Below are 72,089 nucleotides of genomic sequence, written 5' to 3' on the forward strand. Positions count from 1 at the left end.
CGAACCATCTCAGGGACATCCAGATGTATTGAAAAGATATATACTACTCAAACCCTTTGCCAATCCATGTGTTTTTATTTGTATGTATACCCATGTATATGCTCACAACCCAACTAAAACTTAAAACCACTTAACCATGTTGTTAGTGATATCATGTTCGTGTGAGTACAGTGTATCTGTCTATAAACACTACCTACCATATACCCTTTGCTTGTATGCGATAGTATATTTACATACATGTAAGTATAGCGCATGTATAAATACTGTTACTCTAGGTGCTGGATATTATAATAAAATTGTGCGTTAGATAGTATATCAAAATTTTATGTAAAGGAATATGTGTTGGATAGCGATCGAACAGTAGGTGATTGGACAGTTATCAAAACATTTTATCATTACATTTTCAGTAGTCACCTTTATATTTTTAATGCTGAAACGGCCTCTAAAAATCCACAATTTGACAATTTAACATAACATGTCCCCAGTGGGGGCTTCTGCATTTAATAACTATGGACATTTTAGTATAGCATTCTTTGCAAAGCCCTATTAATTGTTCAACATGGAAACGACCTATAGCATATTCTCCAAATTACGTTTCATTTTCCATCGCGGCCAATATTGGCTACTGCAAGTTAAACAAATGGACATTTTAAAAGTATGGTTTCACTCACAGCTCTACAATGCCACCCAACGTTAAACCAATAGATACTTTTTGAGCCCTATAGTGGCGCCATCTCTAAACCTAACGAGTAATGTTAACGACTTGTAGAGCCCGATAGTGGCTCATTTGATTACGTATGTGTTCGTTGCTATTCTGCAGCAGCTATGGGATTCGTGCAATTTGCGAAAATATTCGTAAATGTGGCCAGTCTATATCGCGTCATGTGTCAATATGCAGTTGCAGGCTATCTGATCTTAAAAACACTATTGATATACCCTTATTTACCTAACACCTCGTTTTCTTCCTCAATTTGAGGTTTTTAAATATTGCATTTGGGAAATTCTTCATCTCGTTGTTGTTTTAATAATAAAAATAATTCCAAGAGTATACATTTATAATTAAAGAAATATGTTTCCATCTCTTTTACTATCTATACAGCGGATATAATAACAGTATTTGACAAATGCATCATTAGCAAAGAAATGTACAATCTCAATTTTAGAAGGGAAAAAATGAAAAAGTTTTTCTGGACTTGCATTATGCCGCCATATTCTTCGTGCTGATTGATTATCTTTCATTTCATCTATTTTTAAGCTGTTTATTTATCTTTTAAAATAATGTAATTGTCCCAAAAAGATGCATTTATAATTATTTGCAATCAGTCACTGTCTGTGGCTTTGCATCATTTCAACGAAGCTTGATAAATTCATTGTCAATCTGAAAAAGGAAAAACAATAAGAGGAAGCGCACTGTTTCATTCCCGTTATTTTCACAAACAAAGTTCTTCATCTGTCAAACTGGACTCTGCTCAGAATAATGGCTTGTATTCTTCATGACGAGTCTGCTTTGTTTAACGTTTGACTTGATATATAGGAAACTTGGGTAATACTTATATCCATGTCTAATGCTCATTCAACTGCAAACATGACTTCCAGGACATGTCGTGAAACAACGAGCTGATAGGTCAGGATCTACGCTGATCGTTTGAAATCGTTGTTTTAAAGAATATTATGGAGCCTGATCTACCGATACATTATGCGACGGCATATTTTGATCAACGCTATTTGCTGTTGTAAGCATGATATATATAGGCAGTACATATGTGCATGTATTTATTTGTATTCTCAATGCACATATTTATTGGTTATTTAGTGGTATGACCTGTTATTGGAGGCCACCTGTCTTGAGAGACCATACTTATTGGCAGAAGGGGTTGTCTTTCAAGAGACGTTCTTCTGTGTTTAAATCCCAAGTTTACTATCGAGGTTGGGTCACGCTTCCTTTTTCAATTACAAATATAGGTGGAAGTCAGGTGGTGGGAATGGGTTATTGTCTACGCAGAGTTGCCAAAATGTGCACGATATATATTTGCTATAGTTATTTATTAGTTTGTCTCTAATAACAGATTAGCAATAGCGACTAATTTGTTGATGGAATACACCTTATAATTAATCCATTTTCACCTCAGCAACTATTGCCATTAAAATGTATATATTTTAGTCCCACCCACCCACACCCTTTCCCTCACTTTTGTAGGTATCAAATTAATGTTCTTTTCAAGACCAAAATATTGTAAGGGTATTTTCGAATTTCGATTATGTATGTAGTTTCTGTGCAGTGGCTTGCGTTCGGATTTTTTTTAATAAATACTGTCCTATAAGTCTATCTTGTGTTCAATAAATTGTGTGTAGTTTTGTTTTTTCCCATATAAACTGTGGCTGTCATATGATCAACGTATGTTAAGGTCGATGATTTGAACTAAGCGAAATGTTATACATTCTGAACAGTAAAGCTAAACTTTAGTAAATGGTATTTTCATATGCAGAGCTTCGGGCATAAATAAAAAAAAGGTCAGTGTCGATGCAAGTCCGCAAAAACCACGAGATTCACACACTTTGCAAAATATTAGCAAATTTGGTCGGTCTGCAGTGCATCACGTGTCAAGACCTTGCCTCTGGTGATCGATGATTCTATAAAACCGTATTGACGTGGCCCTTGTTTCCTGAAACCTCTCAAGTACATCGTCAAATTAAAACTTCGCGAATACGAAATTTAGGAATTAAAAGTGTATACATTTACAACTAAATAATTATTTACCGTCTCGTCTGTTATTTTTACAGCTGACTAAAAAAACAACGTTGTCAAATGCATCATGGGTAAGGTAATGTAAAATTTTAATTCTTAGGAGGACAGCAATTGAAAATTGAAATGATTGATCATGTTTCACTAGATTTCTTACAAGACTGCAAAGTTATCTTTCAAATAAAAATGTGTCTGTCATAAATGTGGTAACATGTACATGAAATTGATGACAAGGAAAGAAGTTGGAAATGAATACATAACTACTTGAAATAATCACTATCCGTGGTTGGGGATGGAGTTGAGATTCGATTTTGAGATATTCGTGCTCAATCTGTAAACGACAAACGTTTTAAAGAGGGAGCTCGATCATTCAGTCCCATTATTTACAAAGCATAGGTTTAAATCCTACCATCTCACCCCGTGTGTGGTGGTTTGCGTCCATGTTGCCAAAAATACTGACATAGCCGTTATTCATTTGTCCGATAAATCTTTGACTGGTAAAATCACACGCTACATTTGCAGTGACTGCCATCATATGGTCAGTTCATATTATAGAAACATTTTGATAATGTGAAATTGTAAATTGGTATTAGGTGATGTCGGGCACGAATGAATGTTCCTAATCAATTAAGTAAAGTGAAATTCATTGACTACCGACCATGCTATACGGTGGTAAAGCAGGCTACAAACAGGACTTTACACGGGGCTTTATACATGCCATATCATGGTGAAGCAGGCTATAACCATGGCTTCATAAGGGGCTTTATAATGCCATATCATGGTGAAGCAGGCTATAAACAGGACTTTACACGGAGCTGTATACATGCCATATCATGGTGAAGCAGGCTATAACCATGACTTCATAAGGGGCTTTATAATGCCATATCATGGTGAAGCAGGCTATAAACAGGACTTTGCACGGGGCTTTACACATGCCATATCGTGGTGATGCAGGCTATAAACAGGACTTTACATGGGGCTTTATACATGCTATATTATGGTGAAGCAGGCTGTAAACAGGACTTTATACGGGACTTTATACAAGCCATATAATAGTGAAGCAGACTATAAAGAGGACTTTATACAGAGCATTTTACATGCCGTATTATGGCAAAGCAGGCTTTTAGATAGGGACATGTACGGGGCTTTATACATGCCATATCAAATTAAAACAGGCCATAAATAGGGCTTTCTACAGGCCATGTCAAGTTAAAACAGGCTATAAATAGGGCTTTATACAGGGCTTTATACATGCAATATTGAGGTGAAGCAGACTCTTAAACAGGACCTTACATGGGGCTTTATACCTGCCATATGATGGTAAAGCAGAATCTAAACAGGACTTTATAATGTGTTTTGTACGTGCCATACCTGAGTTAATTAGGCTTTAAACATTGATTTATACGATGCTTTATACATGTCATATTATAGTAATAACAGGACTGTAAACCGGACCTTATACATGCCACATCTTGGCAAAAAAAGGCTTTACAAAGGAAATTATAGGGGCTTTCATCTTCGTTAGATTCTGATATGTTAAGCTATCTACACCTTGACTGATCGATCCGATGTTCCACTACTTTATAGTATGTACATCGCATTGTACATCGGTCGAAATGGTGGAGGCAATATATTTCAAAAGGATACTTTGTAAGTCAGTCTGATTACGTACCAGAGAGAAGCTATTACAGGTGCATTTGAAGAAAAAGATGCAACGAAAACAACAATCTTTGAAAAATTAACAAATAATTTATTTCTATGGAAAAACACTATAAAAATGACAAAAAAATAAGAACTTACGGTTTTAAGAATCAAATCCAAAACTACTCCAGGACTTTATACGGAGTTTTATTCGTGCCATATAATGGCAAAGCAGGTTCTTAAACACGACTTTATACCGGGTTATATACATACAATACTGAGGTGAATCATACTCTTAAACAGGACCTTACATGGGGCTTATACATGCCATATGATGGTAAAGCAGACTCTAAACAGGAGTTTATGCCATATCCACGAATTAAATTTTAGAAATACTAATAATGAAATGTTCTAACTAATTAAAGTTCGAGTCCCGACAAAAAAAAATCCAAAATGGAAGGCGATGACTATACTGTAAGTAGTATTGGGGGCGCTCACCAGGTATTATGTACTTTTGAGAGAGTGACGTATGTAAGGTGAAGTTGTTTGCATTTAAAACATGCACAGTGGAGAGAATGTTGGCATACCCCTATGCTACTTTAATGTAATGTGGCTGACATTTCTTTGGATATTGTACTTTTGGAAACTGTACATGATCTAAGCACATTGTCAGCTAAAATGACTGCTCCCTTGTGCTAAACATATCAGCCTAAATTAGTCTAAAGTACACTATCCGCAGCAGCTATTAAAATAGGGAAAACGAATTTTGCCAGACTAAAAAATTGTCTCTTCTGAAAGTACAATGAATGAATTACCAAATATATAAAATGTAAAAAATGTTATCGATTCTTTTTTATACAATTTACCTCTGAAGTTCAGTAAGTAAAAATGACCAAGTGGAGCTATCACTTTTTTGAAAGGTGCATATCTGGAGTAAGGCCAAGCTGTATACTCCATAACCCATATTACACCCATCAATCATACACCAAAATAAAGGGAATTCAGCTATACGTAAGATATGTAAGGTCTTTTTAAATAGCCAGTATAACCAGTGAGGAAAGCCGGGGAAATTCTTTTTCCTTAAAATCCTATGCAAAATACGAAACTGTAGTGCGCCACCATTATGCTGTTATGTCTACAGTTTTTTGCTGATGCACAAACAATATTTCAGTGTTTGAATTTCCGAATAATATTTAAATAAATGTCTTTCTTAAGGAATTCTGTATGCCACTAAAATATTTCCAGGAAAATTAATTAATCTTTTAGAATCCAAAAAATTTGAATAAAAATTAAAATGTAACTCCAAACTGGTCACAAACAAACACGTTCCAGTGTAAAATCCCAACCGCCTAATTTCTCTATAAACAAAGGTTATACAGTAACTTGAGACGCAAAAGAAACAAATTCAGGATGAGGGTCACGTGATCACATTCTAGACTAGTTTAGAAGGTATCTACAAGTCTCATGGCACGTAGTCCAGTATAGCCTCGATTTCACTATTATCATTCACACATTAAAAATGAATTAAAAAAGTTGTTTCCTTGGTTCTCAATCAAGTCCAGGAACTAGGTCAACATAAGTTACAAAGTTCGGTGTTTCAACTAACAATCAGGTCAAACTATGTTTCTGGAAAATATCAAATTCCTAGTAAACAAAATTGCATTACTTTGACATATAATAAAATTAAAACAAAATGATTTTAAAACTTACAAACAATTAAATTAAATCAAATTTAAATCAAATCATACATACGTAACAGTACAAACACGAACCGGCGGTGGAAACTTGCTTATTTACGAGATCCATTCCAGCTGCGTGCTCCCTTGTTTTGATCGAGTAAGAACAGTGCTGAAATCTGAACAACTTGATTTTGATTGGATGCAGTTAACATATTTGAAGCACTGAAATATCGTATCTATCCGATAACATTTTAGATCAGTTAATATATCTGAACCTTAGCTAGCGAAGATGAGCTACATACAGGATCTTTCGGATAGTAGATATATACACACTATACTACTGCGGTATGGACTCTTTATAAGGCCCCGTCTAAAGTCTACCGTGCCAAGCGTGGATTTGTGGGGGGTTTTTTTAACAATTAATTCCACAAGTTCTTCAGTACATGAATATTTTCTTTATTTAGAAAAGAATTTAGGCTTTGAAAGACTGCACCAAACTAAGAAAATAAATTATATTAAACGGATTTATTTCTTTTCAATGTATCGTGGCTACTTCCGTTTCTCGGGTTAGTGTTAGAATCGTTCAAAAAACAGGTGTAACAAAGCATACCTATATTTTTACCTACAGGCATTCTTAAGTAACACATTTACTGCGTACAACAAATATTTTTTTTCTAATTTATTCGTATGTGTCCCTTTACGAAAACTAAAATTTTACGAATCTAGTAAAAAGATAACAATAGATTCTTTCATATAAGCACCCCGTAAAGACAGACAGGACAACAACAACAAAATATTTAAAAAATGGAAAAATGACGCTAGTAGCATATCGGGACCATATAATAATATCGCGAATATAAAGATGCAGAACGAAAAGAAAACCTTAATCTTATCGTCATTTATACTTCCCTCAGTATAGGATTATGTGATATAATAATTTAAGTATAATGACTACAGCTTTGCAATCAGAAAATTGTCATAATCATCATCTAGATTTCCATCCATAGAGGATTATCTGATGTAATGATTTAAATATAATGACTAACTTGGTTACAGTCAGAAAATTAAGGTTTTTTCTTAAAGCACGAAAAGAAATACTATTAACTAAAATGTAGGCACAATATAGGACAGAAAGATATAAAGAGTGTACACGAATATCTTCTTACCAAACTCTGGCAACGTTTACATATACATATATAGATAGATGATAGATAATGTGTCTTACATCGAGGGTGCAATAAGTAATTACACACACACACACACACACACACAGAGTATTATTGAAGGTAAAATATAAAAAGTGTTGTTGGCATGGTTATTTCAAGAGCCATATGCAAGTTCCGTTATTTTACACCAGCGCCATCAATTTTCATATTAATGTAAATAGATAAACAATTTGGACAAACAATTAAAAATATATATATAAAAACAAAAACAAAACTGTAAAATATTATTTGTTCTTCACTCTTGATTACTTTAATTGCTTTAACATTACTGTATTTTCATATCCGTTTCTTTACTTAGGGAGACCAGTCATTTACAGTTACCTGCTCCTGACTACTCATCAAAACCGTGTAATGGAAGCGATTTTTCATGAAAAAGTATAAACATAGCTTCTTAATACTAATGAAGTCGTTTTGAAAAGCTTCATAAACTTACTCTATATGTCCAAATTTGTATGAAGCGTTAGTTGTATGCATTTGTTTAGGACATAGGTTAATCATAGTCTTAAAAAGAGATGAAGGGTTGGTGTACGTTTGGGATGTCCCTAGTCCTACAATGTAAGACGTTTCAAACGTTATTTATGTTTTAGTGCTCGACGCCCAAAACGTAAGTATCAAGGACGAGGGCTTAAATTGTAGGGCTAGGATGTCCCTAAAGAAATTTTGTGAGAAATTAATCAAGGCATACTGTGAATAGCAGTGCAGATATAAAGAATATTAGTGATATTGAAAATTGATTTTGCATGTACAATATGAACAGTTTTTGAATTGCTGCAGTTGACCAGTGCTTCACTGGAGTTGCCTGAGCTCAGGGTTAGACCAACAAGTTAAATTAGTTGGTCTTCCTGATGGTCTACATTAGTATTCTTGAGGGAACCATATGTTAAAGGACCTCAAAGTCAACGTTAAGGCTAGGTCTGCACAGCTGCCAAACCGAAATTGGTTACCACTATATGTGCATAGCATTCGCCTGCCCTCCCGTTTGTTTGTACCCCGCTAACGTTTTTTAAAAACAAAAATGATCAAGAATATAACAAACGCACAAAACTTAGTAATTTCATTGATTTAGAATTTTCAACCTGTCGCCAAGGGGTCTCTAACTTTGTTGATGTGATGTTGTTTCAAAACAGTTGGAAGCTCTCAGTGTAAATGAGCGGACAGATTGCTCAGTGCACTTTTCTGGTGTCTAGATCAGTCCATTTCAGCAAAAATTGTCATCTGCTGATGCATCCAATATTTGCAATGGCTAGTTTGATATTTCTAAAACCACTTGAGCAAATAAGGAGGTACACATTAGTCCTAAAATGTAAGACATCAACCCTGATGTTTATGTTTTGGGGGTTGAGGTCTTACTACCCAAATAATGGCGCTGTTTAGCATGTTCTGATGTCAGTTAACATTGGAATGATAAGTCGAAGTTTCAGGAATTTTTCACACAATTGGGCAGCCCATATTGGCCCTTTTCTACATATTAAAGTCATAATGTTTTAGTCAGACTTTACTTACTCTGATGTCTTTTTTTCTAATAAATTCAAATTCTAACAGAAGCAAATGGACATGTTTTCAAGTTCTGTTGGTATAGGCTTCATTGATCTGGATTGAAATTTATGAAGTTATTTTTTTGTTGCTAAATGCTGTTTATCATGTTTTTTTTTTAGAAATAGGATTCAATATGCTTGCAGTTACAGTATTTTCAGTATAGTCAGGGATATTTAACCATTGTCATTGGTGTTATTTTATTAACCTAGCCATCAGATGCAGTGGACTTCTTGCTGTTATCACTTCTATACTGTTCCCTTGCAGCAAGAGGGGTCATTATGTGCCCAGCATTGCCTCAATGCCCTCCTTCAGGGTCAATATTTCAGTCCAACGGACCTGGCTGACATTGCCAGCCAGCTAGATGAGCAGGAGAGACAACAGATGGCAGAGGCAGGACTGCAGTCAGAGGCGTACAGGCGATTTTTAGAGGTATTTAGTATTTTCTGCACAAAGTTCTAGATCCTATTGGCATTTTGCCTCTTAAGCCTGACAGTACTCATCTGGTCCCTGAGATATTTAGCCTGTTAAAAGTCAGTTATGTCCCTCCTAACATTATATGATGGATTTTCTACTGGTCATCTTATTTGCATTAAAAACAATGCGTAGAAGTCAGCAAAAGTGAAAGTAATCAAACTTCATCGACATGGATGTGGATCCAGGGAAAGTGCATAATATCCACTGTCCCTGTATGGCAGGGCACATTTTAACTTCTTTTATGTAATAGAAAATGAAAAGAAAGAAATAAGAAGTTGATAAAAGAATGAAAATAGAGATCCTCATTTCAGTGCAAGATGTAAGTGACATCTGTCCCCAACCATGTGATATTTTGCATCCACAGAAATGGGTAAACAACCTCTTGACATGTAACATGCAAGGTACTCGTATCTTCTCTCCTAACAATTTAGAAGTAAAAACACATGTGAAGTAGCATAAACATTAAGAAGAAGAGGGAGACAGTAAAATAAAACAAAAACTGCTGCGAGATCATGTCCATGTGGACTTGCATACACAATAAGATTAGTTAAGTTTATAACTGAACTCTGTCTTTTGAATGTCTGTTTAAAGGGCTGTGGATGAAACATTTAGATTTAGTTCAAAAAATTAAAATAGTAGCAATGACCAGACTGTGTATGTGCACAATGGAGTGTTCTTGTCTTTTTATCTTTTTTCCTATTTAACCCATTTTATCCTGTTTACCAATTTTAACCACAGTGCCTGATTCCTGAGAAGCAATTCTAAATACATTCTGGAAAAACAGAGCATCATACTGCAGCAGCAGCAGAAATTCTGATGACCTTCACTATGTTTACTAAAAATGTTGTAACATTGTTATTTCCTTTTTAAAGTATATAAAACTATGTATCTCTGAAAAGGTAATAAAATTAGCAACACAGTGATAGGTGTTTTTTGTTTTTTTTATAATTTACCAATGTACATGCTCACAATTGTATTTTGAAATATGATTTGAAAGAAGAAAAAAACAAATTAAAACCTTACCATGATGTTCAGTGAATCTTTTGTTCATGAAGATGAATTAAATGCTCCTAATAGTATGTGAATAAAATAAAGATAATTCTGTTTCTGTTATTTTGGTCCAGATTTGAAGTTTCTAGCACTGTTAGTTCAAAAGGTATAATAATTTTACTAAACAAAATGCCTGGAACAATTTGTTTACTTCACATTTTAAAACATGTACTTTAGCGTGCAGTTTCTCATGAAAATTTATCACAAATTATCCTAGAAATCTTTCAGAAAGATAAAGGTAATTAATGTGTACAATTTTTGTGCAAATTTTGAAGTCCACATCATCACTATGTCAGTAATAACAATATTACTTTAATTTAAATTGTGGTTGTAACCAAGGTGAAAAATCATCCCAGACCTGTTCCTCGTGAAAGCCATCAAAGTCAGCTTCATTCTCTGAATCACTGTCAAAAAGTGCATGAGGCCATGCATCATCTCTTTCATCAACTTGATTCAATTCTAACCCATCATTTAAGCCAGTATTATATTATCATCAGAATCCAAATCGTCAACTTCAGTGTCACTACCCTCGCTATCAACATCTATGTTTGCATCTGAATTGTCGTCCATCATTTCATTGATTGATTTTCAAGCCAACAGTTTCCTTTCTAACCATGTTTTTAAAAAAAAAAAATTCACTGTGCATGCATTTTTTAACTGTTTCCTGTGTTGGTGAAGAAGTACACAAATATTTGTGATGTATAACACATGTTTCTAGAGACACTACACACATATGTAGTAGAGTACGACTGTAGTCGTATTTAGGATAAAATGGGATGCTATGACAATAATCGTATTAAGATAGAATGAGGTATTATGACCATAGTCCTATTCAGGATAAAATTGGTTAAAATTTGGTATTTTGAGTCTTCTCTCTCTCTCTCTCTCTCTTTCTATATATATATATATATATATATATATATATATATATATATATATATATATATATATATATATGCACACACACACATGCACACAGAGGTCATAGGTTCAAACCCTGGCCGAGTCATACCAAAGATTTTTAAAATTGGACTGGCAGCTGCCTCACTTGGTGCTCAGCATTAAGAGGTTAGTGCTAGGACTGGTTGGCCTGGTATAAGGATAATGTGACTGGGTGGAACATGAAGCTACATGTCTCTGGCATGATGCCCCAGCACTAGGCATCAGTATCAACTGCCAAACTGCAGACATAGCAATTTGACTAAAAAATTTAAGCAATTTTAAAAATCTAAATCACACACACACACACACACACACACACACACATACATAGAGATGTCCTGAGATTCCATACAGTTTAGAAAATTTGTCTTCATTAGTGGATTCTGAATGTAAGTGACATAACATGCACCATCTAATGTCAAAACTAAAGCAATTGCTACATGTCACATTCTATGAAAATTTCATTACAATTCACACTGAGAATTTAGTCTTTTTGGAGTCAGTGTTTAGCCCTTTGAATCAGAATGATTTTTTTGCCAACCTTGATGATTTTTACCATATACTTTCTCAATACCTACCAGTAAGTATTCATGTACATAGATCTGTATTAAATGCTTGCAATTGGATCATCATTTTTTCTGGTTATAATTTTGGAAAGGCTTAGCTGCATTCTTTGGTAAGAAGTATCTACTGTAGACCGTTTAATTCATACAGAAAACAGGAAATAATCCCCACAGCAAGGCAATCTATATTGTCTTAGATTTTTTTCTTCCTGTTTGTCCACTAGAAATGTTTGAATTTTATGACAGTTTTACATTTTGCACAATCCTTCCTGTAGTATTTACACACATTTTCTTTGAAATAATGTAGATTGTGTTTTTTGCAAACTAAAATATTCTATAAGTTGTTGTCTCACTTGAATGGTGGTAGATTTGGGAAAATCTGCTTTAGTCACTCTGATTGATGGAAGGTTATTAGGTTTTTCATTAATGTTTAATGTATATTTGGAAATCCTGGAGAGAGTGTTATAACAGTGGCACATGGTCTGATTTCACTTTTAGTTTCTTCTCAAAAGATATTTCTTTGTAACATATTCAATCTTTGAATTATAAAGGATAGTCATGCTTTTGCAAGTAAAGCATTGTTACCAACTGATGTCTTCATTTTCTGAGCAAATTTGTTTTATTTGTATTCCAAGTCCCTAGGATATTGCACACTTCATAGCTGAATGACTTGATTGAATATGGAGATTTTAATGTTTGTCAGTGGGTTTGATATTGGTTTCTTTTGATGTAGCCCCTCTCTAGCAATGTCATGGTGCCCATTTTTGCTGAAGAATACACATCTCTGCTTGAATTCTTAAGTATATTGAATTTACTAGCCTGTAAAATTCCATGAATTCTTCAAGTCCATGGATCTATACACTCCAGATATTGTCAACAAATTGCCAGTATGCATTTGTTAGTTGTTTTCATTGCTGAAACAGTTCATCTACCCATTCTCCCATGTATGTACTTGCATAATTTTTCATTTCTAGGTATGATCGAATGACTGTGCCTTCAGTTTGCAAGTACTGTTTTTTGGCAACCATAAAATTATTCTTTGCAAAACTGTATTTAGCATATCTAAGAGTAAATATGTAGGGACCCTTTTACAAGTAGGGAACTCTGTAGGGACTCCTTTTTACAAGATTCCTATGCTGATCTTTGTTTACACACTTGCTCTTTTTCAACAAATTTTGCCAACTTCTCAGTTGCATGGTTTCTCCTTTTAGCAATTATTTTCTGATAAATCTTAGGAATGGCTTGTCATTACATATATGTTTGTGAGCTTTTGGTATGGTCCTGCATCTGCCATGCATCTGTTAACAATTCCTGTATTCATCTTCTAAACCGCCAGGCCCGTTCTGAGCAAATTTGGCACAGAGCATCATGATATGAAGAGCTTTCAAATCTATACAGTTGGTGCTAGTATGCTTCAAATATAGTCACTGTTAGTAAAATTGGAAAAGTAACTGTTACTAAAACTTTAAAAATTGTAAAATAACATCTTATACAAAGCTGAATAGAAGTTGACCAAACTTGACAGAAATCTTTCTGGCATGAAGATCTTTCAAGCTTATACAAATGATACTGATCTGCCATCAAATATGGCAGCCATTACTAAAAACAACAAAATTCAAATGACTTTTTCCCCAAACTTCTTAACAGAATTGTATATTTAAATGAAATTATCTTGGCATGAAAACCTCCTAATTTTGTTTAAAAATGATGCCAATCCCCTGTGTATCAAATGTTACTAAACAGAAAGACATTTCAATATCTACACAAATGTTTAACAGAATTTGATAAAATTTGACTGAAGGCATCCTTGTGAAGAGGACTTTGAATTTGTATAACTTATGCTTATCTGCATTTAGATATGGCCACCATTACTAAAAATAGAAAAACCTTTAAAAATGGCTGCTTTTCGAAAACTGCTTAACAGATTTTGACAAAATTTGACAGCATTCTGGCAATGAAGGCTGATGACAACTGACAATTAGATTTGTCCAATGTTACTAAAAATTGAAAAAAGCTTAAAACTACTTCCCCCAAACCACTGAATACCATAAAGCATCCTGCCATGAAGACATGAATTTTGCAATGATGCCAATCTGCCATCAATCAAATATGGCCATTGTTTTAAAAGAAATAGACGAATCTTGATGAAACTCTTTGTTATAGAAATTTGAATAAACTTGGTAGAAATCATCTTGGTATGGACACCTTTCAGATTTGCAGAAGAAATACCATAATACGATAAGGAATGACTACCGGTACCTTGATTGTACTGACTTAAATATCTGGTTTCAACTGCAAACTTCAAATAGCCAGATCTGCTGTTATATAATGCAGATATGGACACGATTACTAAAAATGAAATAAATCTAAGGGGCTCATTCTTAAAAACCTCAAACTGAATTTAACCAAATTTTACAGAAAGCGTCTTGGCATAGAGAGCTTTCAATTTTGTACAAATGATGCTGATCTGCATCAGATATGGCTGCCATTACTGAAAATAGAAAAACCTTTAAACTCTTCTTCACAATAAAAACACTCAAGAGAATTTAACCAAATTCAGCAGAATGCATCCTCTTTAAAGTTTATCAAAATGATGCCAATCTGCCATCAAATATAGCCACTGTAACTAAAACTGAAATCCTTGCAATGACTTCAAAAAGAACAAGTAGGAGAATTTGGCCAATTGTAATGGAAACATCCCAGCATAGAGGCCTTTCAGTATTGAAGAAATGATGCTGATGTGCCATCATGAATGTATGAAAAATAAGAAACATTGAAACAGTTGTTTTTATAATGTGTGCAATCAATGGCTTTGGAAGAAATTTCTTCAGAAAACGTGATACTGATCAAGATTTTTTGTTTTACACTTGGCAGATGTAAGGCAGGTGAGCAATATCAGACCCACTTGGGCATTTTTTTTACCTACTGGGTTTTAATAGAAACTTTGTTAGCATGGTTTAGCAAAATCCATGTGATGTAAACAAAAGAAATTTGGTATGCATGTTTATATGCCTATATGAATGACCTAATAGCAATTTTTGCAATTTTATAGTTCAGATCTACTTTTGAAGCGAAAACAATTCCTTTGCAACTTACTCAACTGGTTTAACTTCAGGGTCTTGATAACAGTCATAGATGACGTATGTAAAGGTTTAAGTTAAAGTTTTTTATTTTGCTTTTATTTCCTTCAGTCATCAATGGGTTCTGTTTATAACTGGAATGTTTCATTATTAAACAAAGTTAATTATTTTGGTGGCATACTCATCTTGTTAACCTTGGGTTCATAGATATGCAAGAAAAGTTCAAATAGAATTAGATTTCAATGTATCCTGTGAGCATGGGATCAACATGCAGTCCATCCGTAGTGTTGCAGATGTCAAAACATAACAGCCTTGGTGTATCTATGATGACAGATATTGATAACAAATCAAAATTTGTTCGAGATGGGAAACATATATATCAATCAGTTAGTAATTGAATAATACAAAATCTTGTTGATACAAGATCATGAGCTAAAAAATATATGTTATTCACATGACTTGAAAGAGAAATAAAATCTTTCCAATTACAGATATACCGTAATACTTGCTGTGTTGTTTGCAGTTGGACTAGACTCATAAGCATGTATATGCAGTAGGTTTAAATTTGACACCAGTACCTTGACTCAAGATGATCTTTTTCGTTTTTCAGCAACCATCCAGTAATTATGATGATAGTGGCTTTTTCTCTGTCCAGGTGATAGATAAAGCCGTTAGAGTTTGGGCCTTAGAGTTGGTGCCATACAACTCAAAGAATCCAGTAGCCAGATTTGCAAGACAGGATCCTACGTATGTTTAAAGATACAGTTTAAAGTCTTTCTGGGTTTGTTAGTGGTTCAGAAGGTTTGAATTGAACCAGGTTTCTGAAGGCGCTAAAAATATACAATGACTCCTGGATAATGTGCCAGTTTATTACAGTATAAAACCCCATTATATAATCACCCCTCCTCCCTCACTTCTTGAAAATGCTAGTACCATTTGTACACCTTATTCAGATTTAAGTGCAACCCACAACAACTACCATATTTGCTGGCCTATAAGACGGTACTTTTTTTTCCAGAAAATCTTACCTTCTTCTTATACTTCAAATCGATTTATGTATGGGTTTTGTCATCTGAATCGCTGTTGTATGTTCATAATTTTCCATGTGAAAAAATTATTCAAAAATATGAAAAATAATGTGTACAAAATTATTTCATTTTGGGAATGAGATCATGTATGAAAAAATATAGGACCCCACATTGAGAAAGATTTTAAACAATTACATGATTGGCAGTACTAAAAATTAATGTACATCAGATGTAATTGTGCTAAAGCAGCATGCATTTGTAATATATGTTGTTGGTAATATACGTTGTTTAAATTTGATACATGTGCATTAGAATTGACAAGTTAGAAGATGAATAAACATGACAAATTCCATCACAGTTTTCTCATTGCACCTCATGATCAAATAAAAAATATGCCCATTATGAGAGAGGGAGAGGCTGTACTGTTCACTTACTTGATGGCTGATCTTACTCATTGTACAAAAGTGCAGTACCAGATTTCATTAATACCACTAGGTAAGCAATTCCTTCTAGTTTTAGTTATCACTTCCATTGTCCAAGAATCACATGGCTTTGTGTGGTATTTACATGCTAATTAAATATGCTACAGCTGTAGTCAGATTTTCAAAGCTAACACCTGTTTGAGGTCAAGATTCGGCAGGCCAGATCAGATTAATGAGGTTACCAATAGGGAAATGTGGCTACCCATGGGTATTATGTATACGGTACCTTATAATGAATGGAAATGCCAGGTGGTTACTTGTGTAAATTTCTCAACCAGCGACATCTTTTGAACTTGCCAATAGGACTGACATCAATTTGAAGTATCATAAAGCATGAGCAAAGATAAAAAAAACAATAGCTGCCTAAGTACATGTACAGGAAAAGTACATGTACTCAAAAAAAAAAAATCTGATTTGTTGGGAGTGGAGGGATTGTTGTACTTGCCAAGAAAATTAGTATGCGAAATGATCATTCTTGGGATTTAACCTAAGAGAAGTCTATATGGATATGATTGTTTTGAATATTTAAACCCTGAAGGAGTATGGTATGTACTTAATTTTTTATATTTACTATTTAATTTGTTAATGTTTTCTCTCTTTGACAAAATCTTCAGCTAAACAGGGGCAATAAGGTTAAAAAAAATGTGATTAGCTTTAATCTCCATATATATATATATATATATATATTGGGCCGTATTTTACTTTCTTCACAAAGTGCAAGGAGAAAAATGTGATGGAATACATGTGTATCTCTTCATGTCTCTTTTCCATAAAATTATGGAAAAAGCATTGTAGCATTAATGATGTAATTTCCCTATTTAAGTCAGGGTCGGCAATGTCATTCCACCTCTCCGTCAGACAGGGTGAGTATGCCATTAGTCTTGATCTGACAGATGTGTACTCCCATGTCCCTATCCACCCTATCTAGTTTCCACGTTTACTGCCACACCGTTACCAACTCACCATTCTTCCCTTTGTCCCTCATCAGTCCCTGGGCTTTCACTCACACTAGGGATTCCACTGTCTCCCTGTTCCAGGCATCTTCATCTACATAGACAGCATTGTACCTGGTCAGCATCTTAAAGAAACACATAGTAAGTTCTATCCTACTCCAAGGCGGTACGATCTTCCTTCTCTGCTAGATCATCCAGGTCTTTTCATGACCTGAGAAATTCAGACCTCCACACATCCCAGAATTACATTCATTTGGGACTTCTTAACCAACCAGAATCTGGCTCATGCCCTTGTGTTCATGCCCCTTTTAGTTCAAGACTTGGATTTCATCGGGAGAGATCTTGCAACTCCTCGGCTATTATACAGCAGCGGACTTGACCCCGCTTAGCCATCTTATCATGCGGGCTTTGCCAGCACATTGGCAACCCATTTTACATACTCTTAATCAAGCACTCATGACCACATCCACATCAGTTGGGCAGTCCAGGCTGGCTGACCATTGGAATCCTGCTGCAGAACCCTGGCAGAAAAGAACGTAAAGTACTGCTGCCAATGCACATGGTGGGAGTACTCACTTGTTGCTGGCCATCCCTACTGTTAGTGACACCTGGGGAAACATCTCTATGCATTTATATCTTAAAAAGGAAGGCTGTCATCAATACCTTTCATTTCTATAAAAATCTATCTTGGATGTGAAATGGTACTCAATCTATCTGACAACACTGGTGGTGACCTATATTCTCAAAACAGGGAGGTAACAAACCACTTGTCAAATATTCTGATTTGGCATGTTCTACATGGGTGCAACAATCTCCATAATCAATATACAATTCAGACACCTTTTGGTTGCATCTGTGGCCTCGCCGAGAATCAGTCCAGAAGGGGTCATGTCCTTCACATGGAATGTCCCCTCCATCAGTTGGTCGTCACTTGGATTTGAGCACATCAAGGGCATCTGATGATCGATTGCTTGGCGATGAGGTGGAATCAGCAGCTACCTAGCTTCATCTCCACGGTTCCAGACAAGGCAGCTTGGGCAGTGCAATGCACTGTCATCCACCTGGGAGTGGTTGTGGGCCTGTGCCACCTCTCCTGCAGTGCTACAAATATGGGGTCAGAATGGCAAGATGACTCCGACAGCCCCTCTTTGATGACACAAGCCCTGTATCACTGATCTAATTTTCCCAACAATAAAACACACAGGAAGATTCTGGCCAACCTGAATCAATGCTATCTTCATGCTAGGCTTTTACCAGGACAGTCTTGCGAGTCAGACAATTCAAACCTTCATTTGTGGCGAGAATCTCGAGTGTAAGCATCTCTATTGCCCATCTGTGTGACTCTGTCCCTCAACTGGCTGACTTTCTCTGGCTCTGTTCTTGGAGGAGAAACAGTCGGACCCCAATCATTACCAAAGGTTACCACTCTATGATATTGGCTAAATTCCTTTATCATGGCAATATGTTTGTGTGGCATATAGACCTATCAGATCTTTTTGACAATGTTGGTTTCCTTGACCAATATCCCTTTATTGTCTCCATAGGGATCGAATCAGTTTTTTTTATAACATGGTTAGATTCGAACCCCTTGAAACGTTTTGCCTAAACATTGCTAAAGTCATTATCATACAGACCATGTTTACTGATAGCTTTAGCTTCAAAATAAAGAGTAAGAGGGATGCATCCACTTTATGTTCACCAGAATTTTCTTCAGATCAGAGGTTTCAGTGGCTCTTGTGATACCATCAGGATTTGTAGCCCAGAACAGATTACCGTCTGTTGGTAGTCAACCCATGTCCATGCTTGCTCTCTTCCTTTGCCAGGTTGAGAAAAGCAGCCATGCAAGATTCTGTTTGCACTCTCAGGGATCTATGATATTGGACGCATTGACGTTGAGCATAATAAAGAGCTCTCAGATATGTTTGACAATTTTGATCTTCAGCAACCAAAATCCATAACATTGTTTCCAAAATGGAATTTGGCTTGGGTTTTAACTTAGCTCAACTCAAGCAAGTTTGAATCACTTGCTCATGCTTCGAAAAGTTTCTATCATACAAGACATGCTTCCTGATAGATTTAGCTTTTGCATTCAGAGTCAGTGAGCTACATGCTCTTTCAGTCAACCCAAACTACTTTCTGTTCATTTTGGATCATTCGATAGTCCTTCTTACACAACCAGGCCTAGTTGCCAAGAATCAGTTGCCGTCCGGTGGTAACCAACGAGTCATCATTCATCTTTTCCACAGACAAGTCTAGAGTGGCAGCCATGCAAGATCCTGTCTGCACCCTGTACTTATATGCACAGACAAGTCATGGCATGAGCAACATCTATTCTTGTAGCTTACTGCTCCGAAGTTTCAAGCAATGTCTGAGACAGAACACAGGATATTACACTTCACACTTTTTATCCCTTCTGAAGGGGTCATATGCTTGGTCTACTCTGGTGTCTCACTAAATCAGAGTTGCCTCATGTCTGCACCCTTAAGCACTACTTCGGACAGCGGTCTAGAGCGTTCACCATTACGGATTACTGTTGTCTCACCTCAGTCTGCATTGGTCCAAGTCTTGGGCTCGGCCAAAGTGTGTATGTGAGAAAGCTTGCCAGTAATTCTCGTGGGTCAGTGGTCTTCCAGGTTTTTCTTCCGGGTTCTTCCTCCACCATTTATACTGGTTGCCATGTATAGCCTATATTGTGGTGAAAAATTTCATTAAACCCTACAACAACAACAACAACACACAGACAAGTCATGGCATGCGCAAACATCACTTCCTTCTGGTCAAGACCGGAAAAACAAGGCATCACCCCTCCAGCTCTTGCTTCATGGTTGAAGTGGGTTATGTACTCAGCGTACTCTGATGAGATCTCTCAAGATCAGAGTCACCTCATGAGGATTACAGCTCATGAGATTAGAGCCATTTCTGCGAGCCTCGCTTTCGAATACACTGTTTCAATATGGGACATTATAGAAGCTGTTGGCTAGCATGCAGAGTCAACCTTCTTGAGTTTTTACCTCAGAGATTTAGCGTTGCAGAGATAAACATTGGATCTGGTAGCTCCGGTGGCAGCAGCACAGACAACCAACCAGACCCAAATAGACCAATTACCAGAGCCTATTTTCTTTGCTGGATTTGCCAGTGAAAATTTTGGTTGGTGAGATCTCAACTTCATCTTCTCAGCCATATATATGAGTCTCAGAACAAGGGATCATGGGTTGTGTTGCTAAGATCATTAGGAGAATGGGTTATCTTTCATATGGGGAATCCAGCCACTCATCTCCAGAAGGATATCTGAGTTGGGCCTGATGCTTAGCATCCCCTCCTCCTATTACTTATTCTCCTAACTTAGTGTGATTGGGGAATGTATTCAAAGGATATAGCAAATGTTTAATGTAAATTATGTTTCTCTGAGAATAATTACCCAATCACATTACATAAAACCACCCCACCATGTGAGCGTCAGCGTTAATAACTTGCTAAGCTAAAAACTGGTGACACCTGCTGGTATCACGGGGAGGTAGTGTGCAAGTGTTGCTGCCTTTTGTCTATCTAAAAATAGACAGGATAAGATGATTTTTGTATTTTAGTAGGGCTGGATTAGCGAGGTAGTGGGCTAATATTCCTGATTTAATGTGATTGGGTAGGTATTCTCGGAGAAACATAATTTACTTTAAAAATTTGCTTTTCATAAAAGCATATGGAAGGAAAAGTAAAATAATCCCTGCATAAATTAAAATACATGCAGGTAAATGTGGCTTTGTACTAATGCACATCAAAAACGTAGTAGAAAACGTTACAATAGCAAACTTCTCCACCCCTATAACTTAAATGGTTCTTTTCCAAAGTTGCATCAACTGACTCATGTACATCATAGTAATAAAAAGCTGACATGTATTACTGACATTTAAGAAAATAAAGAGAAAAAATAGTGTCAGAATTTAAATATTTTCATAATTCTGAGTATTAAGAACATGAATAACTTCAGTAACTTAATAGATAAAAGACCAGATGGGGAAATATATAGAAACTGACCATTTGTTTATATTTTACAAGGTAGTTAGTGGGGGCAGAAGTTGAGTGTTAAGAAAAAACTTATCTTAGGTTAAAGAAAAAATATGTCTTAGTTCACAAGAAAAACTTCCTTCCCACACAAGAAGATATTGGGAAAGTGAAGTGTCAGTAGATGTGTGCAGGATCGACTAATACAGCTTTTGAGGAAACAAATGTCCAGTAACAGTTTAATTTTATTTAGGAGCTTTAGTTATTGATATATCATGGCTTTGTTGACTTTGATATGACCCCTATTCTGTGTCTTGTTTTTCTTCATACCAATTTTTACTACTTTATACTATTTGAGATATATTGGCCTGATTTGATTACCGTATATACTCGCATATAAGCCAAATAATTTAGGAAAAAATAAAGGCCTGGAAAAAGGGGGGGCCGGTTTTATCCGCAGGCCAGTGTCTAAACTTATATGTTTTTATGTCTTTTTGTTGACTACTGTAATAGTTGTAAATCTTGGGACACGAAATAATAATTTTTTCCTTGTCCTAAGACATAGGCATGTGAAGAAAAAAAATTCTGTGACCCGACAATTATTAAACTGTTAAAAAGTAATATGATTAATTTTTTTATTATTTTGCATGTGTATATTTTCTGATTTGTCCAACACAAAGCTAAATAAAGGTAAATATAGACTAAATAATTCACGGGCCGGTTGAGTTTACCAGGGAGACCATGCTGAACTATAATATACAGTACTTACACAGTGCAAACAGCACATAGCGTCACTTAAATCCTTACTTATTCCCAAACATATTAGACACAGATTTTGCTTTATTCATTGTTTCGACCAAATTGCATTCTTTTAGACAACATTTCAGCCAGTCATTAATAGTCGTTTCATTTACGTTGAATTACGCGCTCATGAGTTACTCATTTTCAGTGATATAAGCGATCCTACAAATTGAGGTAATATTTTTAAAAAGGTATGCACGTTTAATTTTACAAGGCATTTGACCATCATAATTGACATGTTCACGAAGAGTGGAAATAATAAAGACTAAAATTATATAGATCAACTAAGATCAACATCAGTTAATTTTAGTTTTGTTTTAGCTGAACAATCATCATAACTTTCCACACAGTGGAAAGCTTGATGTTTCGGCATCTCCTATGTTGATAGTCGGCGAATTTGTCTTTCATTTTGCGACAGCAGTACAGGCCATCTAATCATTAAAACCCTGAAACTGGTTTGTGATAAGAGGGAATTTTGACCGGTAACTATACCGGTACATTTATGTGTAATTGCCTTTTATTCCATAATATTAGCACAATTACTGTAGTTTTGTAAAATGGGGTATAAGGCATACCTATGAACTTTTCAAAAGCAAAGTCGGGAGACTGAATAAAAGAAATAGAGATTGGGACCTAAAATCAGGAGTTTTTTTGTGGCATTTTTAAAGCCTTGTTTTCACTAAATATTGATTGATCTTCCTGGTCCAATATGCGTGAAATTTGTAAAAAGTCTCGCCGTTTCTCCCTGTAATATGCCCTGTTTTCTCCCAGGACGTGCCCTGTGTTCAAATTCTGGTCAGCTGTGGTCAAACTGCACAATAGCTAAAGATTAGTCTTAAATAAAGAGGCAAGAAAGCCAGCGAGACTAATTAAAAGTTAATTCTTATCTGTGCAACTATTTTGTGAAAACGATTGGCCCTCCGTCATAATTCAAAGAAACCATGTTCTACACTATTGTGTGGGGCTCTGAGTGGTCTAAAGTGCTCACCGTTATGGATCACTGCCATCTCACCTCTGTTTGCATGAGTTCAAGTCTCAGCCTCAGCTAATGTTGGTACGTGAGAAAGCCTGCCAGTAGCTTCTCGTGGGTCAGTGGTTCTTCCTGGGGTTTTCCAGGATTCTTCCTCCACCAATTATACTGACTGCCATGTATAGCCTATCTTGTGCTGAAAAATGGCGTTAAACCCTACAAAAACAACAACAACAACAACAAGAACACTATTGTGCATTACGCAAGCACCAGCAATTGATTGGAAAATAAAGGGTTCCCAATTTTGTTGAAGTAAAGGTACCAAAATAGCCAGCCTCATTGTACTGTACATGTGGCAGCTATTTTCCCCTCTTTGTATACCTGACCTTATTCCCTTATTGTCAACTCGTAAAGCATTTAGTATTGTTTATTTTAAAACCTGTATTCTGAATTAGTTTTTTGAGGACAAATTTGTTGTGCGGTATGTATTTTCATTCCTTCTTTTAATTTAACGATGGTAAGTAACATTGGTATATATGGTATAAAAATGCCAGGTGTTCACTCGTGTAAGTTTCTTTCATGGGAGTGGCGCTATAGCATATGGAGTTACAGCATTCGCAGTGATCATTCTTGGGATTGAAATTGTGGACGATTTTATTTTTATGGTTTATTTTATTGTTCTGGTTTATTTTTTTATTTTTTTGTTATTGTAGAGGTAAAAAATAATCATTAATTTACGTGAATAATGTTTAAACTTAACATTCTATTTAGTGAAGAAGCAAATTCTTTATAGTAAAGTAATTATTTCGTCACAACAATAATTCACAGGAGTTACAACAGAACATGTAGGACTTTCCTTGTTTAGAAGTGAAAATCGAAGACAATTAATAATCGGAAGTTCTCTGCAAAAATCAGAAGATATGAAATTGGGAGGTTGGCTTGGAGCAACCCTGAATATTGTGAGTTTTTTTTTCCTCCCGGCTTGAAAGTTGACAGGTATTTTGTAAGGTTGCTTACATCAAAGCAAACAATAACTCAGCTTTATGGTATTAGCATAATTGTTGCAGCATTATTTCTGAACCTTTATTATTATATTTTAGAAATATCATTAAAGTTTAGAGAGCAATGGTGCCCATGATTCAACTGTTCAGAGATTAATCAAACCTACAATGTACATGTGGTAGCACCATTATGTATATAAGTTCAGTAGTCTAATTGTGAGTGTTGAATCGAATCGTATTGTTTGTTCATTGTGTTGTCATACTGGGATTACATTTTAATGAGTTAGGTATTTACAATTTCAAAGCAAAGTGAAAATGTAATTACCAGTGCATTGATATAAAATGTCCAATGCAATAATGCATAAATAAACAATAATCGAGTCAAAAGGGAGAGGTAGTGTTACATCAACTCGCGATTGCAAAATTCTTGTCATCATTCGATCAAATTATATACAAATCTAAATTAGGAAGAAACAATAAGAAAACAGAAAATTAAATAAATTCCTTTATACCATTTCTTTTTAATAATCATGCATGCCAAGCTCGAGATAAGTATACATGTATTTTTTAAAGTATAAGTTTGCCTGAATAAATGCATTTAGAACTTACCTCGTGCATCTTGTGATGTCTCCTCAGAGTTGTAGGTCGGATTATACATGGGTCATGCACATTTTTTAGTGTTTTTAACTGTTCAGTTTGGGGGTCAGCTTATACGCGAATGGGCTTATACGCGAATTTATACAGTATATTTTTGTACTTGCAAATTAAATTGTGATCGAATGATATCCCTTTTATCAAGAGCCATCTGCCCATTTTGCTGTGTAAATGCAATGATGTCACAAGCAGTTTTCCAACAAATTAAATGAAGAATTTTCCTTCCCACAAGTAATGGTCATGCCTGTCACTTTTTTTAAACTTTGTCTAATTTACATCATTAATGTAAAATGTTCCTGTAATCAAAATTTTAGTCAGATTGTTTAAAGGAAGAGAATAAAGTTGATTCACCTTTTGTTACTTTTCTCATCCTAAACTTGTTTTTTATTAGGAGCTATTTAGTTAATTTAATTTGCTTATAATATCATGATTATCCCCACACATGTGATGGCATTGTTCTCCACAAGTTTAAATTTTTTTAAAATAATAATATTGAAATGCACTTCATTTGCCTGTCCATCCATTTTTCTGTTTTGTCAGTCATGTCTTATCTTTGACACTCGGTACAGGCCAATTGACACTGATATTTTAATTTGGTAATTTATAGCCCATTTCATTATTGGCAATGTTGACATTATTGTAAGACTGTAATTTAAATTCGTTTCTTGTCTTTAACAGGCAACAGAAAGCATACATCTGTAATTTCCGTGAACACTGGCTAACCATCAGGAAGCTTGGTTACCAGTGGTTTAATCTGAATTCCCTGCTGACTGGTCCAGAGCTGATCTCAGATACCTACTTGAATATGTTTCTCACACAATTACAAGAGGAAGGTGAGACATTTATTAAAAGTAGAAGGAAAGAGGAATAAATATGGGAAAAGCTTGACACATTGAGATCTACTTTATAACTGTTGGATATTGGACAGTGTCTAAACCTGCAAACTCAAGAAGGTAGACGTTTAGCTCACCTGGCCAAAATGTCTGCTGAGCTTATGGTATTGCCCAGCATCAGTTATTCTGTGTGTATTATTCATCATGCATCTGTTTGTCAACACTTGCTTATGAATACTCTATAGATCTATAGACTTCATTTCTGATCAGAATTGTTATGAGAGTTGACCTATTCAACCTTGGTCTTAGAGGTCAGCTGCCTATCTTTATATCCAATTTTCAGAGTGGCACAACCCTGTTTAAAAGCTGTCATCAGAATATGGGAGTACTTCTGGGCAGGATATTTTCAGTAAACTTATTCAGCATCAAACTTAAAAGCATAGTGAAGTGTTTTCATCCAGGAACTGACTGCTCATTTATATGTTGAGGACTTTTTTGATCTCTTATAGCTAAAAGGTTATGTATACTATTGAAGAACCATTGCAATTAGCTTAAACAGAGGTCACAAATGTGCAGAGAAAATGAATTCCAATTTTCGAAAAATAAAGCTATTTGCATGAACTTCTGCCTCTGCATTAAATTTATAATGACCTATATTTTCTCACAAGAATGACTTACAAAAATGGTACTAACAGCTGCCTCGCTTGGCACTCAGCATTAAGAGGTTAGTGTTAGGACTGGTCGGCTTGGCATCATGTCTGCAGCATGATGCCCCAGTGCTAGACGTCACTATAAAATGCCACACTGGAGACATCATAGCGATATGACTGAAACATTGTTAAAGTTATGTTCAAAATTCCAACTTGCACACACACACAAACACACACACACATACACATATTTACTCCTGTTGTGGAAGAGACCAAATTTAAGATATGTTTCCAGTGGTAGCAAACTTTCCTTCCACATATTAGATACCTCAGGAACAATGTTAGAAAACTTTGGCTGTAATACGAAACACAGATTGGAGAGTATACTTGGGACAATAAATTTTAAAGTAATAATTTTATACACTATGTTCTGGGACACAGTGTTTTTTTTTATAGTCATAAGCAGTGGGACACATTTTAAATAATTTGAAAATTACATGTCAGAAATGCACTCGAACTTTTATTGAAAATATTAAACTGTATATTTGCGATGAAACTCCTTAATCCACCAAAGCATCACTGCATCAACCCAACCCTTTTCTTGCATATTTTCAGTGCATTAATATTTTCTAGCTTCGTCATGCCATGATAATTGAAGGCAACACATCTCCTGCTGTGGAAACTGCATGGACTAAAATTAGATTTGTTATCATCACCAGTTGTGTAAATTCTAATACTTTTAACCCCATTCTAATTGACAGTCCATCCCGGAATGAAATCAGATTATACTGGAGTTTCATACATGTTAATGGTCATGTTGGTGAAATCATCTTCTCCGCTGACTTTCATGAATTCATGGAATGATTTTATTTTCTCCTCCAAATCTTCTGGGAAACACTGGGTCGTCAGTGTCCTTGCATGAAGCATTAGATTGTGTCACAAAAATGTTTAAGTTTTAATTTATATTCAGTGTGTATGTGTACACGTGCACACACACGTGAGAGAGTGAACACTTAAAAGAATCCAAAGTGAGCTTCTGGGGTTGGCTTGCTTTACAAAGAATAACCTTGATATTTGATATTCTGCTGGTGAGTTCACTTAATGAGTTTATAGCTCACTACTTGTTGTATTATTTACCACCGGGACTTATGTTTGTTTGCCATCATTAATCATAATTGATACAAATGAGCAGGCTAAATAATATACACCGCATTATCTTCCTTTAATAATACTTCTTGTAACCCATGCCATAGGTAATATTGTCATTTCCACTCAGTGAATGTATTTTCAAATAATGATTTTTATCTGTGAGATACTGTCATATAGTTAATCTGGTAATAATACAGTCTTGGTTATTTTGCACCTTACACCGTGTCATGTGTGAATGGTAGGTACCTTCAAGCAAATCAGTTGATATTGTTCTATCCCTCTTTCTCTCTGATTTGCGATTTTATTGGATCCAGTTTTCAATCTGATAACAAATTAAAACCTTTGACTACAACCAAACATAATTTGTTTCTCTATATTCAGTTCAATGTACAATGTGTCATGTGTTATCTGATAAAAGCAATACAGTATTGGTGCATATGCTACCTATGCAGAGTTTATGGACATATTTTTGCCTTTAATAAATTGCTCATGATAAACAAAAAAGGAGTAAATGATAACGATACAATGTTTCTTTCATTTTAATATCGAATAAATGTTTTATCTTTTTTATTGTAACATGCAGTGTTGTGTGTGCAAATTCAGCAAACATTTATTTTTGTTCCTTAAGTCTCTGGACATATGACTTAGGTGAAGAAAATAAAGGTTGATCATAATTTCTGAGACAGGAAAAAAACTGATTTATTTTATCATGTCCCAAGCTGTACAGTAATTATAGTAATCTCTCCATCTGTCCATCTTGTAATGGGTCTGTTCACTATGAAGCTGACCAATGCTAGACCTGTTTGTGACCAATCACACTCCACAACTGACCCATTAAGAAGCAAAGTTCAATCAACTCTGATTTCTCTAGGACCAGAATTCCATCACCACTTGTAAATTAATTGGAACACATTCCATACTGAGGTCCCCATGCATGATGCTGACCCTACTTCTATATATTTGTCAACACTCCGATTCTGGTTGGAGCACTCAGAAAAAACTACATATTGGTAATCCTACATTAAATTGATGCTGATATAGCTTCCAAAATGGCTGCCATGATGGCCATTCTCAAAACCTTATACGGTTACTTCTTCAGCAATGGCTTTTCACACAAAAAAACTGTTGTAGCCATATGTAGTAGATTCTTAGTGAAATGGTTTCATCTCACCTCAAACATGGCACCAAAATAACTATCTTTAAAATCTTTTTGTGAGTATTCCACTTCCATAAATGATGTTGTTGAAATAGGTTTTTCTAAACACATCTTGCACTATTTAATTGGTTCTGAATAAAAATGGTTATTATATGACAATCAACACATAGGTAATTTTGTGTAGGAATTTTGAAAACCAGACCTAATTGACATTGGGCTCAAGTCAGAGGTCAGTGCTTGCAATTTTTTAATTCACTGAGCTTATGAACATTTTGACTTTTACCTTTCAAACGAATTTTAATTAAACTTTGTATTTAGTAGCATTCCAGTGAACAAGTTGATGGTCAGTACTCTGGGTCAGGTCTTGACATAGGGTTTTAGCAGTGCTGACTTCTGTGCATGATAATATAAAAACAAGTATGAATATACTTTTATCAAACCCAGTCTGTGGATGTATCTGATAAATACTGTTGGAACAGCGCTCCAAAATGACTTGGGGGTGGGTAAATATTAGATGAAAATTAGCTATTAATTCTTGATATTATCTGAAACAAAGCTGTGACAGAGAATTTTGTCCAGCACATAAAGTTATGTTGTGAACTTATTTTAACACATACTTTTAAATATTTTTATTATCAAAAGACAGTGTTGATTTCAGCCTCAAATTAGATTCAGATTCAATTCATATAAATAAAAGTGATTCCTTTCGCTTCCTTAAATTTCCAGATCATATTATTGTTAGAAATATAAGTCCTACTAACTCCCAGATCTAGCCTTCCCAAAGATGAAAATTTGTGTTTTCTGTCTATATTCTGTTGCTAAAGGCAATAACTCTTGCTCTTTACCTCTCCTAGTTGGTGACGGTAACACACAAGTTTAAATTTTTTTCTGTAAACAGAATATATTGTTTATATTGCCTCCTGAAATCCATTGAAAATTTGTGCTACATTTCATCCCATTCTTTGAGGGTTGTGTTATTTTTGGATGTATTCAAGATTATTCAAGAGGTTGTGTACATTATTTTTTAAATTTTGACAATGATTATGTTAATTGTTTACACCTATGCAGACTTGTTTCTTTATTCTCAGACTGCATGGTTCTACATGGCTAGATTGTAATGGAACATATTGAAGCTCATGTTCACACACATTGTCTATTTTTTCGTCATTTAACAGGTGTGCCTGGCATTATTAATACATTGAACTATTCATTTCTTGTTTTACTTTCTTACTTTGTCATTTCAGAGTTAACTATGATGATGAAGTTTGCAAAATGCAAGAATTCAAAATAAGCAAGAATTATCATGACTCGTATCTCGCCTGGTTAAAGTGTACTTACATCATGTTGTTCAGAAATTACATGGTCAAAAGCTTTAAGAAAAAATACAAGAAATGGAGCAATATGGGAAGTCAAATGACCAAGAGTATTAATGTTTTTATCATTAACCTTATACTGAGTTTTTGGCCAGCCAGGTGACAGGCACCATTGGGGCCACTCCATGAACGATGATACGGTGAACATTACCTACTGGTATCATTACATCTGTGGAAATGGAGAAGCTGTGACGTCTTCACCATCTGCATGGTCTCTTCAGTTACAGGTGTGTCAGGTCGTATAGCTTGCAATGACAGAGTTGATTAGTTCTGGCCAGGTTTACCCATCCTTCTTCTGTCTTCTGTTTTAGTAGAGAATTTTGACACTTTGAGGGAGTTTCCACCCAATTCTAGATATCCCAGGTGTTGCAAGTTCTGCTGTATGCTTGACCATGATCTTCGGGCATGTAACTCTGGTAGCCTGGAGTTTATAAATGACTTCAGTGAGCCAGGTCATCAAGCCACACCACAGTTTTAATGTTGTATTGGCTGCTGACAATACCGTCCAACTGTCTAGTTTCTCTAGACATACTGTAGATACACCTGTTTTGATGCTGTCTTTGCTGGCGACTGTACCGTCCCATCATCCTGCTTTCAATCCATATCATTCAGTGACCTTATGACTTCTTTTACACATTGTCCTATGCCTTGTCTAGTTGAGCCATGGAATATTAATTCTGCAGTGTTCTTGTTGATATATCTGTCCATCTGTCTAACATTGCCATGACTCCAGCACCATAGCTACCTACACTGCCACTGTTTGCATGACACTAGTACTGGTTTCTTTTTTTTCTTCAACAGGTTGTCCATACTGATTTGGCTACATCCTGCAGATATGGCTAGCCAGTTACTCATGGCTAATCTTCTTGGACGGTACCATGACAGCCTTAAAGATAATGGCCATGTCTATGTCTTTGCTTCCAGGCCAGGAATGTATTTTCTGGATATCGATCTTGATTTCAGCCAGGAGAACCTGCACACTGAATATGGGGATAAATCTGATGACAGTTTATGGTCAGACTTCAACACGGAGTGGACTGAGTATAGCTGTAATACAGCAGTAGAGGAATGTATTGGCTGTTACCAAACTTAGAATGTCTGTCAACCCCTCACCCACCACTCACACATTGACATGCAGGGTCAAGACCTTAATCAATTTTAATGATGAGGAAGTCAGCCCTTTCTTCCATCATCTCCTGCAGTCGCAGAAAAATCGAGGAAGTTGCTGGAATCTATCTGCCAAAATAGTGACCTTAGCAATTCCAAAATTTTGTTTTAGATAATCAGCTGTCAGCGTCCTTTGCAGTTAATACTGGTATAAAACCCATTCCAACACAGATCTCCTAGCATTAGACAAGAACTATGCTGTGGTCAATCCAACTTTGCCTGCTTACTATATAGTAGATAAAAGTATTCTGCACATCATTTTGAAGCTTGTTCACAGTATAGTGGCAATGTCTTCATTGTTGGACTTATTTTCAGACAAGGCTGGTGAATGCTTCGACAGCTTCCACTAACCTTCATCTTTTACAATCGGACACATGTTATGCTTAACCACCCTCAAGCCACATCCCAACCTGACCCTGTGAACCTTTCCCTTCGATTCACCTGTGCTGTTCAGTGACAAGAAAGAGGAAGTGCAGAGGCAGGTAGGTCATGAACTGCCCCTCCATCTCTCTGCACAGCAACCATCACTGTATTATGTCTGACTCACTGTCAGTAACGTGATGACCGGAGACCACAGGATGCAGGATCATTTCCTGCTCAACCCGAAACCCAGCCAATCTGCCAATCAATTACGGAGGACATTTTATCGAGAAAACATGAAACAATGTTTTTCACCCCCCACACTTCCAGTTTCATTCACTCACTTGTATCAGCAGGTCTAACTCACTCACCCTGTTTACCAGGTGGAATCTTTCATGTGTTCTGACTTGGCAGAATTCAGACTAATTGTGGAATTTGGCTAAGACCTCACAAAAGCTTTGCCATATAGCATTCACTTCAGGATAAAGAGTCAGTGAATTACATGCCCTCTCATTTGACACAGCCTATCTTCAGTTTCAGTCAGGTAGCCCAGTGTTCCTTATGATGCAACCGGGTTTAGTCACCATGAATTGGTTTTTGCCATTGGACAATAAAAATGTCATTATATGACCTCTCTCTTGTATTAACAACCCATGAGACTTTCAGACAAGACCCAGTTGCTGTGCTCAGAGTTTATTTAAAGCAGACTGAGCCCTTTCTTCCATTAAACCTAGGAAAGAGGACATAACTACTCAAGCCCTCTCATTATGGTTGAAATGGGTCATATGCATGACATACTCTCACATTTCATGAGAACAGAGTTGCCTTATGAAGATCTCTGCTGATCAGAACATTTTTGCCTATGACTCTTCTTGTCTTTCAAAGATATCGGCTAGGCCATCGGTTGGCAAGCACAGTCAACTTTCTTGAGTTTTATCTATGAGACTTGACCTCCACAGCAACACACTCTGTATCCGCTACACCCTGTCTCAGTTGCACAAGAGGCTACAAGACCCATATGACATCATATGAATCTCCAGATTTGGCTTCCTGCACAGCTTTTGCTGGATTTGCCTAGAATTGTATATGGTAAGAACATCTCATTATTTCTTCTTAATCCCAGATGTAACCTTGTCACCTTCAGTTGTGTTGCTTTCAAGTTAAGAGAGTGGGTTAACCTTCAGATGGAGAATCCAGTCTTTTTCCCTTAAAGGTTAACTGAGGTATAGGTAGGATGCTAAACATTCCCTCTGCCTATTACCTGTTCTCCTAACATTAATGTGATTGGGGAACTTATTCAAAGGAAAAAGCAAATGTTTCACTAAATTATGTTTTTCTGCAATACATACTTGATCACATTAATATCCTCCCTGTAATGCGAACTTCCCATTACACAATATTCAGGGATGTTAAAACTAGTGTCACCTGTTGTTTGCAAGGGGAGGTAATGGACAGGTGTTATTGCCATTTGTCTCTATAATATAGACTGAAAAGGAATAATATTTGTCTTTGGGAGGGCTGGATTCAGGAGATAGTAAGGCTTATATTCTTAACATTAATGTGATAGGAGAACATATTCTAAGAGAAACATTAATACCAACTGTACTGGCTGCCATATATAGCCTAACATGTACTTAAAAATGGTGTTGAACTCACAACAACAACAAATTTCTCGGCCTCTATCACACACATAAACACATAAATGGACACCAGTAAAATATTTGCATTAAGCAACTTCCGGAAATGGTGGCATGATTTATATATTTCATGCACTGGCCAAGTTGTGAATTAAAATCAAAAGTTGGATATAACTGCATGTCACAGCACTAGTCTTCATTGTAAGATTTATATGTGCAGATCAAAGAGAAACTTGGCCATTCATGTCACATTTTTAATTAGAGTGCATGTTTGCATTACTTTGTTGAAGTAAAGAAGCTTTTAAATAATTACAGAAATTAATTTTTACTATTAAAGATTAACACTGTCATAAAATAGCAATTTTTTTTAAAAGGTAGTCCTGCCATAAATTCCAGTTAAGATTACATTCTCAGGCACATTTTGACAGCATTAATGATGTAAAGCCATCATTTTAAAGCACAGCATTTTAACACAAAATGCTTTTTGCAGTTATTTTTAAGCTGCTAATTCAAACATTTTGGTCAATGATAGTTTCACTTGTTAATCAGAAATATGTGACAAGATAAGGCATGATTAATGCAATAGTAATAATCTTGACTCACTTAAGGGAAATAAAATGAAACTTATTTCCATGCATCATACATTTTTAGATTGCTTTAAAAAACAAACATGAGAGAAACAAGGTTTGATGTCTTGAACCACTGCTCTCATATTTACTGTATATACTCATTTACACATTGAGTCAAACTGCAGACAATAGAGATCCTGATTTGCCATAGCATAATGTGCCAGTAGATCAGGCTTTATTTTGTTCTACTGATTACTCTACAAACTGCACAGACCCATATCTGCTGGTGCATTATGCGATGGCACATCTGTATCAATGCAGTTTGCAGTTGGAGTTGACTTATATGTGAGGATACATGGTACCTTTAAAGTGCATGACAATTTTACCATTATGCCATTGCTTTTTTACTCAGTTGTTGGCAATTTACTGTATATATATTGCCTGGGCCCTATTAACTCCACTAGAATAATAAATATCCTCACAGTATCGTGTTTTGGCGCCCTTAAGAACATTTCATGGAATAATTCATAAACAATGTAAGTTTTATTAAAAGTTCATTTACACTTTGAATCATCGTTATACCTGTACCAACATTCAAAATTTAAAACTGTTTATGACTGCAAACATTTGTTCAGTGACAGTTTATTTATGAGTACCACATATTGCTTTTCTTGTTTATAACGTCATCTGTTTCAGAGCGGTTGATCACAGCGCCACTCGTGGCAATCGTATAGTTGAGAAAAGAAATGTATGATCACAGGAAATGGTAACAAGGGCGAATATAACAATAAATAGTCTTAATATGTGTGAATATTTTCTTCATCTATGTATGTTTTTGTTAAGGCTTCTTGGTCATAACAACGATGCAGCTTTCTATCATTCTGAAAATCATGCAAACGTCATGTGATGCATTTATGATAGGCTTAGAAATGTTTAAATGCTGTTTTGTTTCCAAAATTACGTAAATGTCAATGTACCAAAATATAAATAAATATCTTTTGAAAAAAATTATGTTGATTTCAGTACCTTTGATTAATGTTTTCCTTTATTCAATGCTGGAAATAAGGAAAGAATGATAAAAGATAATGTTCTTAAATTCAACAGCGAAATGGATCATTATTTCATTTTTTTGGCTTGAATGGGGAAAACAAAATGCGAAGTAGACAGAGATAAAAAGTCACCTGATTTTATTCATTAGACAGTCAACAACAAACAAGTTGCATCATTGACATTATCAAAAAAATCAAGGTATTTTGAATGGGTATAAAAGTGTATTAGGCAGTTTGATGTCTTTTTGGTTATTGTAATGCATTATGTGTATATTTACTGGATCTAGACAAGCTGGAAGCATTTTCTGTACTTGTAGCACACTTGTAGCAAAGCGTGACATATCTGTCAAGTAAACGTCTGAAAATTGCATCATCAGTTCCATGTTATCATATGATATCAACAGAATAAAATGGCCGCTCTGAAACACATGATGCTCTGAAACTGATGTCAAGATGATATATCCAAATATTCAAATCCTTTTTCTAAAAATTAAAAATAAAATTGCTTTTCTGCACAACATTGTATTAAATATGGACAACAGGTATACAGTATAATCACTGTCATTAATAAATATTTGTTTGAATATTTCTGGAATCAGTTTTACTTCTCCATGTCATACTGTAGATCTGAAGATGAAATGGATATATAAAGACAATGCTTTGATGTTATGTATTGAAATATTTCATCAGATGGAAACAAATTAAATAAAATTAGGATAATAAATATTAATGGAGGGCAGACATGATTTTTCTCCATTTTAAAGTGGAATTCTGCTTTTCTCCTGACTTGAATCAGATCTTTCTTGGCATAGTCCGTTTTTTATATCATCTCCGATCTGTTTTTTTTAATTAAAAAAACGGTCTGTCCACTCCCATTCTGCAATAACCCTTGTAAATTATTCATTCCATATATTAGTTAGCGCATGACTCTCATAAAGAGTATTCTGATTGGTCAAAACTTTTCTAATTATATTGGTAGTTTTTGATTTCAGAATGCTGAATTCTGCCAGAATTTGAGTTTTTGATGAACACATGTCTATTTAGGAACAAACTTAAATGTTCATGTCATGGCATTTTATCATAGAATGTGTACATATAGTGGACAGTTGGTAATTATGGCATAATTATTTCAAGTATTCTTACAAACATATTAGGGGCCCCGAGTGGTCTTAAGCATTCTCCGTTACGGATCACTGCCATCTCACCTCTGTCTGCGTGGGTTTGAGTCTCGGATTCAGCCAATGTGGGTATGGGAGAAAGCTTGCTCTCGTGGGTCGGTGGTTCTTTCCGGGGTTTTCCTGGGTTCTTCCTCCACCATTAATACTGACCGCCATGTATAGCCTATCGTGTGCTGAAGAATGGCGTTAAATCCTACAACAACAACAACAACAACAAACATATTAATTTATTACTAAGTTGGGGGTCAGACATTGATCTTATGCAGCCTTGTCCTTTAGTAAGCTGGAGTTTCTCAACAAGATGAGAGATGGTTTCAGTACTCAGCAGTTAAAAAGAATACAAGGAAAATCTTATCATGGGTTCAGAGAAATCCTTCTCAGCCATTAAACCATTAGGGATTCTTCTGTTAAAAAGTAAGGCAATAATCCATCAGTACATTCTAGGGATTCTTCTATTAGAAAGTAAGGCAATAATCCAGTGATAATGATGGCTCTTATTGAGAATCAGAGGTTTGGTGCTAGGATTTAACATTTCCTGAGGATTAAGATGCTTGACCTAAAAAAAAACGACTCTGGAAATTCACAAGTAATGCAGCGTTTACTCTGTGCTGAAAACTAAAGGACTGATGCACACCAAAATAGGTATTTAAGTTGGAGAAAACATATTTCTTGTAAAAACCACACACAAGTTAAAATTATTATTAGAGAATTAATCCGAAAAACTTGAGCACATAAAAATTCTTGAATATTCTTAAGCAAATTCGATATGCTGGACTTAACTGAGTGTGACAAGTTTCAGTGATTGGGCCAGTGCACTATTATATTTGCATACCATCCCATTTATTTGCATCCCCCTTGTGATTTTAACATTGGAAAGCATCAAGGACAAAAAATGATCAAACATCAAACAACTTGGAGTATTTCCCCATATACAATAAATGGAAATCTTGATACCATGACTGAAGCTCAGTTAAGTGGATAAACCATGCCATTGTTACCAATTACAACAAGATGCCTAAGTGGGCTTGCCATTACTCACCTCGTTAGTTGATACATGTCAGCTTGTAAATGCAAATTCTCACTCATAATGACACTAGATGGGGAAAGAAAAACTTAGAGCATATAGTGGTTACATTGTCTATTATGTTGGTGTCATTTATCTTCTTTCCTAGAGCATACATATATACTGTTATTATGTTTCAAAGGGGATTGGTATTTTTGGAATGTTATAATATTACATACAAATTCATTCTTTAGTTTTCAAAATGTTTGTATTCATGTCCATGTTGATGATGTTGGACATACATGTAGTAAATAAATTTACCTTCTGCTGAAAGTGCCAAAATACATATACATGCACCAAAATTGTCAATTATCATCTGAGTTGTTAAAAATATTTTTTCATGATGTGCAGATGTTTTAAAGAATATCAGATGTGTCACTCTGAGCTTGTAAGTACAGTCAAAGCACCATGATGGCCTCATATACCTCCCTACTGATTTTAAAAAAAAAGGCATCAAGGATATAAAAAATACACAATTTTAAGTTAATAATTTCATTCACTGATTTATAATTTCTGCCTGATTGTTGCCAGGGGGTCTCAAACACTGTCAACTCATTGGCGTTCATATCAAAAGAGTTTCTTTAGCAACATGGTTGCCATATTTGCTTGGGACAGTCTGTTTTCAAGCAACATATGTGATGTAGCTAACTGTCTTTTTAAAGTTTCAATAATTTTTCAGAGCTATTGGATATACATATCTTTGAGCACATCTATACAAGAGTTCCTCCTATTTACTTGTTCAGTTTGTTTTAGAAGTATTAAAACTACAAATTACAAATACTGGATGCAGACGACCCAGATTTTACTTAAGTAGACTATTGCAGACACCAGAAATGAACAGAGAGCAATCTATTTGCTTGCTTACATCGGGAGCTTCCATTTACGCTGAAATGCCAATAATTTGACAGTGTTAGGAACCCTTTGGCAACAATCAGGTAAGAAATTATAAATCAGTGAATGAAATTATTAACTTAAAATTGTGTATTTTTTATATCCTTGATGCCTTTTTTTTTAAAATCAGTAGGGAGGTATATGAGGCCATCATGGTGCTTTGACTGTACTTACAAGCTCAGAGTGACACATCTGATATTCTTTAAAACATCTGCACATCATGAAAAAATATTTTTAACAACTCAGATGATAATTGACAATTTTGGTGCATGTATATGTATTTTGGCACTTTCAGCAGAAGGTAAATTTATTTACTACATGTATGTCCAACATCATCAACATGGACATGAATACAAACATTTTGAAAACTAAAGAATGAATTTGTACGTAATATTTCTCTGTTATAACATTCCAAAAATCCCAATCCCCTTTGAAACATAATAACAGTATATATGTATGCTCTAGGAAAGAAGATAAATGACACCAACATAATAGACAATGTAACCACTATACGCTCTAAGTTTTTCTTTCCCCATCTAGTGTCACTATGAGTGAGAATTTGCATTTACAAGCTGACATGTATCAACTAACGAGGTGAGTAATGGCAAGCCCACTTAGGCATCTTGTTGTAATTGGTAACAATGGCATGGTTTATCCACTTAACTGAGCTTCAGTCATGGTATCAAGATTTCCATTTATTGTATATGGGTAAATACTCCAAGTTGTTTGATGTTTGAAAGTAGCCATGTTAGCTCTGGTTTTTATTTAATGATTCATAACCAGAATATCCCATGGTCAGATCCTGTCTTAACCAGGCCATGAGTCATTGTGATTTGTCTCAGGACAGGACACATAATCATGCCAATTGCAGCAGTATTATATATCCTGTCACGTGATGATGTATTATTAAACACCTGTCAGCCAATACATTTAACATTCTTGGCGGCATTTACAGAGCTGTGGAAAATTTCACAAATTCAGAGATTTAAACAATTTGTTCCAACAAATGCCTAAAGTGCAAAAAAATTTGGAATATTTCGCCTTCCATTGTATATGTCATATGGTTATACTTAAACTTTAAATTTGATTAATACCATAAGCATCCATGTTCCAGCTTTAAACTATTTAAGGCATCAGATGAACCCAAAAGATGTGTGTTCTTATCATCATATTTTTTAGTCATCAATCGTAGTACAGTTTTAATACACCATGATGCCAGGTTTGATTTCTTGCTTCAGTGTGCATGGATAAGTGATTGCCAGTTCAGCAATAATGATCTTTGGTGAGTGTGCAGTGCATTTGACTTCAAGGCTCACACAGTCCTGGAGAGTTGGTAATTCCAGTTTGTATGCAATCAACATACATTAAGTAATTTCACTTTGCAATTCTTGTTAAGGGTTAAGGGTTAAGGATGATTATTCTCATTCTGCAGATACTGTACCCAGTATTTGTTGTAGGAAGAAAGCAGCAGGGGCCACAACATTGACCTGTTTAATTCTTTGCTGAAATCCCCTTTTATTATTGCAGGTTACTCCATTTTTGTGGTAAATGGGGAGCTGCCAGAATGTGAAGCAGATGAGGTACTGAAGATTCTGCCAGCCGTGCAGCCAATCAAACCTCGCCTTATCACAGAGAAAGCTGCAAATAAGATTGAAGGAACAGAGGAAGGGGATGAGGATTACCAGCTAGCACTTGCTGAGAGTAAACACCTGGTTGAGAATGATGACAGAGCTCTTCAAAAAGCCTTACAAATGAGTATGGAAGGTGGGTTGCACCTTTGGTCTTTTCAGTTTTTTAAATTAAGTTAAAATCACTTGGAAGATAGAAAAGCAGGGCTACAATTCTACACAGCCTGTGCTGCATTTCAAAGTATGAAAGTCCACCACCAGGCATTTAGAGTTCTAAGAAGCAGAGACTCAACTTCTAGAGTTCTGTAGGTGATACAACTCTGCCTCTTAAGTATTTTTTAATTTCTGTTTTTTATGCTAAATTGCATACAACTCAGTATCAGAAGCATCCCATTTAGGACATGAAATTGTTGTTTACAAATATCTTGTACGTAAACATGCACATTTGTCCGTGTGTCCTGGCTGCCAAACAAGAAGTCGCAAGTTCAAAACTCTTGGTGGCTTTCCAAAATTTTTTCCTTTTTTGTATTTATGTTCAAACTTTAATTTAAGCTAGCTCATCCCAATTTGTAAAATTTGTTTCTTACTTTATTTTTATTCCGTCCTAGGATGGGCAATTAACCTAGTGTTTTAGATAAAGAGTATATGGGCTCATTTTGTACTCCCCTATAATGGAGTTTCTGGCAACACTGACCAGATTTTCTCAAAGAAAACAACTGCCTTTCTTGAACTGCTCTCAGCAAACCACCTGTCCATAACACTCTGTGAATTACAGATCCATGGAGGTAAAATAATGTAATTAATCCGACCTTATGACCTTCACTGCAGATTGTACAGTGTTCACAGTAATCAGCTTTGAAAACCTCATGACCTGCACTGCAGATTGTACTATGTTCACAATAATCACCTTTGAAATGGCACCTGCAATTTATGAGCTTCCCATGACAATTGAACAAAGAGAGTGATGTGATCAATATCCAATAATACTTGCTGTCTGCAAACCACAAATGGGGCCCTATGTGGCTTAGTGGTCTAAAGCACTTACCATTACTGATTACTGCCATCTCATCTATGTCCATCTGGGTTTAAATCTTGGGGTTTGCCAGGTTGGGTATGTGAGAAAAGTTGCCAGTAGCTTCCTGTAGGTCAGTGGCTCTTACCAGGGTTTTCCTGGGTTCTTCTTCAATCTGTTATACTGGCTGCCATGTGTAGCCTATCGTGTGTTGAAAAATGACATTAAACCCACAACAAATCTCAACTAACACTGTGTCATTGTCAAACTATCTGCAGTATGAAGATATTGCAAAAAAGCATTATTTATCTAGCTCTAGTAGACCTCCCAACCCTGATGATTTTGCCATGAATTTCATGAATCTCAGTAGCGATTCACGGATTCATACTGCATGCAAAAAATTGCAAATTTCCACATTTTTAATCAGCTTAAATTAGGAATAAAATAACTTTTAGCACATATCGTAATTTGCTCAAGTTCATATTTTTCCACGCATGCATCGACACCACTAAACATTAACCATTCAATGTCTCATCTTCTGGATTAATAGCGTTTCATAATTAAGCTATACTGCAGTTAAAATGTTTTCACCTGCAAGTAAAAGAAATGTATTTCACAAAAAGTGGAAGTACATATTGGAATGCACCCAAAACTGGCTTTGCATTCAGCCATCAAATATCAATGTACATTATGAACCTCTCTGGTGGCCTAGTAGTTAGAGGGTCCGCATCGGATGTGGGTAGGTTGTGGGTTTGATCTTTGATGGAGTCATACCAAAGACTTACAAAAAATGATACTAACAGCTGTCTCGGTTTGGCGCTCAGGATTAAGAGGTTAGTGTTAGGACTGATCGGCCAAGTGTCAGGATAATCTGACTGGATGGGACATCATGCTACATGTCTGCGGCATGATGCCCCAGTGCTAGACATCACTATAAACTGGCATGCTGCAGACGCCGTAGCGATGACTGAAAAATTGTTAAAGCTATGTTAAAACTCCAATCACACACATACATACTCAATGTACATTATGCATTTTTGCACATAATGTTCCAGGAATTTTAGAATTGGGAATGTTTACAGTGGTTTGTATCATTGCTTACAATTTACCTGTCATACATGTACTATATAATAATGTTATTATATAGTACGTGTATGAAAGGTAAGTTGTAAACAGCGATACAAGCTCCTGCGGGCATGTGGCAGAGGCAATGTGAAAAAGCATACTGCTAGCAAAATGCACATAGATATTGGAAAAATGAAGAGAACCCAGCAGATTTCAGCTCTGGAATACTTGAAGCTACCTACTCAAGTCCTGCAAGCTACCAATGCTGAAGCATTGTTTGTAAATTTTCTAGTTGAAACTTAGCTGCCTTTCTCTGTTTGAGATCAGCAACATTGACAGTGAAAGAGTATTTCATATTGTGAGGAAAAACAAGACAGTCTTTAGGACCTCCATAGGTGCTGAAAATTTCCATGATCAACCACCAGACAAGAAGCCTGAACAGTTTTGAAGACAAATTTACAATAGTTCAGGTGAGGAAGTTCAAGTCTGCCACAGCATCATATCATGACAAATAGCATGAAGTTTGTGTAAGTCAGTAAGTTTGGCTGCAAATAAATTTGAACATTTAATTAGTGTAAATAATGTGTTTTATTTTTTATTTTGGGATTTTCAAATAATGCAGCACTGACCATCAAAGTGGATGGAGCTAGTGTCATGGTATAATTTTTTACTAATTGTGTTGAAATTCACTAATTGTTATCCCTCTTTTTACTAATTCTGAGTCTGGAGGATTTGGGGCTCTGCTGTAGGATAAACTAATGAGTTTGAAAGTTCTGCATTAAAAAAATTCATGGTTGCATTGTGTCAGAACATTAGTAGGACTAGACATTTATTTGGATTTTGTATGCTGTTAATTTATTATTTTTCATGAGTAAAAATTTTCATGGAATTCATAGTTGCTGCAAAACATGACTGTAAAGACCCGACAAATATGATTCTTTGTAGAAACATTGGAACTCAACCCACAGTCAAGAAATTTAAATAAAAAGCCATGTTTGCATAACCGCAAGGTTGGTTGGGTTGTCCATAAAAAAGTTAAACAGGCATTGCATACCTTGCTGAATTAAACATACCTTTTTCCATTTAATGGTGTATAAATTGCCTGTTAAGTATTGTTACATACAAACTCTTGAATTGATTATATTATTTTTGTATTTTCTCTTTTAAAGACAGAGAGACAGACAGACAGGCACACACAGATGCTCGCAGAGAAAGAAACAGTTAATCATGATTTTTTTTCTTGGCTTTTTAGGGTATATAGAGGAATCTAGAGAAAGAATGGAAAAAAATGAAAAAGATACAGATTTTCAATTTAATAAAGAACAAAGTGACTTAGAAGGATTGAAACCAAAGTTGGACAGACAAGCATCCACTAACAGAGACAGCAGAACAGCAAGTTCTTCTGAATCTAGTGATTCTGCCAGAGTGGCTGACCCAGATGAAGTTAGATTAAAAAGACTTGCATTTTTAAACAAATTAGATTCCAGTAATAGTGATTCTGCAAATACATCTAGCCAAACTAATATCGGTTCATGTACAAAGGGAGATAACTCTGTAAAAGATGTCAGAAGACAAATGCCTTTGGCAACAAATGGAACAGAAGGTATTTTTTAATTCCTTTTTGAAAAAGAGACGGATGCATTATTGTATGATTTTGATGGTTTTATTCTTTTCTTTTGAAAGTTTCAATATTTTGAAGAAAAATAGAATTTTAAGAGTTTAAGGACAAGTAGAATTCTCAGTGTTTTGAAGACAAATAGAATTTAAGCTTTAATTGATTCCTTGTAAAAGCTTTGATCATTGTCGTCTATTATCAGACCTTTTCACTGATTACATTTTAGTGATAATTTTCTGTGTTCTTTTCTATCTGTTGATTTTCATGGAAGCAAACACCAACTAATTATCTGGTGATTATTACCATTTTTTAGGTCTGCTGATCATAATCATTGTGAGCTTATGTGATGGCCATTTCTCCATATTGTGTTAGCACAAGTTTGTTTTCATAACTTTATTAAACTACTTGGAGGACTGCCATGAAACTTTACATGCACATTTACACTTTTTGTTCATCCCAGTGTCTAACTGATCCTAAATATAAACGGTATGCTCATATCCTGAGAGTCTTCTAACCACAACTTCTGCTGAATGGATTGTCATATTGACATGAAATTTTATGAAAAGGCTTTTTGTGATATCTCGTTGGTCCTCAAAAAAAATTGTAAAACATCAAATTAAAAATCTTGGTGTCACCAATCCAGACCTGCCAACTCTTACAATTTTGCTGTAAGTCTTACGAAAATTACCCTTAAAATCCATACTTACGGCATAATAGCAAAAAAGCTATGGAAAAATTATTGTTGCCGAAAAATCCCGATAGTTGGTTCATCCGTGTTTTATTTGGATCCGGGTTTCATCTTAAAATGGGGCCCCAAGTTGTCTAAAGCGCTCTCCGTTATGGATCACTGCCATCTCACCTCTGTCTGCATGGGGTCGAGTCTTGGATTCAGCCAATGTTGGTATGTGAGAAAGCTTGCCAGTAGCTTCTCGTGGGTCAGTGGTTCTTTCCGGGGTTTTCCCGGGTTCTTCCTCCACCATTAATACTGGCCACCATGTATAGCCTATCGTGTGCTGAAAAATGGCATTAAGCCCCACAACAACAACAACAACAATCATCTTAGAATTAGTAAAATTAGTCAGGGAACCAGACTAACTTAACAGCAGCACTCCAGACACTTTAAACTGCACCTATTTGTTCATGCAAAGCATCTGCATGATCAAACTGTTGATTATATAATTTTTTTAAATGGCATCCAGGAAACGGTGCTTTATCTGGTGCTTCTATAGGAATTTTTTTAATATTATACCTCCATGTTTAAGACGAAAGGGAAAATAAGCTTCTTGAAAAGTGTTAATAATTACCACAGAAGAATAAAAAGGAGTATTCAGATTCTTGTGAATAAAAGCTGGAAAGGACACAATTACGTTTATTGGACATCACGTGCCAATTTGAGTGTCTTATGGCGGGAGATATGATTGCTGCCGTCATGTGAAATGGAAAAGAATTTCAAAGAATTATATCAAGTTGAGAGATAGCAACACATCATTGAGCTGCATAGGGTTTGGAACTAGAGTTTGTGTAATTAGTACTAATGGTAAATAAAGTCTACACGTACGTTACAAACCTTTCAGTTGAACAAAATGTTTATTGTCAATGTGTCAAACTTTTAATTATGTTTTCCAGCTTTACAATAGCAGTTAATGATATTTTGTTACACACTTACTGAAAACTGGAAAAAAATCAACTGCCAATCCTTGTGATCAGATTATCATATCATCATGGGTTTTAATTTATAATGTCACCTTAGGTATTAACTTGAAGACTTTGTACAGTGTCACCTTGGCCCTAATTGAAAATTACATCAGTCTAATATCCAATATGGCTACAATAGTGGCCGTCTTGAAAATGTTAACTCCACTCCTGAACTGTTGGTCAAATTGACATGAGGTTGTGCTAGAAGATTTCTTAAGATGTTAAGTTTGTCCTAAAGGCTGTTCCCTTAAAATACTACAATGGACCCATGATAGCAATTTTAAAAAAACATATGCCAGAGTAGTTTGGATTCAAAATTGATTCTGTCCTTGATTGGTTTTCCAATAAAATTGTTTCTAAAGTTGCTTGAAATAACTGCCTGGGGGAGGTGCCTTATTGTGCAAGCTAAACATGATCGCAAACTTCCTTTAGAAATCCCATCAGCTAAGTTGTATTTTATTATTTTATGCTCACTGTATTGTAATGAAGTGTTCTGCATCCAGACAGATGTGTCTTCTTTTCATAAACTTTGATGTTTAACGAAAAATGTCAGCTATAAATAGGTTCGGGAAATCCTAGCACATGATGCTACATTTGTATTTATAAGAATCATAAACACAGTAAAATTTGATGTAAAGAATGTCTTTTCTTAACCATAAAGGAAAACTAGCAGGTTCTGTTACAAATTTCTGTAGAAAATAAAAGGAAAACATTCTGTGGCTACAGTAATTTAAATCTCATGAGAGTTGGACTGGTTTCGTTCAGATCTGAGACAAGGCACACTGCAAAAATAACCGAATGTAGTTGGTTAATGACAGTAATAGTGGAACAAGGCAAGACGAACTTTTGGACCTTGGGAGAAGACTATTTGGTTCAGAATGCATGACGTAGAGAAATACCATAACCACTTTAGAGGTAAGTTCTGTTGTTTCAGTAAAGTGATAAAAAAGTGGTAAAAGGCAGAAGTGAAATTCATTTTGTTCATTCATTCATTAAGAACGTGGTTGTCACAGGCAGTTGTTTCTGTCTGTTGAAGAGGTAAACTACTGTCAAAATCTGCTTCTCTTTCAGTTAATACACGATGACTGACATGCATGGAATGAGCAAATGGGCAGATTTTGAACTGCATGAGTTAGGTACCTTGTGTTAGACGGTAGCAGGGGCTTTGTCCAGTTTTCTCTTTTTTTTTACAGAGAAAAATGGAGGTCAAAGTATAGGCCAGTAATGGATAATTTAAATAATTTCAAATCTATTTCTAGTAGACAACTTGGATGCTTGGAAGATAGCTTCACAAAATTTTAATATTTTACAGTACATATGACGCTTGCTATATGCCAGTTTGATATACTTGCTTTCATTTGAATACCATTTACAATCAAGAAATAACATTCAATTTGTGCTACTGTGCTTGTATTTACCCCGTCACTTTTGCCATATGGTGTGACTCAAACACAGCTCACAGACATGAATGCACTTGTATCTAATCGCTTACCAAGAAAATTATGCATAAATAACCATTACCTGAAAACTTAGAGGTATAATATGCCCAAGAACTTCCTTAATTTATAAGTATCCTATGGGGAAAATTACTTTTGATTTACACCATAATCTCAGAAATGCATCTATAGTGAAAATTGAGCATCACTTGTAAGTAAGTGATATGATATATAAGATAATTTATTATCCACGAAAGGATATGACAATAACAACACAATTATAAATTATCCAAAAAAAAAAGAGTAATTTCTTGTTTTCATTGTGACCATGTGTGTGGTTTGTAATAAACATAATAAGTTGTAAGTGGATTCTTGCAACTCATTTTTTTTCCATTCAAACATTTTTGACTTAATGTCTTTAGATTTTGTTTGTCAGGTTACTAAATATTTGGAAAGTGCACAAGTTTTTGTGCAAGTTCATCATCTTAAAAATAGCGTATTATATATTGCTGCTTAATATTCCACTGTTTACTTTATATTCTAATTTCTTTGTCACAGGAACCTATTTTTATATAATTCTCATAGGCATGAAATTTCTTCTTTTTTTTTATTATTCAGTCAAAATATTTTGCATCTTCAGTTTACTAGAAGCCTGGTTGAATTTAAATGTGGCAGTTTATGTGTGAATCGTATGCTGGCTTTGGATTAAACATGCTTTCTGTTATTATTCTCACCTGAATAAAAATTCTTATTTAGACCTACAAGATCAGCAATGATAATGAGAGAAAAATGGTCTCAGTCTTTTGTATTTTCATTTCTAATGTAAAAGTTTGAGATGTCCACATGAAATTTCACTTGCTTAACAAATATTATAGTAAATTTATTATATTTTTTTTATATGTTAGAATTTATTTTTCTCCTACATTCTACTAGCAGTTGTGACCATCAAAAACTGAAAAATAGAAATTTTGGTTGGTGCTAAAGATATAATCTAATCTGAAGTTAAACAATCTTTACTTTTACTCCTCCCCTTTTTTGTCATTGCCAGCATCTTCATATATATATATATATATATATATATATATATATATATATATATATATATATATATATATATATATACCCGTGTGTTGTCTTGCAAGTATATAGTAACATATTTCTACAATAAATCATTAAAAATTACTGTTTGATATTATTACAGTAATGTATGTAGAATTTATTTTAATGTCTCATTTTCATGTTTCAGTATTTGCAATCCTATGCTGTCCACATTGTAAAAGTAAATATTATTGTTAATGGGGGGAGAGCTTATGTTTGTTGATCAGTCCTCTATATCTCTTGTTTGATTTTCATGATGACTTTGTATCAGTTATATTTACACGTCTTAGCTAGAGAATTGCCTCCCTTATTAACTCTTGAGGATTGCTATGAAACTTGACACTTACATTCATCCCATGGGCTAGTTGGTTTCGAAATGAACATTGTGATGCTCAGACATCCAATATGGGTGCCACAGTGGCCATCTTGAAAATCTTGTTATCCTGATGGACATATGAACATGGAGTTTTCACTATAAGACTTCTAATGAAATCTATATATCTTCATCTTAAATGAAAATGGTGTAGACCTGACATCCAGTATGGCTATCATGTCGGCCATCTTGAAAATGTTGGTGTCACTACTCCTGAACAGAAAGTGTTATCAGCATGTGCTGAGCTGATATCCATTGGTGCTTCTAAATAAGAAGTCAAATTGACATGAGGTTTTCACTAGAATAATTATGATATATAGTTAGTCCTGAATTTAAAATGGTACTAATCTTTCATACATTGCTATTTTGAGAATTTCATTGATCTTAGAAATTCTTAAAGGCTTGTAGATCCTCAGTCCCTTTGTGAGACTCTTGTTAAAAGTTTCAACTTATAGCAATTCCTCCTCCTATCATAGCCGGAATGCCATTTTTATTGCTTTCTTTTCAGGCTGAAATACAAGAAAATTTCGGTACTGAAATATCCAGCAACTGTTGTGTCAATGAACACGGTACATAAGCCGAACAGAAGGCTATGGATCAGCATCAGCCCGTGCACATTACAGTGTTTCTACATACTGGCTGCATGATAGCTGGAGAGGATCAGCTCTGAAGAGGTAGGACATACAACCCATCATCAACATTGGAAGATTGCCAGAGCACCATTGTCTTCCTTATAAAGAGGCAGGGAGAAATGTTTGAAGCTGAGGATGGTCATCCTTCCTAATTGGTTAGCGATGCCAGAGTTTTTCTTACCATCACAAAACCTAAAGCACATGTTGGAAAATTACTAAGATTTCTTTGGTAGGACATTGACTATGTGAGCATTTTGAGATAGCCAAATAAAAATATGGAATAGGAAGAATTACTTTCTTATGCTCTGGAAGCTTAATATATAGGAATGGAAAATACCAATTTAATAAGACACCCACTTCATTGTCTGCCCTCTTGATCCCTCTTTCATAATGAATGGCCCAGCACACTGTTTTATCTGCATAGGATTTTGTGGTTGTTGGCCGTATTTTCTAGTTTAACAGTGAAATAGTGCAACATATTGACATATTCTGATGTAGTAGACAGTTCCATAGTGAAATGGTTGTTGTTGTTGTGGGGGTTTAATGCCATTTTTCAGCACATGATAGGTTATAGTGAAATGGTAATTGTATTATTTCTTTCAGCAATACATATATTGTTGTCGCAAGAATTATAATTATTTATGATTATTTTTTATGCAGTTGTTCTACTAAAAGAAATTTACCACAGTGTTGATGGTCATTGCTGTGGAACTGTTTTTCTAAAAGTTAGAGGAGTGCCAAGTGCATTTTTCTTCAGAGTGGTTGTAAAATACTTATATTTCAAAGTTTATACGTGCTTCACAGATTCATTACTCATAGTTGTCACTGATTATTTTCAAGTTTTAGCATTTGTGGCTAGAATTCATGTGGAACTGTATTTCCATATTTGAGAAAAAGGATGTTCACCCAGTGGTCATTCACATGATTTGTCTTGATTTATTAACAGTTTTAAATGTTACTATAGTCCACAAACATACATTTATGATCTGTAACTAAGATGTAGAATGTAGACACATGGAAAACGTTTTCTGGTATCATGCACAAGTACACATACAGAGTTGAAAGTTTGCTTGTACATTTTTATGGAGAATTCAAGTAGAATGTTCAGGTTTCTACAAAATGTTCTGTACAGTTTTTAAATTTGTTTAAGATTCATTTTGACAGAGGTATTGCTTATCTTTACATTTGTTTACTGCAGTCGAGGTTTATTTCTGTTTGCAATCTGAATCAAAGATGTGAATGTTGAAAGAAGAAAATATTGTTTGGTTCTATCCTCTTATTTATGTTTCACTGCTCCATTGGTCTGGTAGTTAGAGCATCTGCCTCGGAGGTCATGGGTTTGAACCTTGGCCAAATCATACCAGAGACTTATAAAGATGGTACTAACAGCTGCCTTGCTAGGTGCTCAGCATTACAAGGTTAGTGTTAGAACTGATTGGCCTGGTGTCAGGATAATGTGACTGGGCGATACATGATGCTACATATTAGCGACATTATGCCCTAGTGCTAGACATCACTATAAACTGCCACACTGCAGACATAGTAGCGATATAACTGAATTTTTAAAAAAAAATTTAAAAGCTACATTAAAAATCCAAATCACACACACACACACAAAAATCTTTGTTTTAGCCACTGAAAGTAATGGATTGCATTTTCAGAGTTGAAAGTTTGATCTTGAAAGATGTTTTATGGAATTTTATATTGAGCATTTGTCATTGTTGTACAGGTTTATGTCATACATGTACTTGATACACATAACTTGAGTTGTCATATCCAATTTATTGTCTTTATACATGTACTGTGAAAGAATGTTATGATATTTTGAAATAAAGATATTAAATTGTGTGCTGCTTTGGAAGTACTGTGTAGATCCCCTTCCCACTGTAAGGCAGTTGAACTATGGGTAATTTAATAGAAATCGTATGCATAATGTGGCTGAGTATAAGGCATTTGTACCTACCATATATACTCGCTTATGAGACAAGTCAAAATGCAAACTGTATAGACCCTGATCTGCCATCGCACAAATGCCAGCAGATCTGGGTCTGTGCAGTTTGTTTTGAGTAATCACTCGAATTAACAACATAGACCCTGATCTGCAGTGCATTATGCTATGTTTGCAGTTTGACTCATAAGCATATATACATGTATATGGTATTAGATGGTATACTTTATGTTGTTTACAAACAGGATTATAGTGTGGAAGTGGTGTAGGATTTAGGACAGAAGAGATGCTGTCCATCCTAACAACATTCAGACATGCCAGATATAAAGAAAAAAAGGAAAGATATCAAAGAGAATACAGACCAGAACATTTCTTTATAGCAATTTTGTTTGCATTTCATGGTCTTGCAATAGACACCGAGGTATTATAAACAGTTATTTCTCTGTAGCACTAGCAACTTTTTATAAACATTGGTCAGCACTCGAATGTGCCAGTTTTTGACTCGAGACCAGAAGATTTTATAGTAAAATTTGCAGTCATCAAGTTGGTCAGAAATGGTAACTTCGTCTGACAGCCACGTTTTTATCAGTATTTTGTTTTGGAACACTGGCATGTGAAGTGTACATAAGTAAGGTGAGCAAGAGTGGCCATTTTTTGGCTATATGCTGCCAGGGCAATGGGCCCTGCCCTTGTACACTAAGACCAACATGCACATGATTACCCAACTTGATCTGGTCTACTAGAGCTGTTCCAGTAGAAATGCATGCTAGATTTAGAACTCAAATTTTATGTGCAATGTTTACCAATCAAAACAATGTAATTTGTTGTTGTTGTTGTTCTAGGGTTTGACGCCATTTTTCAGCACAAGATAGGCTATACATGGCGGCCAGTATAACTGGTGGAGGAAGAACCCTGGAAAACCTAGGGAAGAACCACTGACCCACGAGAAGCTACTGGCAGGCTTTCCCACGTACCCACACTAGCCGAGCCTTGGACTCTAAACCACGCAGACAGAGGTGAGATAGCAGTGATCCGTAACGGAGAGCACTTTAGACTACTTGGCCATTCGGGGCCCCTAATGTAATTTGTAAAACTTATTTACATGATGCATAGATGTCATGGTTTTCATCAATTTCTGACATATTATACCATTATGCCCACATTTACATATTGTTATCAAGAAAGTTATGATGGTGACCATTTTGAAAATATTATCTTCTACACTTTTCAAATGGATGGATATATATACATGGTGTTTTCACTGATAGACTAATTATGATACCTAGTTTCCTCCAGATGAAAATAGTGTCAATTATAAATCATATGGCTGCCTTGAAAATGATGGTGTTACTACTTCTTATGAATGGATGGTCATATTTTCATGAGGTTTTCACTAAAAGGCTTCAGATGTTATCTGCTTGGTCCTAAATGAAAATGCTGTCAAGCTGACATCAAGTATTTCCACCCAAGCAGCTAATTTGAAAATCTTGTTATAACAATAGTATTAATGATGACTTAGTGCAGGTTTTAAACACCTCACAATATTAGTTAACACATAAGAACATTTGTGTTTTTGTGTGTGTGTGTGTGTGTGTGTGTGTGTGTGTGTGTGTGTATATGTATATAAGATTGCAAAGACAGCTCCGGAGGTCTAGTGGGTAGAGCATCCGCCCTGGAAGCGGGAAGTCATGGGTTCGAGCCCTGGCCGAGTCATACCAAAGATTTACAAAAATGGTACTAACAGCTGCCTCGCTATATGCTCAGCATTAAGAGGTTAGTGTTAGGACTGGTCGGCCTGATGTCAGGATAATGTGACTGGGTGGGACATCATGCTACGTCTGCAGTGAACATCTGCCATTCATTCAAAAACTGTCTTAGAAAAGATATGAAGCAAAGATCTAGAAATTAAGCACACCTATTTCTTTGCTATTTCATGCCCAGATAGAATGTGAATCCGCTTACAATGTAGGTGTATGTGTGGGTCCCATTTTTTCCAGTAAAAATTACACCCCAAAATTGCCCCAATTTGCTGAAGGTGAATAAAATTGTGATCAAAATTGGTAAATGAAACCTTGATATATCACCTGTTTCATTGTTTAAGACAATTGTTAGTGTCCAGAAATTTTATTTAAAAGTATGAAATTCATAACTGTCATACAAAGTCATAAATAATAATATATGACAAAATAATGATAAGTTAAAACATCACTAACAACATTCAGAAATGAATACCAATATGTCCTCTTGTATTCAAATGTGAAAAGTGTCAGTTTACTGTGTTTTGATTTCTAATATGGCAGATTTATTAGTTGCATTGTTAGAATCAATTAAAAGTTGACCTGCATTGTATTATATCTTTAATTAAAAGTTGACCTCCATTATATGATCATGTATCAAATCAGGTATTGGGGGTAGAAAGAAAAGGTAAAAGGCATGCAATCCTACCTGAGCTAGCAGTCATCCTAGTGTGTTAAGTCGGCTCATTTTAATTGACTAATTACCTGAACACCGTGGACACCATAAGTACCCAGGTATGGTTCATTATTGATAAACGAGTTCAAAAGGTTATAGTGAACTTAAAATTCCTGAATTGGCACACAGAGGGTTTCTTAAGGATGAGCAGAAATTTTGCTAAACCTTGAAATCACAACATCAGTATTTTACTAATATAAGAATTTTTTTTTAAATCTAGAGTCAGTAATGATGTGGCTGTAAATAAATTTAAGATGTAAAAAAAAAAGAAAGAATTGGCTTTTGTCCAGAGTCTGCAGTTAAATATCATGCATCTAGATTCACATGCAAAAGCAGTGATGTAATACACAATGTTTTTGCTGGTTAACATGAACGTTGGAGTAATGTTTTTAATGACCTTAGATTGCATACATTGAAAACAAAGATAATTTATACAAAAAAAGGGAAGAAATGCATTAGGAAAAGCTATTCATTGACAGTTATTCCCAACACACATAGTTATTGTAGCAAGTATTCAACCATTTAACCCTTGCCCTCTCCCCAATGTCAGGGTCCATCACTTAACTTTTTAGAGGTCCCTCAGTAACTCTACAAATTTATTAACAGTTGCTTCACCAGAATTGTAGGTCATACTGACATTTAAATTAATTTTGTAATAACTTGTTTTGTACAATAAGTAGTTGTTGTTGTTGTTGCTGTAGGGTTTAACACCATTTTTCAGCACATGATAGGCTATACATGGCAGCCAGTAGTAATGGTGGAGGAAGAACCCAGGAAAACCCCAGAAAGAACCACCGACCCACGCTAAGCTACTGATGCTGATCCAACCTTCACAATGGTTGTCTTCTCATACATCATGAAAATCGTCACATAGCTATATCTGAATGGACAGTCATATCAACACTGAGATTTTCAGTGAATGAAAACGGCGATCATCAGACCTCAAAACATGGTACAAGAGTGGCTATATAAAAATCTTATCACTGCTCCTTTTGCACTAATGGTGCATTGATCAGGGTGTTTCACTAAAACACTTGCAATATTTAGTTGGTTCTGAATGCAAAAGATTGGAGCACCAGCAAAACCACTTTCATGAAGCAGTTTTGAAAATCAGACCCAGTAAACCTTTGAAAAGTAATTGCCTGCAGTCCATTGATATTTTGAACACAGTGACTTGAACCTATGCTGTATGTACTTGCTTATAAGACAAGCCCAGCTGCAAACTGCACAGACCCAGATCTGTGTGTTATGCTATGACTGATCAGAATCTTTGTTGCTTGCAGTTTGACTCGACTTATAAGCAAGTATAGATGACACACATAAAGGTTGACCAGTCTTCATATTCCAATGAACAAGTAGATGATCAGCAACTTTAACTTGATTTTAAGGTCAGAGGTCTTGAATCTGGGTTTTAGCCATACTGGTTTGTTGGCATGATAACAAAAACAATAATGGATTTTTATCAAACTCAGAATGTCGACACATCTGAAGCATACTATTAATGATATCTCTTCAATAACATCATCTAGCTTTTACTTCCCAAAATTATTTGGTATGCATTTAACCAAACTTGTCAGTCTACATTGACATTGAGACCAGTTCATTGATCTTCTGTCGATGATATCAGATTCAAGATGAAAAGTCCATGACAGAGAATTTCATAATACATCTTTGTTGTGAACTAAAACTCAGATTTAAAAAAAAAAAATTGTTACCAAATTTGGTATGTTGAAATTATAAAGACTAAAAGGACAGAAGAAATGGACTTATCTTCAATTCCCAAAAATTATTTTTCCACCAGTAGAGTGTCAGTTCCATCAAGAGACTACTGTTTTCAGCTATCTAGCCCTGCAGAAATTAGTCCATTATGTACATGTGATTCAGCGTACATATACTACTTGGTTTTGTCAAAATCAGTTTCTATGAATATATCAGTTTAGCTTTTATTGAACCTGTTTAACCTGTTCTTTGTTTTTCCAGAAAATCTGACAGAAGAAGAGATGCTAAAAGAGGCCATAGCTATGTCAATGCAGAATGAATGAATTCCAACCCATACTTTGCTACAACATGTAGTTGTGAGATTCATGATAATTTCTCAAACATTATGCTATAAAATTGATAGAAAGCACTAAAATCTGTCATTTTCATGCCTTTATTTCTTTGCTAAATTCCTCCTATGTTCAGAAAATTCTTCCCTTTTTCTCCCTGCTGCCCTGCTCACCCCTGTTTCAGTTGTAGAATAGACCTTGTATTTATTTATCTCTTTCGACATACCAAATCAGATTCTTTGACCAGTTGACAAAGTACGTATATAAAGAATAGCTGTTTGGAGCACTTTGCAAATGATTTGTTTGTTTCATCTGCACATGTACAGAGGCTTAAAAAAATTGGTGTTTTAATTTTTTTGTCCATGTTGTTTTCAAGATTGTAGGTAGATAAGAAAACCATGACATTTTAATAAGTTTTGAATTCATCCTGTTAAGTCAGAGTGTTATTTTGACTTTTTGCTGATTAAAAATAGTAACAATTTTATGTCCCACTTATGATATATAAACTCAAAATTTTTACCTTGAGGCTATCTTGAAAATAATGTTATCTCTACTCCTCTCCAAATGGATGTCTATAGCAATACTCCTCCTCTCCAAAAGGAATGCTATAGCAATACTACTCCTCTCCAAAAGGAATGCTATAGCAATACTACTCCTGTCCAAATGGATGGCTATAGCAATACTATTCCTGTCCAAATGGATGGCTATAGCAATACTATTCCTCTCCATATGGATGGCTATAGCAATACTATTCCTCTCCATATGGATGGCTATAGCAATACTATTCCTGTCCAAATGGATGGCTATAGCAATACTATTCCTCTCCATATGGATGGCTATAGCAATACTACTCCTGTCCAAATGGATGGCTATAGCAATACTATTCCTCTCCATATGGATGGCTATAGCAATACTACTCCTGTCCAAATGGATGGCTATAGCAATACTATTCCTGTCCAAATGGATGGCTATAGCAATACTATTCCTCTCCATATGGATGGCTATAGCAATACTACTCCTGTCCAACTGGATGGCTATAGCAATACTATTCCTCTCCATATGGATGGCTATAGCAATACTACTCCTCTCCAAATGGATGGCTATAGCAATACTATTCCTCTCCATATGGATGGCTATAGCAATACTATTCCTCTCCATATGGATGGCTATAGCAATACTATTCCTCTCCATATGGATGGCTATAGCAATACTACTCCTGTCCAAATGGATGGCTATAGCAATACTATTCCTGTCCAAATGGATGGCTATAGCAATACTATTCCTCTCCATATGGATGGCTATAGCAATACTACTCCTGTCCAAATGGATGGCTATAGCAATACTATTCCTCTCCATATGGATGGCTATAGCAATACTACTCCTCTCCAAATGGATGGCTATAGCAATACTATTCCTCTCCATATGGATGGCTATAGCAATACTATTCCTCTCCATATGGATGGCTATAGCAATACTATTCCTCTCCATATGGATGGCTATAGCAATACTACTCCTGTCCAAATGGATGGCTATAGCAATACTATTCCTCTCCATATGGATGGCTATAGCAATACTACTCCTGTCCAAATGGATGGCTATAGCAATACTATTCCTCTCCATATGGATGGCTATAGCAATACTATTCCTCTCCATATGGATGGCTATAGCAATACTATTCCTCTCCATATGGATGGCTATAGCAATACTACTCCTTTCCATATGGATGGCTATAGCACTACTACTCCTCTCCAAATGGATGGCTATAGCAATACTACTCCTGTCCAAATGGATGGCTATAGCAGTACTACTCCTGTCCAAATGGATGGCTATAGCAATACTATTCCTCTCCATATGGATGGCTATAGCAATACTATTCCTCTCCATATGGATGGCTATAGCAATACTATTCCTCTCCATATGGATGGCTGTAGCAGTACTACTCCTGTCCAAATGGATGGCTATAGCAATACTACTCCTGTCCAAATGGATGGCTATAGCAGTACTACTCCTGTCCAAATGGATGGCTATAGCAGTACTACTCCTGTCCAAATGGATGGCTATAGCAATGCTATTCCTCTCCATATGGATGGCTATAGCAATACTATTCCTCTCCATATGGATGGCTATAGCAATACTACTCCTCTCCAAATGGATGGCTATAGCAATACTACTCCTGTCCAAATGGATGGCTATAGCAATACTATTCCTCTCCATATGGATGGCTATTGCAGTACTACTCCTGTCCAAATGGATGGCTATAGCAATACTACTCCTCTCCAAATGGATGGCTATAGCAATACTACTCCTGTCCAAATGGATGGCTATAGCAATACTACTCCTGTCCAAATGGATGGCTATAGCAATACTACTCCTGTCCAAATGGATGGCTATAGCAATACTACTCCTGTCCAAATGGATGGCTATAGCAATACTACTCCTCTCCATATGGATGGCTATAGCAATACTACCCTGTCCAAATGGATGGCTATAGCAATACTATTCCTCTCCAAAAGGATGTCTATAGCAATACTATTCCTCTCCAGATGGGTGTCTATAGCAATACTATTCTTCTCCATATGGATGGCTATAGCATTACTATTCCTCTCCATATAGATGGCTATAGCAATACTACTCCTCTCCAAATGGATGGCTATAGCAATATCGGGTTTCAGCATTACACTTATATGATACCTAGTGAAATGAAAATGGTGTCAGCTGTAGATCCAGTATGGCTGCAATAATGAATCTCTTTAAAAAAATCTTTTTGTCACTACTCCCTTTAATTGGATGAGCATTGTGACAAGGAGTTTTCACCAAAGACTTCTAATGATGTCTACATTGTACTAAATGAAAATAGTAGCAGTCTGTCAACTAGTATCTGCACTACTTCCACTAATTTGAAAAATCATTGAATATCAGAGATGGTTTCAATGCTCAGCAGTTAAAAGGAAGAAATGGTCTTATCTTGAATTTCCTGGAAATTTGTTTCACCCATTTGAGCATGTCACTTTGAGGGACACTTGTTTATGTTTAGTAGAAGCTGACATAGCAATCAGTTTGCCATCTGTATGTGCAGGGTCTGATTAATGCAATGTAGCCCAAGGGCACTTTAAGGTCGGGATTCCCTTGTACGTATACAGATATACCTGGAAAGCTCTATTTAAACTCCACTTTTATATAATTATAATAATATTAGACAAGGTATTAGACAGTTAAATCTGTATATGGTTCACTTAAACACGTGTAATTTTATGCATGGCAACCAGGGAGCCTGAGGAACCTGCCTTCCCCCTTAATTCAGCCTTGCATATGTTTCCATATATGGTTGTGCTCATACACACACACACTAATTAACTTCAGTGTTTATGTTTATAATACTTTAGTAATGTTGTAGAGTTCTTAAGAACAGTTGGCCACAAAGTCATGTCACATGGCGTGTGGATACATTTTGATGTGTGCAGCACCAGTTTACCTAAACATTTGGAGGAATGTTAACATGCAGGTCATGGCCAGCTTTAGTTTGTTTTATTTTCTTTTTTGCGTCCATGGTATTGTTTCAATCAGTCTGGTCATATTTTACACATTATTTCAAATTTGATGTAAAATTCTAGTTTTAAATATACTTTGATCAGGAAATTAACGTTGTATCATTATGGATTATTTATACTGCAGTCAGTTAAATATTCACTTATTAATTTGTGGCAAATAACATAAGTTGGTAATGTTTAAACAGAATATTTACTTGTTTCTATTGTTCATTGGTTCTTTTAATATGCAATTTTCCAGCATACACATATACACCTTTGTAAAGTATGATTAATTTGGTTTCAGACTTAACTTTATATGCTTTTTTATTGTTGTCATGTACAGTATAATGGATGTATCATTTAGTCTCAAAATAGTTTGTATTAATAACAACTTTTGTTAGTAAACAACTTGGAATTTGTAATTTCTTATAGATGGAATAAGAGAATATAAAAAATTTGCTGACAAGTTCTATGTCATTGTTTTCGTATTCATCTTTATAATTTATAAAAATATTTAACTGACAAGATGTAATTGTCACATGCTATTTTGACAGATGTTGGAAATGTTGAGCACATGCTATTTTGACAGATGTTGGAATGTTGAGCACATGCTATTTTGACAGATGTTGGAATGTTGAGCACATGCTATTTTGACAGATGTTGGAATGTTGAGCACATGCTATTTCAACAAAATTTGGAGTGTTTAACACATGTTTAAAAATGTTAACTATGGCAATTCATATTAAAAAATTAAATACTTCCAGCTGATGCAAATTTAAGTGATTGTATCTTTCAAAGCAATTCAAGACAATTGTAGTTTAAATCATGTAATTATTACATAGCATAAGCTCTACAGAACTGTTGCACCAGTACTGTATTTAAGTTATGCCAAAGGTAATACAACTTTGTTAATCTTTACTTTTTTGTTTTTATTTTTGGAAATAAATGTCTGTACCCCTATATAACAGAATGTCTTAGTTAGAATAGAAAGAAAGTCTTTCCACCCTCTGTCTGTCTGTCTTTCTTTCTCCTTTGAATATGTTCCCCAATCAAATTACTTTAGGAATATTAGCCTGCTACCTCATGAATACAGCCCATCTAAAAGGTGAAAATCATTATGTCTATTTCAGATAGACAAAGGGCAATAACTCTTGCCCATATTTGGCTTTGGCACTGCCAGGTGTCACTAGTTTTTAGCTTCACTGCTGTACAGAGTACTCATCATACAATCTTCCGTTAATCCAGCCGTTTTTGTGTTCCTATCCATCATTCCTTTTGGATTTATAGTGCATATATATCAATCTGCTGCAGGTTGTATGCATTATTTTGCAATTTCTACTAATTTTGAGTGATTTTGTCATCTTTCAGGACTTATCTTTTGAAGACCTCCATCCCATTACTCTATAATTGACCTATACACGGTCATTATGAGTTAGCATGACTTTGACTTTTTTCACTTGTTCTGTCCATTATGGATCTCTTATTAGTGTAATTATATCTTGCTGCTTGATGTTTATGCTTAGGTTTTTCATATTTCTCACTGTTTTTATAGGCTTGTGGTTTAATTATCAATAAAGCATTGTGCATTAGTTTATAACAGGGCCATAGGTTTCTGAATCGACACTTCGTTCACTACTCTGTTAGTTATGAAAGTGTTTTAACAACTTGGTAATTTCAAATACATTACTAGTTTCAGCTTTAATTTGTCTTTTTGTGTTGTTTAAGTAGAATGTCTTCCAGATGTCTGAAATGCAAAAAATTCAGGACAAGGGAGAATACTTATGACCCCTGCATTGTATGCATGAAATGTACTTTGGCATCACCTTGTCAAATTGGCAGCACATGATCAGAGAACACCTGGACTGCAGTGCTCCACAAAGCAGCCAAGGGGAAAGAAAGGAGGTCAAAATCACACCAATGTCCTCAGTCTTCACCTCAAGGCTACTGCTCTGTGATATTGGACACATTCCGGCATCATGGCAGATATTGACATTGCATTATAAAAACATTTCACGTCTTGTAGCTAATTTTGATCTCAATTGACCAAAATCCTTCATCTTGTTTGGAAAATGGAACCTGTCCCGTGGTTTTAACATGGCTCAGTTTGAGTAAATTTGAGTCTCTAGCCCACACTTCACTAAAGTTTCTATCATACAAGACACGTTTCCTGGTAGCTTTAGCCTCTGCAGGGTAAGTGAGCTACTTGCCCTTTTCGTTGACCCGAACTCTCTTCAGTTCAGTTTGGATGGTTTGGTGGTCCTCTTGACACAAGCTAGCTTTGTAGCCAAAAACAGGTTACTGTCCGTCAGCAACCAAAGAGTCATCATTTGCTCCCTTTCTTCCATAGACCGGTTTGAGAGGCGCTTCCATGCAAGACCGCGCTCTCAAGCACTAATTGACACTTTAGGAGACAAGACGTGGCGTGTGCAAATGCCTCTTCCTTCCAGTGAAAGCTGGGATATCACCACTCAAGACCTTGCTTCATGGCTGAAGTGGGTTATACGCTTGGTGTACTCTGAGGTCTCATAAGACCAGAGCCACTTAAAGATTAAAGCTCATGAGATTCAAGCCAACTCTGCGTGCCTCATGTTCGAACGTAAAGTTTCGATCTGAGATATAGTGAAAGCTGCTAACTCACATGCATAGTCAACTTTCTCAAGCTTCTGTCTCAGAGATTTAGTGTCAGAGGCAAACCTTGGATCTGGTCTAGCCAGTGGAAGCAGCACAGATGGCCACCAATCCTAACTAGCCTGTTGGCTTCGTGGAATTTGCCAGTGAAATTTTGTAGGTAAGATATCACCATCTTTGTAGTTGAGTGACGAGTCAAGGGAACCCTGTTTGTGTTGCTTATATAATTAGGAAAATGGGTTGTCATTCACACAGGGAATTCAGCTGTTCTTGCCCAGAATGATACCTTAGGTAGAGGTTGGACACACTCTCCTCCTTTTACTTTTGCTCCTTACATTGGGGAACTTATTTGAAGGATAAAGCAATGTTGTAAGTTTAATTATGTTTCTCTGGTATACGTACCAATCACATTACTTATAAACCCTCTCAACCACCCCACCATGCGATCGTCCTCATTAGTATCTTGCTTGTCTAAAGCCTAGCGACACCTAACAGTGCCAAGGCGAAGTAATAGGCAAGAGTTACTGCCCTTTGTCTATTTGAAATGGAATAAGACAATTTTCGTCTTTTAGTATGGCTGGATTCGCGAGGTAGCAGGCTAATATTCCTAATGTGATTTTATTAGGTAAGTATTCTCATAGAAACATAATTTACTTAAAAATTTGCTTTCTCTCTCTTTTGCAAACATATTTTTTTTAGTTTTGTGTTTGCTGCATAATTTTATTCACTGCAGTGGTTGCTTTTGTATGAGAAATCATTGTTGTTGTTGTTGTTGTTGTAGGGTTTAATGCAATTTTTAAGCACAAGATAGGCTATACATGTCAGCCAGTAAAAGAACCCTGGAAGTACCGCGACCCACAAGAAGCTGCTGGCAAGCTTTTTCACGTACCCATATTAGCCCAACCCGAGACTTGAACCCATGCAGACAGACGTGAGATGGCAGTGATCCGAAACGATGAGCGTTTTAGACTACTCAGCCACTCGGGGCCCCTTTTATTAGAAATAAGTGCTACTGAAATTGTGTGACCCTGTAAAATTTCTACTCCTAGGCTGTACACATGCACACTCACTCACATGTGTGTATGCGTGTGTGTGTGTGTGTATGTGTATATATATATATATATATATATATATATATATATATATCCGTTGTTATTTTTTATTTATTATTTGCTATGAGTTATGTAAAATTGTAATTTGGTCTTCACATTTTCCAAAATCAAGTTCATTGTCTACCTGACCTGTATTTTTTATTTTGTAAACAACTAATACATGACTAATATTTTCTTTATGAGTGTGAATTTAATATTAGGATCATTATCAATAGAAATAAACATTTATTTTGGTCTGACTCAGCGATATTGTGTTTACCATGTCCTTTATTATAATTTTAGTAACGGACCATGTGTAACTTTAGCTTGGATTGTTCTGAAAATGAACTTTTGTCCAACATCCTGGCTCTTCTTTTGTCTTATTTTTATGTAATCTTGTTTATCTAACATTTGTTTATTTATGCTATACGATTATGAAGCAGAACCATTGTTGCGTTCATTGTTTGATTTGATTTAAATTATATAAGTCGGATTCTTTTTCTGTGGAAATACAAAGTGCTCATAACTGGGAATTATAGTGAATTCAACAAGGAAACTGGATTATATTACTGTGAGTTAAACAAAGACTGTTGGCACTTCATTACAATTCAGGTCATTGGTACATTAATACATTAGAGACTACAGACCACTACAGGCACATCAACACCCTGATCATTGGAAATTATTAGGAACACCACTAAAGACTATTCAGAACTGTATTCATTAGGTTTGTGTTAGAAAATTAATTGAGATTGTTTGTGAATTAATTCGCAATACCATAAATTATATTTACATTTACACTTTGAATTCTTGGGAAACAAATTATTTGTTGAATTTTACAGAGAGTTTTATAAGCTGTTTATCGGTCAGGTACCATCAGCAAGGTTTATAGATTACTTAATCGTTTGGCAAGAAAGAAACTTTATCGATTTCGGGTCGGAAGGTCAGCGGTCAAAATCACATTTTTTTGTACATAATAATTATCGCGCCTAGATCTCAGTTATGCGGGGCTTGCACTTAGATCTGGAAAAGGCCTATTGATTTGGGGATCAAATGTCAAGGTCATTGTAGCTCAAAGAAAAATGGGTTTTTCAGAAAAACGTTTGCTCTAGAGTAAGATCCTTGACGAAAGTGAGTGGATAAATTGCACATTAGGTAATGAAGAAATCCACTGATTCTGTAATCAAAAGATCATCGATCGTGGTCAGTGAATGCCTAATAAGAAAATGGCTTCTGCACATTAAGATTAGTTCAAGACTGCATTCTCTGACCTAAAGCTGAGGTCATTGAGACCCATTGAAACATCCTCTACCATGTCAGCCATACCATACTAATAATTACATGCAGAATTATTAAATACGGGCGGAAGTATAATGTGATGTTCACGCTACCATTGTTGGATATTTGTAGAAATACGCATAGTCTAGGGGCCCCGAGTGGCCGAGTGGTCTAAAGCGCTCTTCGTTACGGATCACTGCCATCTCACCTCTGTCTGCGGCGGTTCGAGTCTAAGATTCAGCCAATTTGGGCATGTGAGAAAGCTTGCCAGTAGCTTCTCGTGGGTCGGTGGTTCTTTCCGGGGTTTTCCGGGTTCTTCCTCCACCATTAATACTGGCCGCCATGTATAGCCCATCGTGCTGAAAAATGGCGTTAAACCCCACAACAACAACAACAACAACATACGCATAGTCTAAGAGTTTGTATACATATGTTGTATTTTCTGTCCAACACACCCGAGTTTTTCCGACACGGGCGGCATCAACAGTTTTGTAAAGGTTTTGGTCAGTGTTGTTTTTAATGTGAACGTGCCCAGAATGATACCTTAGGTAGAGGTTGGACACACTCTCCTCCTTTTACTTTTGCTCCTTACATTGGGGAACTTATTTGAAGGATAAAGCAATGTTGTAAGTTTAATTATGTTTCTCTGGTATACGTACCAATCACATTACTTATAAACCCTCTCAACCACCCCACCATGCGATCGTCCTCATTAGTATCTTGCTTGTCTAAAGCCTAGCGACACCTAACAGTGCCAAGGCGAAGTAATAGGCAAGAGTTACTGCCCTTTGTCTATTTGAAATGGAATAAGACAATTTTCGTCTTTTAGTATGGCTGGATTCGCGAGGTAGCAGGCTAATATTCCTAATGTGATTTTATTAGGTAAGTATTCTCATAGAAACATAATTTACTTAAAAATTTGCTTTCTCTCTCTTTTGCAAACATATTTTTTTTAGTTTTGTGTTTGCTGCATAATTTTATTCACTGCAGTGGTTGCTTTTGTATGAAAAATCATTGTTGTTGTTGTTGTTGTTGTAGGGTTTAATGCAATTTTTAAGCACAAGATAGGCTATACATGTCAGCCAGTAAAAGAACCCTGGAAGTACCGCGACCCACAAGAAGCTGCTGGCAAGCTTTTTCACGTACCCATATTAGCCCAACCCGAGACTTGAACCCATGCAGACAGACGTGAGATGGCAGTGATCCGAAACGATGAGCGTTTTAGACTACTCAGCCACTCGGGGCCCCTTTTATTAGAAATAAGTGCTACTGAAATTGTGTGACCCTGTAAAATTTCTACTCCTAGGCTGTACACATGCACACTCACTCACATGTGTGTATGCGTGTGTGTGTGTGTGTATGTGTATATATATATATATATATATATATATATATATATATATATATATATATATATATATCCGTTGTTATTTTTTATTTATTATTTGCTATGAGTTATGTAAAATTGTAATTTGGTCTTCACATTTTCCAAAATCAAGTTCATTGTCTACCTGACCTGTATTTTTTATTTTGTAAACAACTAATACATGACTAATATTTTCTTTATGAGTGTGAATTTAATATTAGGATCATTATCAATAGAAATAAACATTTATTTTGGTCTGACTCAGCGATATTGTGTTTACCATGTCCTTTATTATAATTTTAGTAACGGACCATGTGTAACTTTAGCTTGGATTGTTCTGAAAATGAACTTTTGTCCAACATCCTGGCTCTTCTTTTGTCTTATTTTTATGTAATCTTGTTTATCTAACATTTGTTTATTTATGCTATACGATTATGAAGCAGAACCATTGTTGCGTTCATTGTTTGATTTGATTTAAATTATATAAGTCGGATTCTTTTTCTGTGGAAATACAAAGTGCTCATAACTGGGAATTATAGTGAATTCAACAAGGAAACTGGATTATATTACTGTGAGTTAAACAAAGACTGTTGGCACTTCATTACAATTCAGGTCATTGGTACATTAATACATTAGAGACTACAGACCACTACAGGCACATCAACACCCTGATCATTGGAAATTATTAGGAACACCACTAAAGACTATTCAGAACTGTATTCATTAGGTTTGTGTTAGAAAATTAATTGAGATTGTTTGTGAATTAATTCGCAATACCATAAATTATATTTACATTTACACTTTGAATTCTTGGGAAACAAATTATTTGTTGAATTTTACAGAGAGTTTTATAAGCTGTTTATCGGTCAGGTACCATCAGCAAGGTTTATAGATTACTTAATCGTTTGGCAAGAAAGAAACTTTATCGATTTCGGGTCGGAAGGTCAGCGGTCAAAATCACATTTTTTTGTACATAATAATTATCGCGCCTAGATCTCAGTTATGCGGGGCTTGCACTTAGATCTGGAAAAGGCCTATTGATTTGGGGATCAAATGTCAAGGTCATTGTAGCTCAAAGAAAAATGGGTTTTTCAGAAAAACGTTTGCTCTAGAGTAAGATCCTTGACGAAAGTGAGTGGATAAATTGCACATTAGGTAATGAAGAAATCCACTGATTCTGTAATCAAAAGATCATCGATCGTGGTCAGTGAATGCCTAATAAGAAAATGGCTTCTGCACATTAAGATTAGTTCAAGACTGCATTCTCTGACCTAAAGCTGAGGTCATTGAGACCCATTGAAACATCCTCTACCATGTCAGCCATACCATACTAATAATTACATGCAGAATTATTAAATACGGGCGGAAGTATAATGTGATGTTCACGCTACCATTGTTGGATATTTGTAGAAATACGCATAGTCTAGGGGCCCCGAGTGGCCGAGTGGTCTAAAGCGCTCTTCGTTACGGATCACTGCCATCTCACCTCTGTCTGCGGCGGTTCGAGTCTAAGATTCAGCCAATTTGGGCATGTGAGAAAGCTTGCCAGTAGCTTCTCGTGGGTCGGTGGTTCTTTCCGGGGTTTTCCGGGTTCTTCCTCCACCATTAATACTGGCCGCCATGTATAGCCCATCGTGCTGAAAAATGGCGTTAAACCCCACAACAACAACAACAACAACATACGCATAGTCTAAGAGTTTGTATACATATGTTGTATTTTCTGTCCAACACACCCGAGTTTTTCCGACACGGGCGGCATCAACAGTTTTGTAAAGGTTTTGGTCAGTGTTGTTTTTAATGTGAACGTGGGCACGACATGCATACGGGTCCTGGCTTCCCAAATGTCAATGAAGTGAAGAAGAAACAAAAATATCATACGTCCCAATAAAAAAATATGGTAATAAATTGTAAATTCTATTAAAGAGCATTTAGTGCAGTTTGGGTGCTAATGAACACTGATGTCCAGTGATGCTAAAACCACCTTATCGCTGAAAGAGATGCTGATCTAATTCAAATCCTGTTTTATTCTATTTCGTACCTCACAATATTAGATTGATTTAACCATCAACTACATAATTAACTAAATCAATTGCAGGCCATCACCTGATTTTACACAATATAGTATAAAATTTAATATGATTTTTATTTCGTCACGATATCCTATGTCGATTTACTTTCCTGCTTTAAACTTATTTTAGGGCCAGAAATATTGTAAAGTGGCTTGTTTAAATGAAATAACCGCAGTCATGTAAGAAAATATTGCATTTATTTATTGGTGTTTCACGCTAAAGCCTACTAAAAATGCCTATATCCATTACAGAAAAATAATTAAAAAAACGTGTTGAAATTAAAATCATTGTCCTTGGACAAATGCGTTATTATATAGTGTACGATTTACATGGTAGATTTACTACTTCAGATCTATTGATAGGCATTGACAGTACTTAATCTTTCTCGTTGTATGGTGTGTTATTAATAATGATGTCAAGGGCTCAACAATTTTAATCGTTATCCCCCTGTCAATATGCACCATTGAAAGTAAATTTTACCATTATTATGATATTAATGCATTGATATTGATTATATCACCTGACTAGCATACCTTTACATTTGTTTGTGTTTTTATTGCTGAAACGAAGATTGCCGTATGAATTGTACAGTCATAATACATAGATCAACAGATGGAGGGAAATTCGTGCGGACTTTTATTTTCAGACAGCATGTCATCAATTTACAGAGATAATGTTGAAATATCTTATAAGAAATCTATTGACAGAAATAATGGCGTTTTTAATATATTCTTCCATCATCATGCTTTGATCCTTCTTTATACAAAGCAGCCTTGTCGATCCAAAAACCCTGCTGATTAAAGATGTGGAATAAACTTCGACCATCTGACCAACATAATTTATTTTCACTTTCGTATAAACGTTCTCATTTGTGACGTTCCTTTAATACAAAACCAGATTAAACCATAACTTTGATTTGCATGCAGACTGTTAATTCTTACATACGTCACCGTATGCAAGATCATAAAATTGAAGATAAATATTTTGAAATTTTGTACATTAATAAGCGTAGGTTTCATTTTTATGTTAATATGTTCTTGTACGTTTTACTCTCGGTTCACATATGTTTATATTACAAGAATTTCGTCCATAATCAGGTGAAACGGACGTGTTTTTGCCGTGTTAGTGACGTGAGCTGTTTTAAGACGGCGAAATTTAACTTGCCAGTTGAGCAGCTGTTTTATGGTTTGCTATGTCACATGACCTAACGCAGAGGTATGCAAACTTTCCAGTGCAAGTGCCGCATACACAAATTTACACCTTGTCGCGGGCCGCATAGTTCATTAAGTAAAATAATTAATATTTGAAATAGCAAAAACAAAAGGTTTTTCTAAATAACATCTAATTAATTTTCAGTTGTTAATATGTTGTTAATATTTGAAAACTTAAACTTAAACTTCAAAAGAAGCATATTTATTTAATAAACAGAGTAACACAAACAGAGTCAGTGCGAATGATGACTTGTTCCTAGGCCGCGTGAAAACCCTTGGCGGGCCGCATGCGGCATGCGGGCCGTAGTTTGCCCACCCCTGACCTACGTGAGACAAAGTGAAAGTCACACAAATCGCTTAGGGCGTGTAAAGTGGCCCTCTTAGTAAGAGGGGTGGTTAACTGGATTTGGCTGGCGTTATCTAGAGGATGACCTTCTCGATATTATAGCCCGACGGGAGTGAAAGAAGAATGGAATTTCAGCAGAGAACTGAGCGAGAAACCGGGAAGAAATAAAACATTACGAGACCCCTTTTGACAAGAAAATAACAAATTTAATCAGAACAAATTAATAACGGCAATTCCAATTGAAGTTAGATTATATCAATAGAATTTAACAGGTGTATCTTATTTGGATTTATTTCATAATGATAATTAGAGGTGAAAAGAGCGCAATGTCCACGATTAATTGCATCACCTTCTTCCCCCTTTGCCTTATATCAACGTCTCCTAGTTCATTGTTCCTATACATGTCCCCTTCATGGACTTCCTGGTCCTTTTATTCTAACTTCGGACTCCTGTCTCCAAATTGTCTCTTCTTTCTCTAAGAAAGCTGTTCCTTAGCTGTTCTCTTTCAGAACTTGTGCGTCCAAGCACTAAATATGTCTTTCTTTTTGCAAGACGACCACCTGGTCCCTTTCTTGTTTCACGAGGAAAGCACTAATCTCTTTATGCCTCCCCGAAGCGAGACTATTTTTCCTCTTCTAGGAAATTTTCAGACTAAAGAATTTCGACTAAGGCCGTCACTTTAAAGTATGATTGCTCTAAAGTGTACGTCCTAATTTATTCTGTACAATCATAGGCAGCGGTTCCTAATTTTTCCCAAAGAAAAAATTCCTTTCATCAGGGTTCGACAGCTCGGAATCTGTGAACGACAGTGCGTGATAATTTCCCATTGAGAAAATGATAAGTGGACATAGGCTCCTACCAAACGGTTAGGGTTGGTAGCTCAAATGATTACTTTCTAAGGACCGTGTTAAGATACCTCTGTCAATTTCACTGGATCGGAATGCTGTCCCTTTGAAGTTTACACTGACATGGGGGAGATGAACGAAGAAAGGTCGAAGTGACCCTTCATAAAGACGTTTCTGGCTTAAATGCGATAAGATTTTAATGCTCAATAAATTCAACCTTAAAATTTTCTGTAATTCAAAATTCGACACATCACTGGGGGCAGGGGCCAGTTTTTATGTACAAATTTAATGCCGCAATTAGCAACCTAGTATAAAAATCATAAAAAAATCAAATACACAAGTGAGGTAAAAAAAGGCCCATATTTTTGGATACTCTTATTAAAACAAAGCAAAAGAATAGTATCCACTTGACCAGAGAAGTCAGTGACAGCAAAATAGTTTATGCACCCAATCCCAAAATTGTATCTGCAATCAAGTCACTTTTGACATTAGCCCTTTTCCAGATGACAATTCTGCACAATGGTGTATAATAACCACAATAGTGTATAATAAACATAATAGTGTATAATAAACACAATAGTATATAATAAACAGACTGATGCAGTTGAAAATAGTTGTCATCCAAGCCGTTTTAGGGATATTCTACTTGCCCAAAACCCAAGTGTTTACTGCTATGGGAGGCTAGCTCTTCTTCCTAGCCGACTATTGGTATTTCACTATCAAAGTACTGCAGAGTAAACATCGAAGGTGTACATGCCTGACATCAATTTCAAGAACAACACAAGCTCGAAACACCTAGTTCACAAATATATCCATATCTTTAATTAGTAAACAATAATAGCTGAAAAGGTCACACTATAGCCTTAAGTTAAGAAATTTGCCAGGTGCCAATTTACGAAGATGTACCCTGCCACCTTACCACTGATTGACAAGCTGTATAGATAGCTCTTATTGGGGGTAGGTGGGATGGGATATTATTTACTTAATAGATCATAATAACAACCAAAAGGATTCGCTTTACCCAACGCTAACACCTACCATATCAGGATTTCGTGTTTATTCAACGTTCCTGTAATACACTTCCCAATCAAAATCCTCAAAGGTGTATATTGACATAGTTTTTAAAATACTCTAAAATGTACAGAAACTAGTATTGTAACAGTTTCAATAGACTCCATTTATTTTCAAAACACTCCCTTCACACCAAAGTATCGGCCGTTGTATTTGACACAAATTGACATCTTTATCAAGTAAACAACATTCTTATCGGTGGAAAGATGCACGCAAACCTGTCAAACTAACTGACCTCGATTCTCATATTCTTTGAATCTATACCACGAGACGCTATACATTATGTTATGATCCCTTGATTAATGTGTATTTATACAAAAGACAATTGATTTGTATAAATAGGCGTTTCTTTATTTATAAATGGATGTAATAATGAACCTTATTTGTGCGTAGGTTCGGTAAATGCAAATATTTGCTTGTTGGTATCAGAATCACAGTTATGATAAGGGAAACAAATCTATTCATATCAATGACTATTTCCGTACCCCACGCCCAGCCCCCCCCCCCCCCCCGCCATCTCTCATAACTTCAGAATTTATCTTCATAATAATATGAAGGCCAATCCCATATAGTTTTAAAATCAGGAATATACACAAGTATTGTTCATTTTCTCAGACTGCAGCCAGGAGTCAGTGCATTCGAACACTGTCTCTGCAAGATATTAAACAGTCAATTTGATTAAGCTCTGGTAGAGAAACTTTTTCAACAACAGGACCGGATGGGGGGAGGGTTTCCAGGGTTTCTAGATCCCTCTCCCCGCTAAAAGAAGTATACACACAAATGTAGTCACTTGACCATTGTTTTATTCCTGAGGACGTTTATTGGGTATTATGCACACTTAAGAAATAGACAAATAGACTTTAGCTTTGCTGCCATTTTGAGGAAACAGGGCCCTCTTGACATTTTGGACCCTCCCCTTTAATACTATACCTGATCCGGTTCTGAAAAGCAACAATAAAAGAGAAACAAGATAACAAATAAGCCAACATCATGTACGATATCCGAACCGTCTAAGGTGTTCCATTTTGTCAACTAACGCATACTGCGCAGCTTGAAATGACGTCATCAATTCATTCACTGTAATCGCAGTTAATATCATTTTTTTTAAAACATATCTCTGAAGCAACCATGTCTTAATTACTAGGTCACATAGACCTTAGTATGAGGCGCCATAGCAGACAAAAGTGGGTCTACTGAGGAAGCAGAACTTGAAACTTCAATGACATATGTAGATAATACCATTTCACGTATTGTGTGAAACTGTTGAACGTTCCATTTTATATTTCAAGTTGTTAAATTGTGTCTCTTGAATTATACAAAGGTGTTGAAAATTTTATTTCCTATATCAAGGTTTTAGATTTTAATTGTTGAATTGAAAAAAACGGTGGTTTAAATTCCAATGCTGTATAACGAGAATTCCAATTTCACACGTTGATCCAAATTGTTTGTATTGAAAATTACATTTCATATGTCGACTTTTAGATTTTTGTCTGTTAACTTATACAGAGTGGTTGAAAGTTTTGTTTCCTATAAATATTCATCTTTTTGTGATTACTCGCGTATTTGCTCTGGTACCTTTTTTTATTCTTTGATGTTTATTACCGTACGTGTATTTTGTAAGGCTCTGGATAGAGGTAGCACCTTTGTTGTCTGGCAGCTGCGTTCTCTTGAGTGAAGGGACGCACTGGTCCTCATCCATCTCCCAAATCTCTCACGTCTGCGTCCAAGAAGGAATTATTCC

General features: G+C 35.7%; 1 protein-coding gene across 2 annotated transcripts; it reads left to right on the plus strand.

Annotated features, from left to right (window-relative positions):
* Window positions 1-7,611: 7,611 nt before the first annotated feature.
* On the plus strand, window positions 7,612-55,015 carry LOC149805633 (ataxin-3-like). Of its 2 annotated transcripts, none has more exons than XM_089950272.1 (7): window positions 7,612-7,664; window positions 9,090-9,254; window positions 15,545-15,681; window positions 25,498-25,652; window positions 39,422-39,658; window positions 42,852-43,202; window positions 54,849-55,015. In XM_089950272.1, exons 1-7 carry the CDS (start codon window positions 7,641-7,643, stop codon window positions 54,908-54,910), a joined length of 1,131 nt encoding a protein of 376 aa, XP_089806398.1. In that variant the 5' UTR covers window positions 7,612-7,640; the 3' UTR covers window positions 54,911-55,015. The 2 variants fall into 2 exon arrangements, with proteins under 2 accessions (XP_089806398.1, XP_089806399.1); XM_089950273.1 differs by lacking the exon at window positions 54,849-55,015 and adding an exon at window positions 48,325-50,295.
* The last annotated feature ends 17,074 nt before the right edge of the window (window positions 55,016-72,089 follow it).

Source organism: Sinohyriopsis cumingii, chromosome 2, assembly GCF_028554795.1.
Source record: "Sinohyriopsis cumingii isolate HCF-2022 chromosome 2, ASM2855479v2, whole genome shotgun sequence".
NCBI lineage: Eukaryota > Metazoa > Mollusca > Bivalvia > Unionida > Unionidae > Sinohyriopsis > Sinohyriopsis cumingii.

Excerpts from the sequence above, each read along its gene's own strand:
- LOC149805633 (XM_089950272.1), top strand. The coding sequence starts at position 7,641 with ATGGAAGCGATTTTTCATGAAAAA. Across the intron at positions 9,255-15,544 it reads CGTACAGGCGATTTTTAGAG|CAACCATCCAGTAATTATGA; the intron begins GTATTTAGTATT and ends TTCGTTTTTCAG. Across the intron at positions 43,203-54,848 it reads GGCAACAAATGGAACAGAAG|AAAATCTGACAGAAGAAGAG; the intron begins GTATTTTTTAAT and ends TTGTTTTTCCAG.